This window comes from Adiantum capillus-veneris, chromosome 21 (genome assembly GCF_014529385.1).
Source record: "Adiantum capillus-veneris isolate H3 chromosome 21, ASM1452938v2, whole genome shotgun sequence".
NCBI classification, from domain to species: domain Eukaryota; kingdom Viridiplantae; phylum Streptophyta; class Polypodiopsida; order Polypodiales; family Pteridaceae; genus Adiantum; species Adiantum capillus-veneris.
Genome location: NC_140951.1, coordinates 18,566,275 through 18,638,363, shown reverse-complemented (window position 1 = coordinate 18,638,363; position 72,089 = coordinate 18,566,275). Strand labels below are relative to the sequence as shown.

Below are 72,089 nucleotides of genomic sequence, written 5' to 3'. Positions count from 1 at the left end.
AGAAGTCCCAGTGTGGCTTTGTAAGAAAAAAGAGATATGGATGTGTGGGGCATCTCAATGTAGTGAATTTGACCACGATGAAAGGACACTAGAGAGGGTCTTGGAAGACGATGCCTATATATGAGAACCTTTTCCTGAAGAGAAGCTCGAACCCCTAGAATGGTCTCAAATTTTAGCTACATTGGATGTATGCGTCAATGAAGTCACTCCCACCAAATTTTGTGATGAGAATGGCTACGATATCATACCATACTACATCTTGAGCAAAATTGTGGAGGAGGACGAGAACGAGGCATATATTGAGAATACGAGGATCCATAAAATAGAAACGAAACTTGAGATTAAGATAGTGGGGTATGTGCACATCCCCACTAAAGAAATCAAGCAGGAAGGAGAAGAATTTTATGATTCTTCTGATCAAAGTGAAAACAAGGATAACGCGGATGACGAGAAGTCGAAAAATACAGAGGGAGACGACAATCAAGATCAAGACAATGACGTCTTCTACAATTTCCCAAACCAAAATGAGAGACGCCAAAAAAGATACAAGAGCAAACGACACCACATCAATACACCAACCAGGTTGAGACCCATGCCGGAGTTTGAGAGTAAGACACATTTCCTTATGAACATTCATGCTGTTGATTATGCTAAGGATAAAGTGTTAGGAAGATTTCTTAAGGTTGCTGAGGACTCAGGATTTAAGTCCAGACTGTTGAAACCTAAGAAAACCAGCAAACCAAAAAAAAGAGTTCCAACAGAAAAACCGAATGTCTATGGTAGTCCAATTATGACGAAAATTGAACGGAAAATGAGATACAATGAGTGGAAACAAAAAATTAAAAATGTATGGACAACTGAAATGGAAAGTAGCGATGGAATGAACGCTAGTGATGGGAGTAAAAAGATAGGTGTACCTCCTCACTATTGTAAGTACACCATTCAGGAAAGAAGATTGGTGGTTCAGCAACCAATGAGGGAGCCTAAATCAAACGAGTCCTACGACGGGCCAGAGAACGCCAAGAAAATAGACTTAGTAGAGCCAGGAGAAAATCCTCGACCTGCTTACATTGCCACAGATCTAGGTCGAGAAGAGGAGGACTTACTAATCAAAACACTTAAGGAATTTCGAGATGTATTTGCCTGGTCATACAAAGATTTGAAGGGAGTGGATCCTAACATTTGTGAACATTCAATCCCTCTGAAGTCTGATGCAAAGCCAAGCAAACAACGTCCATACACGTACAATGAGACATTCGCCAAAAGGATAAAAGAGGAGATAGACAAACTTATGGAGGCTGAATTTATTTATGAGATAGAACACACGAACTGGGTGTCCCCGATAGTGGTGGTACCTAAGAAAAACGAGAAATTACGAGTGTGTGTAAATCTCAAGAAGGTAAACGCAGCAACTATAAGAGACAATTACCCTCTGCCTATCACTGAACACGTCCTGGAACGAGTGGCTGGCAAGCAAGCCTATAGCTTTATGGACAGATTCTCTGGTTATAACCAATTGGGGGTCAAACTAGAAGATCAATACAAAACAGCATTTGCAACAGAATGGGGCATATATGCGTTTAGGGTAATGCCATTTGGCTTGACCAATGCTCCAGCCACATTTCAGAGATTAATGACACACGCTTTTAAATAATACTTGCGAAAATTCTTGGATATTTACATGGACGACTTGTGTGTCTATTCTCTATTGAGAGAAGACCATATAGATCATCTGAGAAAGGTATTCGAAAAATGCAGAACGTATAGGATTTGCCTCAACCCAAAAAAATGCGTATTCATGGTACGACAAGGTAAAATCTTAGGCCACATAGTGTCGGCTAATGGAATTACCACTGATGAAGACAAGGTGAAGGTGATCATAGAATTGCCAAGACCAAACACTGTACGAGAGGTACAATCATTTATGGGACATTGTGGATACTATCGACGTTCTATCTACATGTACGCTGTAATAGCAAAACCCTTGTATAGTCTAATCACGCTCTTCATTTGGACAAATGAATGTGAGGAGTCATTCCAGAAATTAAAAGATGCATTGGTATCTGCACCAATTCTAAAAGCACCAGATTGGTCAAATATCTTCCATGTACATGTAGATGCTTCGGCATTTGCAATAGGCTGTATACTAGCACAACCAGATGAGGGAAAAACGGATTTTCCAATCAGTTATGCTAGTAGACAACTCAACAGTGCAGAAAAGAATTATACTACCACTGAAAGAGAAGGATTGGGTATGATATATGCCGTAAAGAAATTTCGGCATTACTTACTCGCGAACAAATTCACATTCTTTGTGGATCATCAGGCACTCTTATACTTAGTAAACAAACCTTGCAACACGGGACGAATTGTAAGATGGTTCATTGTGTTGCTGGAGTTTGATTTTACGGTAGTGGTTAAGAAAGGAAAAACTCATCAAAGAGAAAACCACCTTTCTCGATTACTACATGGCGAAAAAGCTACCGGAGTAGATGATGATCTCCCAGACGCATACCTGTTTAATATAGAGATGGTACCGAAATGGTCAGAGCAAATTATTCCGTTGCTGACATATGGAATGAATCTTGACGACAAACACACGGTGGAAGACATTAGACAAGCACAAAATTACACAATGCTTGCGGGAAGAATGTACCATCATGGAAACGATGGGATTCTAAGATTGTGTATAGGCCCAGAGGAGTACGAAGCGTATCTAGAGGAGGCCCACACACAAACAGGGGGATTCCATAGAGGAAATCAAATGATGTATGCACAATTAAGAAGACTTGGGGTGTATTGGCCAGGAATGGCAGGCGATGTAGCCAATTACATCAAGAAATGCAACTTTTGCACATCCAATACCACTGTGGATTATGCCACATTATACCAAGTGACAGTAGCACCCTCATGGAGTCATGCTATTGTGGATTATTTGACTAATAAGGAGCTGCCAGGAGATTGGTCTAAAGCCAGACAAAAGGCTTTACAAATCGAAGCGAATAGGTATACCATCATTAGTGACCAATTGTATAAAAGAGGAACTGATGACCAGCTGAGGTTGGTTCCTCATGAAAATGACTACTTTCCATTATTGGAACAGGCTCATACAGGCATAGCAGGTGGTCATTTTTCAGCAGAGAGAACCGTAAAAATCATTATGGTTGCAGGGATTTGGTGGCCGACCATGATTCAAGACGCAGCAGAATTTGTGAAAAGGTGTGATGAATGTCAACGCACTAAGGTACCAGTTAAAAGAGACGAAATGCCTTTAAGACTAATGATGAGTGCTCGAGCATTCGCTAAATGGGGATTGGACTTTGTTGGTCCTACCACTCCACCAGCGTATCGTTCACAAGCACAATATATCATAGTGGCCACGGACTACATGACCAAATGGGTGGAAGCAAAAGCCACAACGAAAGCAGACGCTAGAACCACGGCACAATTCTTATATGAATATGTGTTTACACGTTATGGCCTTCCAATCGAGCTGGTAAGTGATAGAGGGACACACTTTGTAAATGAAGTTATCCAACATCTCTTAAATGAATTTATGGTAATTCATCGCAAATCTACACCCTATCATCCACAAGCCAATGGCCAAGCGAAAGCGACCAACAAAGTATTGTGCACGGTTCTTACGAAACTGGTTAGTGAAACAAGAACAGATTGGGATCAGATGCTCTATTCGGCATTGTGGGCTTATCGAGTTGCATATAAAACAACACTCAATGCTACACCATTTAATATGGTATATGGGTTAAATGCAATATTGCCTATTGACTTTTTGATCCCCACACTAAGGGTAGCAAAACAGTTGGACTGGACGGGGCATGAACTTTCAGAGCGGTTAGAGGACCTTGAAAAATTAGATGAGTTACGACTCAACGCTGTAGCGGCCATCTATGCAAAAAAAAGACAACAAAAAGAGTTTTTTTACAAACATGTCAAGAACAAGGACTTTAAAACGGACGACTATGTCTTAGTATACACCCTTAAACAGCATGCCAAAAAGATAAAGAAAAGGGGCATGGGACCTTATTTGATCCAAGAAATATCGTCCAGCGGAGCAGTAAAACTGTCGACACTAGATGGAAAAGAAATGCCGAACTGGATTAGTGGGTGTCGTTTGAAAAAATATCATCTCCCTTTAACACCGAAAATGTTGTTTCAACTGCGTTATGGAAAAACATATAAACAGGAACAACAACAAATTCAAGACCAGGCACAACAAGAAGCAAAGGAACGGATTGCTAAACGAAAGCAGTTTCTCGGGACAATAAACATGGTCACCCCAATGATGACTGACGAATATCCTCTTTCAACATCCCAAACAATCGAAGCGGATATACAAAGCGACGAATTAGAAAAGACCATGACAGACCTTAGGGCTCAGGACGATAGCATCATCAACGACTTGGAAGATACATGGTGTAGTCCTTACATAAAAGCTTATGCAGGCACAAAACAAGTTGCATTGCTTGACACTGGAGCAAAAATGAATCTCATCAGCTTTGAGCTCTTTCAGAAACTTGGACCAATGAAGACGATTCCAGAGACACACAGGTTGAAAGTAGCGTCGGGTGATGAGGTGACCACGATGTGGTCTATTATAATACCAATCACAGTGCAGGCACACCTGTACACTACAAAATTCCATGTACTGCCACCAAGTAGGTCAGCAACTCCGTGTATCTTAGCAGTGTCATGGATGAAAGCTAACAGGGTATTCATTGATTTGGATACGAATGAGGCACTGTTCAAAAAGGAAAACTTTTCAGAACCCTTCTTATCATATAACCAATTCATATCAAGGAGGAAACAAAATTCAATACAACCGCAAAAATCTGTCCAACAACAAACAAAGTTTACAAGTCCAGCAACGTCTTATCAAAAATCGGCAACCATGCAGGGAACCAGGTAAGTTTGGGTACGGCGTACAGAGCTGACCGAGGCACAATTACATCAAAAGCGGCAATACAAAGTGTGGATAAGGCGCGACAGCCTAATTCCTATAAAAGAGAAGTTTGAAGAACAGACACAACATCGAAAGCCAGCAAATCTTCAAAGAAACATAGTCAATCTGTCAAATACGCAACCGACTATATTGGTATGGAGGCCAAAAGTGCCAATTCAAAACGAGCCAACAACAAAAGAAGGGTGGACAAAGATGACAATCGTGCAGCTATCTACAACCGTCAAGGTCAACCAACATCCTACAAACAGCACGAGGAAACAAACAGAATCAACAACGAAAACTACAAGGATGTATCAGACACAAATCATCAAGGCAGCAAGAGAGAATGTTCCACCAGATACGACAATAGCGACTTCAAAGGAACCACATACGCCAATTCAAAACCAGTGGAAAACAATCAAACAACGGGCGGCGGAGTTACAACTATTACTTGCAAAGAAAATCTGCCAGCCAATTCAAGATACCACAGGAAACCTCGACGACAAATGCCAATAAGCGAATCGCTTATACCTTCCTCTTGCACTGCATACATTCTTTCTACATGCATTGACCGTACATGCATATAGGGCTATATTACAAGGCCTGCATTAGCACGAGTTCAAACCCATGCACAACACATACCCTTGACGATACCCTGTCGTCCGGGAGGACTCCGACTAGGAGGGGGGGAGGCATTCCAAATGCGGACTCATCATGTCATATATTAGAGGGCAATGTTTGCGAGCAATTTTTCAACCATTTTTTGTGTTTTATTGTGTGATTTTTGGAAAAAGAATATGCCCTCATAATTAATCAGAATCGGGGACCAAATCATCATCCATGAGCGCCTAGGGATGTGTATAGACTATAAAGAGAGTCAAATCTGGCCAAAAACTATCTAAAAACAGCAAAAAATAGGCCAAGGTTGACGATAGTGAGCAAGATTGTACATAGACGAGAGAAAAGTGATCTACAAAGTGTTTTGCTTCTCATTGGTATTTTTCTAGGTTAGAATTGCTATTTTCGGGATATTTTGGGATTTATTTGCTTTATTTTAGCCATTTTCTAGCAAAAATTATAGAAAAAAATCCGCAATCCAGATGGAAACACAAAAGAAGAGACGCCTGATCAGAGCAAGGTAAAGAAGACACAGAAAAAATAAGGACTGCAAAGGTGACAAAGCAAAATGACCACCGTCATGAAGGGACCTTCAAAAGGAGAAATCTACAAAAATGGTAAAATTGGAGCAACCGAAGTCCAAATCAGGAAATTTGCGAGCCTAAACCGCATCTCGCAAAAAGTTATGGCCACAGGTAAAAGATGGGAAAATTTGGTGTCGGAGTCTCGATTACATATAGAGAGACTAGGCTAGAAATCCCTCATTTGAGTCATTTTCCATAGTGAGAGAGAGAGAGCTCCCTACAGCAGTTAAGACTTCCAGGAGCTCATCCATCGCGCACGGTCACCAGATCGACATCAGATATGAGAGGTATGCTCGTCAACACTGACTCTAAGTGTTGTTTACTTCAGTTAGTCGCAAAACCTAGCCGGCATCACAATCACAACTTGTGCACACATACGGTAGAATGGTTGTTAGGGAGACCTAGAGGCCACCAAATGGGACCAAAAGTGAAAGGCACAATGCTAATAGCTTAGGGATCGAGCCTATGACCTCGGTAAGCATGAAGGAAGCCGCTCAGAAAACCCTAATTTAGCAGGACCTGCAAATGGGCGACAAAACCAAGGTGATCGGAAATGAGCCAAAATTCATAGACAGCAAGCCAATGACCTCGACAAACCGACTGAAGGGTTAGATTATGAAAAAGTTCGTCAAAACGGAGCCAAAAGTCCCTATCTGACAAAAACCGCACAAAGCGTCACGATACTCTAACGGGCCGACCAAGTGACAAAATTACACCAAATTCAACAAGGAACATCCAAAGGAGGTCAACTACAAGATGGAATGTGTCCACTCAAGAAAAAAGTTCTTCCACTAGGGCAAATGCCGGCAACAGGCCAAAAAGACGTCCAAATGGTCGTTCTTGGTGTTTCAAACACCAAAACAACAACCGACTGCTTGGATGGAAGGTCAAAAGGAAGTAGAAGACAGTCGGAATCATACAAAGACCAAAAGAAACCGCGACTATCACCTAAGTGGTCTACTTCGACTTCAGGACCAGCTAAGTGCTACAAACAGGGAGTACATTCTGCTAAATTGATTAAAACTTGATGTGTGTATCTAGGAGGGCCTATTAACACCATGAATGTCAACTAACATCACAAAACTGGTAAAAATGACAAAGTGCTCAGTCTATCGCGATAGATTTGAACCTACACTTAGACAAGGGAATCTTTGACTTTGGCTTCATGAGGGGTGCTAACAAGAAATGTTAACCACCAATATCAAGTCAAAGTGCAAGAAAAATCTAATTTGGCCAAAAGACTCAATCTATCGCGATAGACTTGCTGCAACAATTTTTGGGGGGAAAGACTTTTCAAATTTTTATAAGCTAGACTTGGGGAAGCAAATGAAGGTAGTACACCAAATTTGGTGCCAAGATGGACTCATATAGCAAGCTGAGAAAGACATGCAGACAACTCAGAGTCAAAACAGAAATTCTCAAGGGCAGACAGGTAAAATTCACATGTGAGGGGTCAAGAAACCTTGCATCAACTGGGAGAAGGCAGACAGATGGTCACAAAGCAAGAAAATGACAAACTGGCACTAAGTCCCAGTCTATCGCGATAGACCAAGCAGAGGGATATTGGACCATCTTATCAAAAATATGAATTAGCAGTTGTCTTCAACATGATGCAAGATGACCACCCACTAAGTTTGAGCCCAAAACAACACAAAATGAAGGAGATAGACCAACATCTCTCTGAAGGGAATCTGGAAAATTGGGAGTTGATCCAAAAAGGGATCACTTGACATTCATTTGAGGTGAAAAGGGGATCAGACCATGTGCAAGGTATGGGAAACCAAGTGGTGGAGTCACAACTGCAAAAAAGGACCCAGATAAAAAAAAATGCCAGTCTATCGCGATAGACTAAGAAAAAGTAGCAAAGGGACAGATTTTGAGCTTTGGCTTATGGAGTGACCTTACATGCCATGAGAGAATACACCACACAAAGTTTCAAGGCATTTGGACTTGTTCTCCTGCACCAAAAACATCAATTTAAAGCCGCCAAAGTCGCACAATGGAAGAACTTGTCTATCTCCTAACATTTTATCTTAACTAATCTTGGGATTAAGAAGGCTCATCTAGATGCATGATTAAGTGGTTATCAATTTAGGAGAGTAGTACTATGTTTGTGCATTAGCTGATAATTGTGATGACAAGATCTATGGAGGCTTCTCCGGGAAAAAGAAAAGGCAAGAACCTGGCAACGGAAGGTGCAGCACCCTATGCACTTCTACCCAATTCTTTAAAGCCAGCAGCCACATGGATACCTGCAGATGTGCAACAAGCAGCAGCCTTTCAGATATATCAAGGTTCATATGTGGATGACAAAAGAAACTTAGTGGATACGGTGATGATTCCCAAGGAGGCAGAGAATTACTTGAAAAGATCACCGCAAAGGTCATGGCTCAAAAAAGTCGGCTTGTGGAACTTTGTGTCACTACCACCAGTAGGGATAGATTTCAAGAGGGTACAGCATCTAATAGAGACTATCCAAGAAGATGGAACTTGCAGAGTGGCAAGCATGGATAATGAAGTGATGGAGATCCAGATCACCAAAGAGATCATCAAAGAGGCATTGAAACTGTCAGATCAAGGAGCAAACATGAGAGAAAGAAGGAAAAATCTCACAGTTTACTTGCAAAATTCCCAACTACCTTCTTTCGAACTCATAGCAAACCCAGAAGTAAGAGAGCTGACACAGATCTACAGTCATTGTTTGTTGAGCTACAGCAAAAGGCCGCCAAGATACACTACACCGCACGGGAGCATCTCAACCACATTGACATGGGCTATGGGAATGACCCGTGAGTTCTACATAAATCACGCGTCATATCTGTTTGAAGAAATGACAAAGCTAAGGCAGGACAGACCCAATTACATTGCAGGAGGAGAAGTCCTAACCAGAGTAATATACCATGCCATAGGCGCGGCAGATCAAGTGCCACCTGCCCCTCATCAGAACGACTGGCTAGTATTAAGGGAAAATAGCGAAGACGGATCACAAAGGAAAGTACCGGCATCTATTAATACCATTGGAGGACGCAAGCTGGAAAGAGTGACAAGAAGTACACAAGAAAAGATGGCTGAAGAAAAAAGAACTGAAGAGGAAGATGCCCGACTAAAGAAGCGAAAAGCGGAAATGGAAAACAACACCAGGTTGCAGAAGATAGCAAAGATGGAAAGGATGCTAGAAGGGTTTGCTCTAGAAAGATCTCTACGAGGCGATGTAGGCGCCACTTGGAAACCGTCTAGTAGCACTTTCACACTGAGAACGAAGAATAGAAACAACCCAGCTTTTGAGCTGGACTGGTTCGAGAAATACATCCAAGAAAGAAATGCGAGGGATGAGCCAGAACTGCTACTAAAAGAGGAGGATCTCCAAACTTTGAGAGATCAGCTAAGGCCGACTTCACGTGATCAGGAGACACCGCCGCCATCTCCAAGGCCAGATACAAGTGAGAGGCAATCTAGCCCACCTGTTGAATCTACTTCGCATTCAGAAAGCTCACATCGAGATGACAGAGTTCACACACCGCCCAGTGAACAGGAAGAAGAGGAAGAAGAAGAAGAAGGAACAGATAGACGCCAAAACACTGGAACCATATCACAAAGTGATAAAGGAAAGCAAAAGGTGGTGGATCAGTCTAAAGATAAAGCTTCCTCCTCTCAAGAAATTGAGCTGGAAGCTACTATAGACGAAGATTTGCAGTCAATGGCGACAATACTAAACCGAACAAGACTGCACAGTCAATGGTTAGCTGATCAGAACTGGTCCAACAAAATGAAGCTACAAAAAACTGATGAGGAAGTTCAGAGACTGCAAGAGCAAAGGGAAGACACTCTAAAGCTGATCAGCATCAGAGATACTGAAATATTGGGGCTCAAAGGCACAGTAAATCTTCTCAAGGACAATTTACAGGAATCGGAAGACTTCAATGCCATATGTGAAGATACAATAAACGTGTTCCTTGAAGATGTCAGTGAAAGAGACGAACACATCCAACAGTTGGAAAAGGAAAAGCAAGATGCGCTAGAGGCCATCACAAGTTTGCAAGTCGTCATCGATGACTTACAAATTGAAGTCAAAGATTTAAGAGTAGTAAAAGATATCCAAGCAAGAGAAATCGAACGCACTAAAAAGCAAAAAACGTCGCTACCAACAACACCAGTAGTCCATCCACAAGAAGAAGTGGCTGCACTAAAGAGGGAGCTGGAGTTAGAAAGAAAACAGCGTTTAATGATTGCTGAAAGTGCGCTGAGAGCAGAAGGTGAACTACAAAGACAAATTTCAGATTTGCAAAGTGAACAACAACAAGGACCAGCTCCTGACAGTGAAATGGAAAGCATTGTTTCCAAATCACTCCGGGAAGAAAATGAAAACTTGCACATCAGGATAAAACAGTTAGAGGAATCGGCCGCTAAAAAAGACATGGAATTTCAAGCTCTACAAATCAATAGTAGAACAATGACCGCACAAATCGCAAGTCTACAAAGTGCAGAGCAGCACCAAGGACAGGGACGAGTGCACATGGAGCCAGTAACAACGAATTTGGTTGGGCTCGCCGAAGTTTATGGGGGTCAAGATGAGTACGACGAAGATTCAGATGAACAAGAGGCACATACGCAAGCTGATCAAACCGGCTCCAAAGACCAAGAGACAGAAGAAGATTCAGTCATGAAGATGGAAGAGCAGAGGCTAGTCGAGAAGATGGAAAAGCAAACAGAAATGATATGGTACAAGGCTATGCAACTCGAAAAAGAGTTGCTACAAGGGCTTTCCAGATCGGGCAAAACAGCAGCAAAGCTACGGCAAGAATGGAATGCGCCTATGTTACCTTATGCTCTGCTGAAGTATGAGACTCTAACACATCAACGGTAGCTCAAAAAAGAAGAACAAGTGCCAGTATTTGAAGGAGAAGTACAAGATAGGGAACGGAAAAACAGAATAGTGGACAGCCAACCAAAGTGGAGGCGCCAATGGCTATTGGATCATCCTCATAACCTGATCCACTTAGTCAACGCACCGCCTGAGCTGCGGAATGACAGAACGTTTTGCCCAACTCCCCAAACATACACCTACAGCCAACATAAAGCACTACAGAGCAGAAATCCGACATAGCTGAATTATCCAGTAATGCCAGGGCCAGCAGAGGGAGAGAGAATATCCGGTTCTTACATGGTGAAAACCCTGCAGGGCGCCATAGCAGAATTCGGAGGCTCTCCTGACCTATCCTGCAAGATTCTATGTAAAATAGCTCGCACATTTTTGGCCTGTCTCACAGCCTTCTTAGAAAGCTGGACATCAGAGTATATGAATACTAAAAGAAGCATCTCAGAATTGTCATACGATCTAAGTGGGCCACCGATAGAGTCAGTATTGTATGCTTATTTCAAACGGTTGATGTTTCTGCCAAGCTACCATCTCTAGGCATTTGAAGAAGCATTTTACACGGGCTTCTTCATGTATAAGTCAAAAAAATTTGGCCCATTAATGGCAAGTGACTCTACGCGCTATGATGCGTTTCTACAGCAAATCACTCAAGAAAGGCAACAACGACAATAAAGACAAAGATGATCATGTCGTGGTAAACATGAACTAGGAGGGGGGGAGTGTTGGAGCCCCATTGGTCCAACTGTTGTAATGAGCCCATTTGTAAAGCATATCAAATTCCATTTTTTATGTCAAAGATGTCTTATCAGTTTGATCCATTCGTCTGGATTATGTAAATATTAGTCAGTTAGTCAGGACTCAGATTTATTCCCACTTTTGTAATCATGAGCAAGAGAACCCCATGTACATTTTTTGAGCTAAGGTGACTAAAGTATAAAAGTCACCTTAGAACCATTTTTGAATAACATTTTTGAATTAATCCTGTGTCGTACGAGTCTGAGAGAGAGAGAGAGAGAGAGAGTGTGTCTTATCCTCTTCGCTACGTGCTTCTCCCTCACCGGATTCACGACGCGACCCCACCACCGCGATAGTCTCTTCGAGAGCTACGCGCCCACGCCACGCATTCGCCGTTTCGAGTTGATCGCGATCGATTCTTCCTCGAGCTTGTTTTGCTTGTAAGTAGCACAAACGGTGTCTGTTTTCAATAATCAAGTGCTTCATGGAATGAGAAAGAGATTAGCTACACATAGAAACTGATAAACTTAAGTTTCGCCCACTTTTGGATTATGACATGTTGGTCTATCGCGACAACATTCGAGATAGCTAGGGTTCAAATCTGGTGAGATTAGACTTATAGGTAAGTATGTCCTAGTGAGAGGATGGTGCCTAGTAAGTTTGATGCGATTCTGAGTTCATTGGACGTGTGAACTGTGTTGTGAGAGTTAAGGGATAGGGTGGGTTGCATTCTACCAGGGTTAGTGATTGATGCATCATAAAGGTGCGTATGTGTAGATTGGTCTCAGCCTGACAAGCTAACGAGATTGCCTACGTGCACCTACGGGTTAGTCGTGTCATCGGATGATAAGTATGTTGTCTGTGTCGTGCTCATGAGTATGAACAGGGGAGTAGTTAAGCCCTAAAACACTCCTTACTTTGCATAATTTTTAGCCTTTGCACATTCATATGTCTAATACACTTATGAGAAATGTCTATATCATGGCTCTTATACAAACATGGTAGATTTCTTCTCTTGTACGTATGCATCAAAATTGAACATTTTTCCCACCTTTTTACCTGTGCAAGGACCCTTCCATTCTTCTTGTATTCTTCCACATACAAACCATCAAAATTAAACTTGACCTATTTAGGAAGCCCTAGTCTCATGTGCTTGATTTGAGGAATATTGAAGGGTTGATATCTTGAAGTAGTTGTGCCATCTTGTGTATTAGTATAAATCTTTTCTTAAACCGTTCCAACATGGTATGAGTGTGGATCATTAATCTTTTTCTAAAGCTTCCATTACATAGTTTCCTTTAGGGATTTTCTTCCAATTTCCTCATTAGCTAGTCATCTTCTTATAGTTGCATGAGAGACTGTAAGCTTATGTGTGAATGCCTTCATGATTGGTAGAAAGCTTCATATTCATCCCACATTAAGTTCCACTTATTAGCTAGGAGACCCAAGATAGCATTTTGACTTTGGTTAGTAGGCTCAATAATGCAAGTATCCTTTTAGATACCTATTTCTTGCTTTTAGAGCTACTTTATAGCAGATGTTCTTTCCTCCTGCTTTTAACTAGAGATTCTCTCACTTTTTTAAAATTTTGAGGAGATATTTCTCATTTCCCACTATGTGGGTTTTAGTGCTTTTACAAAGCCTCCAAAGCACACAAACTTCATGGAGTTGCTATTGTATGAGTTACTACAATTGCAACTTCATGGAGTTGCTATTGTATGAGCTACTACAATTGAGCTTGCTTCTTAGCATCGCAATCAGATGCCCCATCGATGGCTACCTTTACGCAACATTCTAGCAATAGCCCTTGCTTCTTCACATCGGGTAAAAGCTTCATTGATCCACCACAAACGCTTTGCCATGGCTACCATTTGGATAGAGCTAGTGCCTTATTGTTTGCAACCTCAAAACTTCTACACGTCCCACACCCTTTGTGTTAGAGGTGTCTTCTACGAAACATGGCTTCAACTACAGTGAAGGCCTTTAATTTTGGGTATATGCATGCAAGGAGAATAACCATGCCAATGTGGTTCCAAATGCTTCTCTTACCAACTTAGATGCACAAGTGGCCACCCCTCCAAGAATAATATGTCTTCAAGACTCATTTTCAAGTGAGAAACCTTGGAATTTCTTTTAAAAATAATCTTTATCTATAGGATATTTTTATATGTCTCATGAATAATTTTGAAGCCTTTTTCCTATTTCTTTGGCTACACATATGCAGGTAGTTGGGTTCTAGACACTACATATGCACTTGATGCATGTGGTAATATCATTCCTTCCTCTGCATACCCTCTGTACTTCATGCAATGCCTTATCCATTGACCTTAAGTGGGAAGATTTATTTTTCTCTTTTATGGATACCCATCCAGGGAAGTATTATATCTGGAGACAACTGAAGATCATGTGAGGTTGAACCATCAACCCAGGAACTTGCTTTTGATCAGCATCTAAGCCATGCAATGTCTATTTTCATTCATAGTCATGATGATCAAGTCTAAAGCTTCTATGAACCACTCTAATTTCACTTACCCCTATTCTTTGAGCATTTATTCGGAGGCATCTACTAGGTTAGCTTCACTTATGAGTTTGAGTTTTCAATCAAGGATGCTAGCATGAATTCTAGCCTCTATTGTCACCTCTCATGCAAACCCTCTCATCCTATAGTATGACCTAAGCAATGAGATCATTTTCATGACCATTTGGACTATATAGGCCCACCTTTTGCATATATCTCATCTAGTTGATTTGTGTATCATTTTAAAGTTGAGTATGAGTTATGACTGTTAATATATTACATATTGCATGTTAGTCTATCTCTCTTCTTTTAGCACTTCAAAAGGAATTTTCTAAATTTGGCTTTAAGGTGGATGCTATCTTGTCTAACAAAGAGAAGATGACCATCATTCTTGCTACTTGATTCCATCTGTAAGCCATAGTGTAGTAAAATGAAAAATCAATTACGACTTTTAAAATTAAAACTAGTTAATCGTCTCCATACATATCGCTAGGGTGTGAATAGAACAAACTCTATTGAATGAAATTTTTGAATTTGTGAAATATATGCTTGGAATAAATTTTTAATTTCACATTTATTTTTCGAATCTAGTGGGTTTAGTATTTTCCACTGTTACTAGATAGTCTCTTGCACAAACTAAAAAAACTCTATCAAAAGTTCAATCTCAAAATGTTAATCTTACGTGCACTATAAGATGAGTATTATCAAACATCAATAAAATCTAGTCGCATTTATGCAAACAAGTTACATCAACATCAAACAACTTTCAACCAAAACAAGAAAATTTTTGTTAAAACTTATCATAATCACACGCAATCCTCTTTGGTTTTTAACACTAGTTTTATAAGAAAAAAAAGAGTTGCTTTTGTGGCTCTAAGGCACTAACATCCAATGATTCTTTCCTTGTCAAGGAAATATGCCATCACATGTTATGAGTTGATAAAAGACAATAAGAAATTGAATCAATGTTTAAAGTTTTTGATGCATGGCCATCTCTAAGGACTAAGTTTTCAAAATGCGCTACTAAACTCTCTCAAAATTGATAGGCTCGAAAAAAATTGAAAAATCCCTCTATAAGTATGAAATAGATCTATCAACATAAAGGCTAACAACATTCCATACTCATCCAACTTAAATGTTGAATTGCAACTTTATTCATATGTTCATGATTTTAGATTTAAGTAAAATTTTCGTTTCTTGACTTTTAAGCTTTAAAATGAGTCTCAAAGTCTTCTTCATGTAGAGTATTACTCAAGAAGTTTCAAGACATTTTCATATCAATTATAAACATTATGGACAAATTACTAGAATCATGTCTCATCAGCCATTTTAGTTGCTCCACCCACTCTTGTGGTCCATTACAAAACTAGTGCTAAGCTTCCAAATTTCATCATCTTTTAACGATCTACCTTTCCTTGTCAAGTCGGAGAAGTGAGATACTTATTAACGCTTCATTTGTTCTCACATTTTCAAGTTATATATACACAAAGGAACCTAGTTACATCAACATCAACATCAACAACTTTGACCAAAACCAAAAAACATTGGTGTCTAAATTGCATGCCCAAAAAACTCTCTTCAAACTTTCCATTAGTCACCTGCCATTCTTCTCGGTTACTCCCAACTTCCAAAGCTCAACAACTTTTTCCCACTCTTATCTTCTCAATGTCATGTCTAAGGAGTGATATCCTCATTAATACTTCAAGTGTTGTCACATACTCTGGTTATATTTCTATATCAACCTCAAACACCATTCAAACAAAATGCGAAATGTTTTTTGTGTCCAAGTCATAGGCCCAAGAAGCTCTCTTTCAAACCTCTCATAAGTCATAGAACATCCTTCTTGGTTTATTAAGCTTCCACACTCAACCTTTTCCAACTCTAGCTTCTCAACGTCTAGTTGAATATAAAGTTTCACCGCTATGATACAGATGGCAGGAAGCACTACCATGACTTGCCACAATCTTAATAGGTTTGTTTAAAAAACATGATGCAAATGACAAGAAGCACGATCACGACTTGCTGTGATCTCGCAAGGTATGTGCAACCAGTATTTAGTTACGAAGAAAATCTAATATGTATCTAGCATACCCATATTCTAACAACCTTCGTATATTATATCCATAAACGACCAAATAAATTCTACAACTAGCAACATCAACAAGAGCTTCAAACATCCCAAGTAATTCAAACTGACATGAGAATAATTATGTCATTTTTAAATAGACTATATAGTCGCTAACTTGACTATTCACATGCTCTTCTTTGCTTGCAAGGCATTTGTTGAAAGCAAGTTCTATTGTACTATGTATCTTTTCCTTTAGATTCCCCTTTCTCCCACTTCCCTTCCTTTGTAACTTCAAAATTCATGAAAGGGTGGATGACTAGATGCACATAGACAACAGAGTGCATACCAACCAAACCACGAAAATTCATGCATAAATCGTTTCACAAATAGGAAACTATTACACAAACCTTGTAAAGCTTGTATGGAGGCATAGCTATTGATTTGATACCAACTACCATCACATCTTCCAGTAACATCTACTTCCATCACATAAACATCGATGAAAAAATTAAGAATTGACATGGAAGAGACTAAATAGCATTTGAACCTCATTGGCAAAAGAAATATCACACCAGTTTACGTTGAAATCCATGTCAATGCAAAAGCCAAAGGATATGTAGCTTGCTATAGAAGCTCAATGCCAACAGCCTAGTCATCATCATGACAGGAGCAAGTGAATCACATACCATCTTCCAAGGGATGCTCCTAATCAAGAATGGAGTAGCCTTAAAGTGTTGGAAGGAGCCACACCCACAACCCAAAATTCTGGTGGCAATCAAAGGTGGACATTTAAATGCCACACAATTTGTGTTGCCAACAACAATGTGCACATGATATCCATAGGTAAAGGGCTCATGCAACTCCCTGTGAAACATTGTATCGATTTGAGCCTAGCTTGTTAAAGTTAGTATGAAATTCTTAAAACTCAAAACAAGCCATTTACCTCTACAAAACTATGGCACTACATTTCAAAGAGAGAGAGAGAGAGAGAGAGAGAGAGATTTACTATTTGCTTTCCACCCACATGGCACAATTTGAGAAAAGCATGCCATTTTTACATGAACTCAAAAAACCTCCACATCAACACTCCCTTTCTCTCAGAAGGCAATGCCAACAAAAAGACCATAAAAACAATCTCTCGAGTGCCTGGCAAGTCTCCAATTGAAGACTCATCGCGTCGAATAGATCTTTGAGGTACCTTCGGATTCGTTCTACAACATTAGTTTTTTTTCTTCTTGTTGTAAGTGGCTTGTTCAAGGGAAGGAGACCTTCCTTTTCTCTTTACAACCCCTAGCTTCATTTTGCTCATGTCCTTGACCCCCAATGAGAAAGCCCCTTGAATGAATCTTCAATGCAAGCTACTTAATGACATGCAAGGAGCTTGTCCTAAAGCAAAAGATTGTTTTTTATGATTTTTCCAAATTGCAAACTTGAACTATAGTGATACACTTTGTAAGGCAATTACAAGCTTTGCTTGTAGCCAAAGGCTATGCATAATACCTTTGATGTGGATTATCTTGATCGCACAAACATGCACAGTTGCTAGAATATGAGTCCATTCAAAGGGTTTGGGAAGATGTTTTGGAAAGGGTTCTGGTACTCCAGCTTCATCTGCCACAAACATTAGCAGTACATCCGTGCAATAATTAGAACATACTATTTCAATGAATTAGTAAATATAGAAAACATATTATTATGAGAACCTTATTTGAAGCAACCACTAGCTTTGGAATTGCTTGCACTGAAGGATGTAATGCTTACACCAGGTCCTGGAAAGACTGGAAAATGCATAGGCTTGCAGTAACAAGGCATCCGGAGATGGACGCTGTCACTGCCTTTCACTCCGGTTAGAGAGAGAGAGAGAGAGAGAGAGAGAGAGAGAACACATGCCTTTAAAATTTCATGGGTATTCCATTTTACAGGGGCTGAAACTCCTTGGACATACACCCTCCCTTTTTGCCAAAAGGGAGTGCCAACAAATGAGAACATTACCTGCTTATCACACGTCGATACGTATAGTGATTGCATAAGTAGATGACATTGTTTTATATGCACATCAAATTTGGCGCATTAAGGAGCCCTACCGTGAGAGAATTCAGAGAAAACCATATTTTGGGCAAGAATAAAGGCAATAACTTCATCTTGTACATGGGGATCATTTGTCAGGATCATGTTTCAAAAGGCTGCTATTTAAGAACCCCAAAATAAGGTCTCCATATGCCAGAACTCCTTTGTTTTTCAAGATTCATGAACTTACAGCCTGAAGACCAATGACACCTGCCAAACTCAAGTACAAACATGATATTAGTGGCAGCATTACAAGCATATCTACCTGGTGTGACTAGAGACAAGCCAATCATGTCCGAGAATAGAGCTCACCACATGCGAGTCGGCCTCCTGCATTTCCCGTGGTCTTGCTGAGTTCATGATTGCCTGCGAAGCCAAGGGCAACAACCATTTATGTCCTCAAGACTAAGTGCCACAATGCAATAAAGAAGGGCGACAGGAAGCCCCTGCCAATACCATTGCCCAATGTGTCAACAAACTAAACCCACAAAAACTCAACCTTAACAGCAATGCGACTAGGATAAATCTGCAGAAGAGGGCAACGTGCCTACATGGGCACAAAGTGTGCACATAAAATCTAGCAGGAGACAGACTCCAATCGCAATGAAACTTTGCAGGGGCATCCAGATTAGTGCATTGCATAGTAATGACTCAATTCTGCAGTCAACAACATCCCCACTAAAGTCTGTAATGTTCAGTAGGAGGAGTGGAACTATATGCTCCCACACACGAGCACACATATATACCTAGATGAATCCAGGATAAGCCCAAATTTACCCTTAAAGGAAAGTGCAAGGTATAGACCCATGGTAGTCACCCACAAGACAATATAACCATCAGCTCCATCATGCATAGTATTGACTAAATACCACGACATCCCCACTAACGTCGTCAGTGCTGTACTAACATACACTCCCAAACACAACACACACAACACACACATGAGCATACATCAACACAAAGTTCAGCATACTGAGTTTCTGTCATGACTCCGGACATCAAGGGGGGCAGACTCAGCCATAATGAAGCCTAGAACTAAACAGGCACTAAATCGGAAAACTTAGCACAAAAATGAGGTAGTTGATACAGGGCATACGCACCACAAAAGATGGAAAGAATTAGCACAATATCAACTGATAGTAACTCGGACGAGCACACACATATACAACAGACGTTTGTATACTAATTTTCCATCTTGATCAAGTATGCAGTGAACATGAAGCTTTCCCTTGTCTCCCACACATAAATGTATTGTGGCCTTAATGCAGAGGGTTGTCACACCATGTACTACACATATATCAGAATGAATGTAATCATAAAACTATGCTGGCTCTTATCATGCAGGTACCTCTTCCCAGGTCATCTGGATCAGCATGCACGACCACGGCACGACCTATGATAGAGTTCACACCTGCCAAAGGGATCTGCAGTATTAAAGCACAACATACTCAAGATCAGCACACGAGTAGTAACAGCCATCTCGCCATTAAACAGCAGCAACCACTCAATGCATAGGTAATATCCGCATTGATACCTTACTGTCCGATCGCAAAAACAAACTTTCTTCACAATAACCATCACACTCATGCATACCTGGCTATCCATAATCGTAAATTCGACATGTCCTGCAAACAGCAATCATGTCCCATTCACTTTGAAGAGAGGCTTGTGAAAAAGTGGACTGCATAAACAAGCTTAATACTACTGCTACCATCTTCTCCAGCCTCGACATTGCCAAGATCACCAGCATGCCGGTCTTCATCCTCTGGTGCACCATGTTGCTTACAGTGGGGGTTGAAGTGCCCACCTTTCATACATTTGCTGAATGAAATGAGCACTTTCCAAAAAAAGGAGCAAGCATAAAGGAAAAAAGTGCTAGAATTCAATATATTTCAGAGCCCCACCTGTTGAAAGGCAACCATTGGTTGTGTCGCCCAGAGCATGGATATGGAATCCATGCAATCCAGGCCGCAACCCAGATATCTTTGCTACCACAGTTGTTGGGCCTGCACTAGTCCATGAAGGAAGGAAACATATGAGCCCTTACTTAGACCTGTAATATGAATTTTGGTATTTTGTAAAATTCTAACATCGATTTTGTTGATATAGTGTTTCTAATAAACAAAGTCAAATAACCTAGCCACTTTTATTAAGGCCAAAAATTGACAGGCCAACAAACTGGTATAACTGTCCAAGCTTCCAAAAGAAAAAATTCCCAAAATACCTCACAAATTTGACAATTACCCCTCATGTTTTGCTAACAATTCCCAAAATGCCCATCATTTTTTCAAAATACCCCTTGTTAGTCTCATAAACATTTCTCAAGACATTTTTCTTTGCGAATCTTCATAGGATCATTGGTTTCTCCTAATAGAAGATGGTAGAACTAGTATTGTTGTTGCTAAATTAGCTTTATCTGAAACAAATATAATTCTAAATGCATTATTGGATTTATAAGTGAGGGTTTTCTCGCTGGAGACATCCAAGTATAGATATTTCTAGTGCGTCATTCAGAGGAATGATAAGAGCATTGTGAACGGGAATATCTATAGGCCACCAACAATGCATCACATCGATAGGGAGAATCGAGAAGAAGTATTTGACCATCCGGATTGGACATCTCCCATGCGTCATGCGATGGGTGACATTAAGCATCGCGAAGGAGTTGTTCCATAAGTTCAGTAAGAAGAAACTAAGTAATGGGTATTCCTAATGTGTCACACAGTGGGTGTGTCCCAAGACGGGCACCACGTGACAATAGAAAAGAACAGACTGAACAAACTTTTAGCACTTCAATAACAACTGAAGAGAGAGAGACGACACGCGACTCGGAGTGGCAGAATTCCACCCCAGAGAGTATTGGCCCCAAACCTTGGCACCCCTTTCGGTATTTCTTTATATTGCATCAACACTGTACAAGCCGGTACTCCAAACTCTGCACCTTCTCCAAGAAGCATGCCAGAGAATGAGCCCTGACCTCAAATTTAAAGGCCCTAGGCCCCAAAAGCGGTTTAAAGTAAAAAGCTTTCAAACTCAAAAGCATCTGGTCCAAAAGCAAAGCCAAAAAGCTGCCAGCGTAAATCACGGAAATCCGTACAGCTTGCCACGTCATCATGCCAATGCAATTTTCAAAAATCTGCCACGTCATCAGTTTTTGCGTGTGTGCGGGTCCTGCTTTATTTTAATCCTTTATGTCACTTGGGGCCCCATCGGACGGGAGGACTTCTTCTGTTACTTGTTCTTCTTAGGGTTCAGGCCCCTTGGCCAGCATCTGCAATTTGGCTCCATTCTTTAGGGCTTTGACACGTCAGCAGTTTGTTACATCTTGAAAGAGAGTAATCGTCCGCGATTACAGCATATCTGCAAAACAACTCAAGTTAGCTCGAAAGAAAATTTCCGATGGTCATTCCGAGGGACAATCAGTTTGCTCTTTTTATTAAAGTTAGCTTCTCCTTTCTGCTCTTTTGATCAAGGAATTAGCTTCTCCTTTCGGCTGTTTTGATCAAGGAGTTAGCTTCTCCTTTCGGCTCTTTTGATCAAGGAGTTAGCTTCTCCTTTCGTCCAGATCGGAACTCTTGATATTCGGCATAGTAAAATTAGACATCACACCCAGACCGTACTGATCCTCCATGGGTGTCTTGATGCACTAAAAAATTACATACCAAAGCAATCTCATCCAATTAGGAATATTCAGTAGTTGGCACATCACAATGCAACACAAATGCTCACATATGCATGTTACAAGACATAGAAACATAAAGCCGCCGATGAACACTCCTCCCGCATAACCTAACAAGGTCCGGGCCGGGAGATATTCAACGACTCCCTCATCACTCCTCCCGCATAACCTAAAAAGGTCCGGGCCGGGAGATATTGTCACGTGACACATCCAAGCCTGTGTGTCCATGGACAAGCTACAACATAACAGGGTTCAGTTCAGTCAAGTCAGTCTAAAATAGGAAGTGATCTGGCACTTTTGTGAGTCTGTTTGCAGACCGTGCATGTCCAGACACTTAGTGTAGATGCATATCCTCTGGTTGCACACAACATGATCATCGGTATTCCCACCAGAATCCATCCGATTCCATCAGGGGAATTTTCCAGTGCATTTAGCCTATTTTTCCTATTTTTGGTATTTTCACTTAATATTTTTAAGTGACTTCCCAACAAAAGTAGGTAGGGCAATTTTGCTAAGTTTGTATATAAGCAAACCCAAGTTAGCACTTTCTGGCAAAAGAGGCAACAGGAGCACATGCTCAACAGACACTTTCTCAGCAGAACCCCAACAATACCCCCTTGGCGTTTTTGGTTCCTCCATCCTCGCCATAGACAGTCAGCCTAGCGTTTTGGTTTTCCATCAACATCTCATCTAGCGCTTCAGCAAACAGCAGAAAGACATAGCGGTTTTGCATACCTTCAACACTTCCACAGTCCAAGCGTTTTCAGCCATCCCTCGATCGCCATCACCCCCAGGACCTTAGCGTTTCCACTAACGCTAGCAAGCAGGCAACGTTTTTGGTTTTCAGCCGTGAATGCATCAGATGGTCAGCGTTTTCAGCCCTATTGGATAGCAGGAGATTCAGCCCTAGTTGGTTGCAGAAGACCCCCATTTTCAGCCCATAAAAATGCAGCCAAAACAGTCATTTTCAGCCACCCAAAACAGCCCAAAGATTTGCAGATTTTCAGCAGATAGAAGACCACAGATTTCAGCCCTAAAGTCGTCGTCGTCATCACCGTCGTCGTCATCGGCATAGTCCAAGTTGCATCAGTCCATTGCATACGCATTGTACCACTTTGTGCAATCAAAAGTAGACCACTCTCGCCGACGAGAGTGGAGGGTTTTACAACGTCTCTGGTGTCGTATCTCTCTCTCTCTCAGTCTCATACACTTGCACGCACAGTGTCCATTCACTTTGTTTGTGATCATAGCACTTTCCATTAAGAACGGAAGGCTCTCCCTTCCATAAGAACTAAAAGGAACCTTGAGCACAGTTCGGAGCACTCATCTTGAGCAAAGCGCAAACAATCATTCCACTGCACCTGACAGATATAGAGGCCTTTTACAACCAAACTCCCCCCAGACCGCAGCCTGCGTCGTTTGGAGGTGCTAAGAGTAACCACTGCTCAGACTTCTTAATACTCCTCCCGCAACAATACTCCCCCTGTAAATAACCACAAGGGTCCGGGCCATGAGTAAAAAAACACAACACTTTTCAATCATTTTACACTACCCCCGCAAACAAGGGTCCGGGCCATGAGTATGAACAAGCATTCTCAAACATAATTTCTCACTACTCCACCCGGGAGTAAAATCACCAATCATTGAAACCAGTATTAAAACCAGAGTCAAACAATTCAAATTGGCACCAAGACAGGTTCAAAACAGATACCATCCATTTCAAACATTCCAAATAGGATCACCAAACAAGTTCTCAAACAGATTTCAAACTAATAATGCAATCTCGACATAAGCCAAGCTCGAAACGTCGACTGATTGTCCTCCTGGAACCTGCACCAAAAATTAGGGTTAGGTTCATTCCGTAAGGTTGTAGCCGAGCACAGCATGGTCCATCAGACAGTGTTTCTTTAGTCCCAAGATAGCAATCGCATCGAACCTCCAAGGTTAACAACTCAAGAAGAGACATCTACTGAGAGATGTCGAGAAATTTCAAGATATACTTTGCTAGGGTTTCCATGGCAAGCATTTCAGGATACCCCACTCTGCCAGAAGTTGCACTCTGAAGGAAGATGTCAGAAACCATATAACTTCGGACAATACTTTTTTTTCTTGAAAGCTTGCCAAGTACTTGGAGTATGTCGCTTGGTAGCTGTAGACAGCAACATCTGCATGGCACTGCTTCTGAGAAAAACAGTGACTTGAAACAAATCTGGATCCTTCTCTTGCAAGTGATCTTAATTGGTTTATGCCATGTAAGACATGAGCGGTGAAGACGGGAGCGCGTCCGATGCGCGATGAAGTAAGGGTGGGAGTGGCTGATAAGTCCGGGTTGGAGGGCCAAGATACCTCAAATAAAATTCCAATATATATCTTTGTCTGCTCTTTTGTACGACCGGTATGCTTTCAGAAAAGCACACGCCTGATGCTCTGACACCACTGTCACAAGACGGGCACCACGTGCCAATAGAAAAGAACAGACTGATCAGACTTTTAGCACTTCAATAACAACTGAACTGAGAGAGAGAGAGAGAGAGAGAGAGAGACGACACGCGACAGGGAGTGGCGGAATTCCACCCCAGAGCGTATTGGCCCCAAACCTTGGCGCCCCTTTCGGTATTTCTTTATACTGCATCAACACTGTACAAGCCGGTACTCCAGACTCTGCACCTTCTCCAGGAAGCATGCCAGAGAATGAGCCCTAACCTCATATTTAAAGGGCCTAGGCCCCAAAAGCAGTTTAAAGTAAAAAGCCTTCAAACTCAAAAGCATCTGGTTCAAAAGTAAAGCCAAAAAGCTGCCAGCGTAAATCACGGAAATCCGTACAGCTGCACGTCATCAGCCAACGCAAAACGCAGAAATCCGTATAGCTTGCCACGTCATCATGCCAGCGCAATATTTGAAAATCTACCACGTCATCAGTTTTTGCGTGTGTGCGGGTCCTGCTTTATTTTAATCCTTTATGTCACTTGGGGCCCCATCGGACGGGAGGACTTCTACTGTTACTTGTTCTTCTTAGGGTTTAGGCCCCTCGGCCAGCATCTGCAAGTTGGCTCCATTCTTTAGGGCTTTGACACATCAGCAGTTTGTTACAGGGTGGCGAAAGGGAATATTCTATAGTCAGAAGGAATTCAGAACTGAGTCAAAGTTGTGCACAAGAAATAAGACAAACACTTGAATGAAGATGGGTTCAGAATAAGCTTTGAGTAAATGTAGTTGCTTTTTAAAAAGCGAGTTTCTTTTTGGGAAAACAAGTGCTTTTCTGTAAAGAACTCTACGTTCGCATTGCATCTGTGCGTGAGACAACATCCAAGGAAGCCTAGGCTGTTAAGTGATTACTGAGTTTTTGACATGTTCATACCATTTTCAAGTGTATATGGCCACCTACGTAATAAGAGGGTAGCCCTTGGTAAATAAAGCAACATGTAATGTGCAACGGAAGTGAATGATGGTATATGCTCAGGATGAGTGTTCAATGCGTACTCAAGGTTCCTTTTACTGAAGGGGAGAGAGAGCCCCCCTTTCTACTTTATGAGAGATTGTCCAATGACCAAAACAAAAGAGAGTGAAAACTGTGAGTAAAAGTGATGTGAGTGAGAATAATAATAATAAAAATGCCCTGCTAAGAGTTGGTTTCCGCACGGTAGGAAAAGGTTCACATGCGCTGAAAATGCTTATGCTTGGTGCGAGATATTGATGCTAATGGGTTGTGCAATCAGAGGGTATGCAGCTACTCTAAGTGCCTGGACATGCATGTCCTACGTACAGGCTCAAAACAGTGCCAGAACACTTCCTAGGCTTACCTAAACCCTAGAAATAGGAGTTACAGCTTGTCCACATGCACATGGGGTTAGATGTGCACATGACACAGCAAGAAACTGGGTGCCTTCTTATAATGCACCCAACGACTTCTCTCTCCTTTTTGGGTGTGGGCAACAAGAGATGAGCCTTTTCTCTCTCTAGGTGCCCTACCAAGCCAAGGGAAAGTTTCCCTATTCCTGCCTGTTGGGATTGTGGCTTTGGCCCATACGGAAAACTTGTGTGAATCATCTCTTCTATAGTCAACAATCTAGTCATCATATGAGCATGTGAGGGCACATGGTCTAGCACACTTGGCATGGTGAGCTACACAAGAGTCCAAGATAGGCCACATGTGGCCACTTGGTTGATTCCTTGACCTTTCAAAGAGATGCTAAGTGATCTTGAGAGGTGCACCTAGCCACTTGCTACTACTACATAAAGTAGCTTTATCTTGTACAATTAAAGTGTTGTGATTAGTTCACTATCAATCATGTTATCGTTTGAGTTTACATTGAGTCCATTGCTTTCTTTCATTTCTATGAATGCCACACTCTTGCACTCACCATAGATCCTAACAATTGGTATCAGAGCATAGGTTAGGGTGCAATTCAGTCTAACCACTCCTTACTTTCTAATCAGTGCATAATTAACTAGTACGGGGTGTTCTTGAGTCAAGCTCTTGAGCATTCAGTCTAACCACTCTTAACTTTCTAATTAGTGCTTAATTAACTAGTGTGGGCATGTTTTTGAGTCAAGCTCTTGAGCCACTACCTTCTTAGTTAATCAAGGCTCAATTATATTTGGTATACACCTTGGAGAAGGAAGTTTGGTGGCTACACATCAATTTGGAGCACCTTGATAATTTTTTGAATCCCAAAATCCATTGATTTTGAAGCTCCTATTATCCCTAATCTACTGACAATTGATAGAATTGGCTCATGTGTGTATCTCTACTTCGTCATAAGTTTCGAATGCACCAAACAAAGTTCTATTTGGCCCATATATAATCAAGCTTTCCATTGATTAAAGCCTCAAAGTTTTGCAACCCATTCTCTCATTTTCTGCAGTAAAGATAGAGAAAGTGTGTGTGTGTGTGTGCGCGCGCACGCACTTGAGAGCATTTAATGCTTAGGGTACTTTTGGTGGGGAGAAGACCTTCAATTTCTACTAACCATGTAAAGGCCTCCTAATAATAGGAGTTGACCCTTTGTTGAGGGGCCATACCCAAAGAAGCCACCCCATTTTGTCTTGGCACCCGAGGACTTCAAAAATACCCCCAATTGCATTATATATTTTCGGGTCCGTGATTGGATCCCCACGACCTGGCATCACAAGTAGGCGAGTTCGGTGCCTTTCTGCTACCCTGCCCCGTCCGACCAGCGGACATCACCGCCGCGCTCAATTGGGTTTTTTAGACCTTTTTTGGGTCCGCCCCTACAAGGGCTCCCTTTCCGCGGCCTTGCAGCACCAAGGCACCACACCACTTCCCCCAATAGAACCAGTTCCCATTGTTCTTCCTCTACTCTAGAGGAGAATCACATTCAGCAGGGAGTTTCAAACTCGAGGAAAATTCAAGGAGGGCTTCTCACAACAGTCCACCCATTAGGTGTTCGAGAAGGACAAGTTCACATAAAAACCAAGTAAGCTTTGCAGAGCAAAAGAGCTTCCATCGAATCAAAGCCCAAGAGGACTTCCCTTGAAAGCCTTCAAGAGTCTTCTCTCAAACATCGAGCAAAGGAATTCTCTTTCCTCGCCCTTTCTCTCTTTCCCTAAAATTTTAAGTTAAACAAATTTTGCATCCCAAGGTATACCTTTTGCAACGTATATAGTCGTTCTCGTCTACGGGGATGATTTGATATTGTGCTACTGTGAGGAGATAGACACTGCCCTTGAAGAGTCTTCAAGTGGTAAGACCGTTCTATCTGGCACCATGAGAGAAAAGAGAAAGCCATCTTCAAGGGGAGAAGCAACATCATCATCACCTAATTTTGCATCTAGTTTTCTGTCATAAACTGTTGACGTGTCAAGCCACTGAAGAACGGAGCCAACTTGTAGATCCCGGCCAAGGGGCCTAAACCCCAAGTGAAGAAGCAACAGAAAAAGAAGAAGTTCCCACCAACTGACCCTGTTCGCACCTGTATGGATTGCCCGTAATTTGCGCTTACAGGCTGTACGGAATACCGCGTTCTACGTTGATTGCTGACGTAGCACCTGTACAGATTTTTGTATTTTCCGTCGGTTGATGTCAGTGCCAGCTTTTTTACCAGATGCTTTTGGGGGTTATAGCTTTTTATGTAAGTGCTTTTGAGGGGCCAAGGGCCTTTAAATATCACCTTAAGGACCCCTTCTCTGGCGTTCTCATGGGAGCGGAAGCAGAGCAAGAGCCTCAAGCTGTTGTACCAATTTCAAGAAATATAAAGAAATATCGAAAGGGGCGCCAAGGTTTGGAGCCAATGCTCTCTCTTGGGGTGGAACTCCGCCACTCCTCGTCTCGTGTGTCATGCATCTCTTTCAGTTCAGTTGTTATTTGAAGTGCTTAAAGTTATTCGGTCTCTTCTTTTCCGTTGGCACATGGTGCCTGTCCCGTTACATTTTGCACTTACCAGCACTGCATCTAGTTTTGCATCCAATAAAAGTATTAAGAATGGTAAGAATGTAGAAAGCCCGAACATATAGCAAAGAATTATTGGAGGTTTAAACAGTGTACACACTGTGGAAAGATGCAGCATCCCTCTTCCAAGTGTTGAAGCAGACAACATCCAGAGAGCAGCACAGTAGGAGAGATGGACGTGAAGCCAGTGTCCCGCGACCTGGCAGCGATAGTGGCAACTTGCAAACAAAATATGGGTAAATCCCAGCCTCATTTTTTGGAATCATCTTTCAGGGCACCTCAATCTGTTTAGATAGCTTGGTCCTAAGAGGCTCGTAGTTTGAGGGGAGGTGTCTTTGGCCTCCGTAGGTCCGGCCTTCATGGCATAACCTTTGTGGTTTGGCCTTTTGTTACAGTGTGAGGTCTTTGTAGTGGGTCACTAGTTTAGTCCTAAATCCAAGGAGATGTTTGTTGAGATTGTGGCCTTTGGCCAAAACCCAGCAACTGGTGTGTGAATCATCTCTTCTACAGTAAACAGTCTAGTCATTATATGAGCATGTGAGGCCACATAGTCTAACACACTTGGCATGGTGAGTTGCACAAGAGTCCAAGATAGCCTCTCATATTTCTAGGAGCCACATATGGCCGTTTGGTTAATTCCTAGGCCTATCCGAGAGATTGATTCATGCCTTGTCTACTTGGAAGCATTATCTTCTAGGACTCAGGAGCAGACTTTGTGATCAAGACCGATCGTGTCAGATGCAACAAAAAGGATTTCGCTCGAATCTAGTACTCCACACAAACACAAGGGACACTTTACTTCACTTGAAAGAACTGAATTGAACTCAATGAAAGAGAGAGACACGAGAGAGAGAGAGAGAGAGAGAGAGAGAGAGAGAAAAGAGACGACACCGAATGTCGGGTCCCAAACCCTCAAGGGTCCCTTTGCTCTGTTGCTTGAGTAAATACTTTCTTTATTCTTGCTACAATGACTAAATGCTGAGATGTTGATGCTAATAGGTACTGATGCAACTGATGTTGGGTACTAGGTATGTTAGATGCAGCGGAATGAATGTTTGCGCTTTGCTCAAGATGAGTGCTCCGAACTGTGCTCAAGGTTCCTTTTGTTCTTATGGAAGGTAGAGCCTTCCGTTCTTGATGAGAGAATGCTATGATCACAAACAAAGTGAGTGGACACTGTGCGTGCAAGTGTATGAGACTAAGAGATAGAGAGAGAAGAGAGATACGACACCAGAGACATTGTAAAACCCTCCTCCGAAGGCCCCACTCTCATCGGCGAGAGTGGTCTACTTATGATTGCACAATCTGGTACAAATGGAACGCACGAGACTGATGCAAGTTTAGGCTATGTTGACAATGACAACAGGGATGGCGATGGCGACAATAGGGCTGAAAATGGGATGGTTCTAACTGTTGTCCAAAAAACGCTAACTGCTGAAATCAGCTGCGATGGAAACGCTGATTTCGAGGCTGTTTTGTATTGCTGAAAACGCAGATTTTTGCCTTCCAAAAACGCAGCTGTTCCTGCTGTGTATAGCTCTGAAAAACGCTGCCAAATCTGATGCGACTCAAGCTGAAAACGCAGCCTGATCTGCTGCTGAAAAACGCTAAGAATTCAGCCCTATAGCGATGTGAAAAACACTGGCCTCTACAGCTTGCTGACGATCTGGGAAACGCTGGCTTCTAGGGTGTGAACCCGGCGAGGTAAGTGCTGAAAACGCCAAGGGGAGAGGTTGGCGATGATGCAACAAAACGCTATACTGAGGGTAAGGGAAAAACGCCAATGCTAGTGAATGCTTGAGGGTTCTTGCTGAGAGAGGGGAGGACCTATTGCCAAAGGCTTGCTGTACCAGAGTTACCCGGAACGCGGAACGGGAACGGCGACGGGCCTCCCTGCGGAACGAGGGAACGGGAATGGGCCCGGAACGGGAACGGCGCGGAACGGCAGGCTAAAAAAACACCCAAATATTATTTTTTTTAGCGTTATGTGTTTGAATACAAGTAGTATTAGAGTCCTTTGACTCTAATACCCACAAAAAACACGATTCGAAGACCATTTAACCTTATTATGACTTGATTGGGATGTGAGGCGCCCAGAGTACATAGCCAGATGAACAACAATGAGCAAACACAATGCCCATAGTACATACACAATGCTCTCAAATAATTGCAAGAGTAGTAGTCAGAGATAACACTTTGGAATTAATTATGGCTAACATAGTAACAAGCCTCAAGGGCCGCCAGCGGCCAAGGTGCTACAAAAAAACCAAAGGGGGGCAAAGTTCAAACCAGACTTCAGTGACCACAATACCAAAAGATTGAAGGTGACAAATACCATAAAGATGCTAGTAGCTACAAATGGCAAAGAGGGCAAGGCTCAAGCAGCAATACAAAAAGGTGGATAAATGGCAAAGACTCAAGACTCAAGAGCCACTAGCCTGAGAGGCCTCCCAATCCGTAGTAGCCGGCTGTAAATCATGCACATCCTCCCATTCCTCATCATCGAGGTCTAGGTCCGGCTCGATCTCAGCCACAGATGAAGTACCTGGTGTTGGTGGATGTGCATCTCCACCCGCCTGAGAAGCCTCTTGCTCCATCTCCCACTGTGTAAAAGGATCTGTCTGTTTGTCTGTACTCTTGCAAAGCATTTTCAAATTTGCGCTGACGAAGACAAGATCATTAGCCTTCTCCACTCCAAGCCGATTCCTCTTCTTGGAAGCAATGTGGCTAAAGGTACTCCACAATTGCTCCAAGCATGAGGTACTAACTGACTGGCTGAGAATACGGATCGCCAATCTCTGAAGCTCAGGGCCATCATAGCCATAGTCCTCCACCAAAGCACTGAACCTATTTTCCTGCGATCAATCTGAGCATCTGGACTGCCAAATGACCCTCGCATCTCTCTGTACTGTCTCAGCTGATCTCTGACAATGCGTCGCCCATCTCTGTCTAGAACCATCTTGTTTAAGATCTCTGTAAATTGGTTCATGACTTCCCTATCTGTCTCTTGCCCTGCACCTTGGAACTCTGGATCCACCATGTACGCTGCCCCGTGTAAAGGAGAGGCATATGAATTCCACCTCGAGCTGCAAAGCGCATGGATCTCCTCATATCGCTCTGCGTTCGGCTCAAGCTGTGCAAGCTGCTCAATCATGCGGTCCATTGCCTCATAAATCTTGCCAATGCAAGGATCCATGCCATCCAGAACTCGAAGCAAATGAACCACCGGTTTTACCTGTGCATCTAGACTCTTAAGCTCCTTCCAGAACTCAAGATCCTCTGCCTTATCCTTGCACAAAATCCTTGCAACTGTCTTTGCATAGGGGGAGGTGGTGAACTCATCACTGATGAAAACCTGTCGGACCGCATTTTGACATTCAGACAGCCTGCGTACAAGAAGAAAGTTGAATGCGAAGCGGGTATCTGAATACTTTAGAAGCACTTTGCCGCCCGACCTCTTGAGGTACTCACTCCGAACCAAGTTGTGATTGTTGATGAAAGTAACCATCTTCACTGCATCAGCAATGACTGGAGCAATCCAGTCTAGCTTGCCGATGTCTTTCAGAAGGTTGTTCAAGCAGTGTGCCATGCAAAAGCACACTGTCACATGCGGTGTAACTGACTTGGACACTCCAAGTCAAGAATCAACCGCGACAGCACCAAATAACCACTTCAAAACAATTCACAGATCACAATAGATTTGCACTGGCCCGGCGGAGTTCCGTGCCTAGAGATATTGGCCCCAAAGACCGGCGCCCCTTTCGGTGTTTCTTTTTGTATTAATCAATCATCAAAGTACAAGAGAGCGGTTAGGATTTCACTCTCAGACTCTGCGTCCAGCTCCTCTGAGAAGTGAGGCCCTCACCACTAATTTAAAGGTTACAAGGGATGCTCAAAAGCAGAGCCCCAAAAGCTTTTAAAATCAAAAGCATCAGTTCTCTCTCTCTCTCTTAGAGAATCTTTTCTCTTTTTTTTTATTAAAAAAAAAAGCAAAAGCAAAAAAAAATTTGCGTCGCTCATCATTTTCCAAAAAAAAAAATTTAATTTTTTTTTTAATAATCCGCCTCCACGATTTCCGGAATTTAGGGTTTCTAGCAAAAATTAGGGTTTGCAAGAATTTTAGGGTTTCTGGCAGAAATTAGGGTTTCTACTGTCCGCCACGTCATCACTTTGTGACATACCCCCCTCTTGAAAGCATTGTAATCGACCGCGATTACGCCTGCAAAACCGACAAAAGCCATAAACCGTCTTAGCAGACACTGACTGTTAGTACCTACGTACTAGGAACACACATCTAGCACATGTACAAAATCAACAGTCACATCACACGACATCACCGGACATCACAAGACATCACATGACATTCAACATTCATTCGGATCTTAGACCATGATTTATCGGCAATGTAGCTAGCAATCACATCTAGGTCCAATCGGGACCTCATCGATGTCCGATTGACTAACCCCTATTGCAACCATGTCTATTCGAGATCAATCAGACCAAAATGCTGCAGTCATTTCGGCTATCAGTTCCTGCACTCACAAGAAGTCAAGAACAAATCAGTATCATAATCAGGAATTCCATTTCATAAAGTCATCCAGCAGAATACTGTCAGCTCTCAGTATCCCTGAAGCTCAAAGAGACATCAGTGACTTTAGTATCAAAATCGAGGCATCTGTTGACAAAGGAGTGGAGTAACTCCTCTCTTGTGCATCCCACTGCACCAGATCTTCGGCCAAGCTGTGTTCTGGGTTCCGTTTGGAGTAGACTATGCTAAACCAAAACATCGAGGTAAAGTTTCACAATCCGAGGAGTATCTGCTAGGTCCTCCTCCTCCATCCACTTCGCATCAAATGCAGGAAAGTTCTTGAACTTAACCAAGAACCGCCTTCGGACTTTACCTTTCTTCGTATCATTATGTGCCAAAATCTGTTCAGGAACAAGGATCTCCTCGTTTTCTTCCACTTCGGGTTGCTCATCAGGCTCCCCATCATCAGGCACATCACCCTTAACAGGTTTCAAGAGACTCACATGCAATGCATTATGAATCCTCCAAGTATCTAGCAGTTCCAATCGGAAGGAGACATCATTTATCTTGTCAGTAATCTGGAAAGGTCCGTAGTATCACATACTAAGCTTTGGAAAAAGCCTCTTCTTTCCCTTTTTCTTTCTTAGGCGTGCCTTCTCAAAAGTAAGAGCACCCAATCATCCTCCTTCAGTTTCCAGTCGCGACGATGTCGATCCGCTGCCTTTTTCTGTCGTTCTTGAGACTCCTGCAAAGTCTCGCGAACCTTGGCAAAAGCCGTATCCAAATCTCGCGAATATTCATCCGCTTCAAATTTCTAATCTTTCGTGCTCAGGAAGGATGGAACCTTCGCAACAGTTTCAACAATCTCACATGGCGTCTTCCCCGTCGAAGAGTGTATCGTGTTATTGTAGGCCAATTCCACCAAAGGTAAGTTCTTTTCCCATTGAGTCTTCTGATGCGAGATACAAGACTTCAATAAATCTAAAATCACTGAATTGGCAATCTCAAATTGCCCGTCAGTCTGCAAGTGGAACGATGACGAGAACTGCAACCGCGTGCCAATGTTCTCCCAAATTGCCTTCCAAAACAAACTCATAAATCTGGGGTCTCTGTCGGAGACAATCGTCTCAGGCGTGCCATGTAATCGGAAAATCATCGTGATCATTCTGTATTCTCGGGAGATCAAAAAAAAATGAAATCCATTTCAATATTTTCCAAGGGGCGGGTGGGTATGGGTAAAGGCTGTAACAATCCCTGTGCCTTATGCCTGTCAAACTTGACCTTCTGGCATACCAAGCAACTGCGCACAAACTCTTCCACATCCTTCTTCAGTCTCCGCCAAAAGAAATCTCTCTCTACCCCTTTCATGGTGGTAGCAATGCCGCGGTGACCCGTAAAAGGTGGACAGTGGCAATCAGTCATAACCTTTTCCCTCAACGGCTGTGTAATGCACAACATAGTCTTTTTCATCAAGTAGCCTTCCCGAAGCAAGTATCCAACTACTGTCTCCCCATCCCGTATCCGTGTGAAAATATATGCAAAATCTGTATCTGTGGCATATTGATCGACCATATCCTCGAAGCTCCTATGATGTATCGCGGAAATAGCCAGAACCAACGGTTTCCGAGACAAAGCATCTGCCACCACATTCTTCTGTCCCTGCACATGGACAATCTGGAAGTGGAACTGTGACAAGATGTTCACCCACCGCATCTGCTTTTCCGAAAGCTGCTTCTGTGACAAGAAGTAGTGCAAACTCTGATGGTCTGTAAAGACAGTAAAATCCGCTCCGAGTAGGTAATGCCGCCACTGAGTAAGAGCGTGGATAACCGCCAAAAGCTCTTTCCCATAGATCTGTGCTGTCATCTCCGGCCTAGAGAACAAACGGCTCTCGTAAGCTATGACATGGCCTTCTTGCATCAAGACCGCACCCAGACTACGACCACAAGCATCACAAAATACTTCAAATGACTTCTGCAAGTCCGGCAAAGTCAAATCTGGTCCTGTAGTGAATTTCTCTTTCAATGTCTGAAAGGCAGTCACCTCTGTGGGTCCCCACGAAAAAGGTACTTCTTTCTGTGTCAAGGTATGCAAAGGGGAAGCAACCTCTGCAAACTTTCGTATGAACCGCCTGTAGTACGAACACAGTCCCAAGAAGCTTCTAACTTCATGGACATTCCTCAAATCGGGCCAATCACGGATAGTCTCTATCTTGGCTGGATCCATTTGCACTCTTGCTGCTGACACAATGTGTCCCAAAAAGTGTACCTCTGGTAGGAAAAATTCACTTTTCTTTGCATTAATCACTAACTTGTGATCTCGTAATGCCTGAAAGACTTGAAGCAGATGATCTCTGTGTTCTGCCTCATTCTTGGAGAAAACAATGATGTCGTCAAAGAAAGTGCCAACAAATAGCCTGTACTCTCGAAAAATCCTGTCCATCATCCGGTTAAATGTCGCAGGAGCATTGGTTAAGCCAAAAGGCATCACCAAAAACTCAAATAACCCAAAAGTCGTCCGAAAAGCTGTCTTGTAGACATCTCCTGGTGCTATCCTGATCTGATGATATCCACTCTTGAAGTCAATCCTGCTAAAGCACGAGGATCCCTATAACCTGTCGAGTATATCATCGATCCTAGGAATCGGAAATCTGTTCTTGATGGTGATTTCGTTGAGAGTGCTATAATCGATGCACATTCTCCAAGATCCATCTTTCTTCAAAACCAACAACACTGGAAAGCAATACGGTGAAGTACTAGGTTGGACAAGACCCTTTTCCAAGAGGTCTTTCACTGGGTTCATAATCTTTTCATTCTGTACTCGGCTCACACGATAAGGTGGCCGATTCGGTGGCGTGCTTCCAGATATCAGATCAATGGTATGATCTTCAGGCCCTCTCAAAAGCAATCGGCATGAGCGTGGAGAAAAAAAATCTTGGCGTTCTTTTCTTCAGGTCAAAACATATTCAACTTTTATCCATCGTTCAGTTCTCCCAAAAGAATGAGTAAGAAAACTGAAGTTCATCAAGTACAATCTCTAAGCCCTTCATTTATTTATCAAAGTCGCTTTCTCGGCCCGGTAGTCAACCACGGCGTAGTTCTTGTGGTACCAAGGGATCCCGAGTAGAACGTCACTCACGTGCCCTGAACACCCCTGTCATTGCAAACGAAGTTTGCCAATGCTCGGTGTAATGGCAACATCCCATCCGGGTGCCAGTCGAACTACCTCCACCTGTGGTGTCAGTCTGTCGGGCGTAGTTCCAAATCGAGCTGCCAATTCCAAGTGAAAAGAAGCTGGCCTTGGCTCCTTCAAAAGAGCTTCCTGATCCTTCGCTTTGAGCCGAAAGCGGCAAAGTTTGTACTTTCATTCATTAGATTCGGTGCAGGTCCCACGCCATGTGGTACCAGTTCTGCTTTTCTATCTGCCTTTTCTGCCACATTCCTCAGCTGCTCTCGAACTCTCAGACCTGTCGTCGTCTTTATCATTCTGTTCTTTCTGTGCCTTATCAGGGCACTTTGCGGAAATATGTCCATGTTTCCTGCATCCAAAGCACTTCCCCTCTCTGATGAAGCGAGCTCTCTCCTCAGGAGTAAGCTTGGGTTGTGCATCCTTTTTCTCTGGCTTGCTCTTTTTCTTTCTATTTTCATTCCCAGAAGTCTGTTCGGCTCGTTGTGTCATGGCCTTATCTGTGGGGTAGGTCAGACTGCCAGAGTGAATGGCAAAGCCCCGCTTCGCATGACTCATCAACTCCTGAATAGAAGCTGACTTCTGTTCCAAGCAGTGATTTCGGATCTCTGTAGGTAGACCCAAGGTAAACCGCTCAATCTGTTCTCTGAACGAGATCTTCTTTAATGAAGAGCTCCAGAATCTTTCACAATAAGAATTCACTGTATCGCTCTTGGTCATCCGGAGATGATTCCAAGCAGCTCGTATATCTCGCTCAAACTCTTGAGTCAACCAAGAAGAAATAAAAAGCCTCTTGAATTTCAGCCATGTAACTGGCACAATCTTGCTTAATAGAAGCGTGGACCACCAAGTACGAGCATTCCCCTTAGAGTAAGAGGCAGCTCTCCGAATCTTGGAGTGCTCTGAATAGCGTCCTCCCACGAAAGCGATGTCAAACTGTTGTATAAAAGACAAAGCCTTCGAAGCATCTGAGTATCCTGAAAAGTATCAAACTTGATCGAGTGGCCACCTTCCTTAAACTCTCGGACTTTCTTGCTTTTATCTTCGAGAAAGTCATACTGGTTGGCTTTGTAAAAATTCTTCTTGTTCGCATAAAACTTTCCGTCATCGGAATCTGAGCTGTCTGTAGACGAGTCCTCAGTAGAACTGTCAGTCTCTGGGCGAGATTTAGCCTTCTTTGCCTTTCTCATGCCCTTTCCAAAGCGTTGCTTCTTGCTTCGCTTTTTACCTTTTCTATCTTCTTCGCTCGAATCCGAGGAGCTAGAAGAACTGTCAGAAGAAGAAGAAGAAGAACTGGGTAGGTCTTCAAACTTGACGCGCTTCTTCAATTTCTTTGCCTTGTCAAATGTCGACCGACGACCCAAATATCCCGGGAAGTCAATGCCTTTCTTCTGCTTTTTACCGTGCTTTTCGGCTTTCTTTTGCGTGTCAAAAAGCTGAGCAATCCGTGCATCAACCACGTTTTCCAGTTCCTGCTCCGTATATTTTCTTGGAGGCAGAAGGTTTCTTGAGAGCGGGTTTCGGGAGTGGTGTTGTGGTTCTCTTCCACTCCATCTGTACCTCTTTCAAAGAGGTCTGGTTCATATATTTTGCCATCTTCGGGTCCTTGGCAAAATTGAGCATCATCTTTGTTGCATTGCCAATCAATTGACGACACTCCATCTCTGTTTGCTCCGCCTGAGTAGGCCGAGGCGGGCCATACTCTCTGTCTGAATCTTCGTTGTGATCCCAGCCCGCATCTCCAGATGCAGAGGGAGTCGACTGATCATTGCCTGAAGCCACATGTGCCGCGGAAAAAAAATTCGGGGATCGGATTTCCCGTAGAAGAGAAATCGGCCGTGCTCTGATACCACTGGAACTGACTTGGACACTCCAAGTCAAGAATCAACCGCGACAGCACCAAATAACCACTTCAAAACAATTCCCAGATCACAATAGATTTGCACTGGCCCGGCGGAGTTCCGTGCCTAGAGATATTGGCCCCAAAGACTGGCGCCCCTTTCGGTATTTCTTTTTGTATTAATCAATCATCAAAGTACAAGAGAGCGGTTAGGATTTCACTCTCAGACTCTGCGTCCAGCTCCTCTGAGAAGTGAGGCCCTCACCACTAATTTAAAGGTTACAAGGGATGCCCAAAAGCAGAGCCCCAAAAGCTTTTAACATCAAAAGCATCAGTTCTCTCTCTCTCTCTTAGAGAATCTTTTCTCTTTTTTTTTATAAAAAAAAAAAGCAAAAGCAAAATTTGCGTCGCTCATCATTTTCCAAAAAAAAAAAAAAAAAAAAAATTAATAATCCGCCTCCGCGATTTCCAGAATTTAGGGTTTCTAGCAAAAATTAGGGTTTGCAGGAATTTTAGGGTTTTTGGCAGAAATTAGGGTTTCTATTGTCCGCCACGTCATCACTTTGTGACATGCGGATAGTGGCCCTCTATGATAGCTGCTGCTGCCCTGTTTGATGCCTCCCCATCTGTGACAAAGGCCACCACGTGTTGCTCACCGATGGTTTCTATGGCCGCTGTCCACTCTGCAGAGAAGACATCGGCGGACTTGCCACTCTCAATGGCATCATGAGAGTGCACAAAGTACATCTCTCCACTGGAGTATGCGATGAGACCATGGATAGATCTCTTCCTTGTATCGCTCCACCCGTCAGCAATGAGGGAAACGCCATGTTTTGCCCAAAGACGCTGAATGTTGAGGGTTGCTTGCTCCACGATAGCCTTCTCTCGATCGAGCAAGGTGGTTCGGAGAGCCTCTGAAGATGGCGGCACATAGCCGGTGCCATACTCTCCTATCCGTTGCACCATGACTTTCCAATACTCCGACCTATTTCGATCAAACATAGAAGAGGTTAGTATCAAAAAAGTGGAAACGACGATAACGGAAGAAATGAGAGAGAAGATTGATGAATCATAAAACAATGTACATACCTCGCTGCGACAAATGGGATATGGTCGTGATAGAAGAATCGGGCCACGGCCGCATCCACCTCTTCTTTCTTCTTTGGGTCCCAAGAGGTGGTAAGGGTCTTTTGGCGACGAATTGGACCTTTTGAAGATGCACCAACACCTACACCGGGTAGAGAGGAAGAAGGGAAAATGAGGGTCTTTGGATCAATACCTTTGCGTGCCGGCTTGGCTTTTATGGTTGAATTGCCGATCCTTTTCCTCGAGCTCCTTCCTCTTCTCGATGGTTACGTTGGCACAAAATTTCACCTCATGTCCCGGCACTCGAAGAAAGTGTGCCCTCACTTTGTCATGCCCCCCTTTCCGCGTGTAAGAGCATAGCTTGCATCCCCATGCACGAGAACCTCCCGCCGCCGACAAGGTGCCCTCCGAGGTCACTTCATCCCACCACGACCATTCCTTCGCCTTTTGAGTGTTGCCCGCATGAACGGAGGGGGTTGAACGAGAAGAAGAGGCCATGGATGATGGATTATCCGTGAAAGAGAGAGCTTGATCTTGAACTTTGAGAGAGAGAGAGAGAGGGATTGAGAGAGAGAGGCTTGCCGCTTGATTCCGTGAGAGCTTGAGCCTTGAGCCTTGAAAGTTGAGGGTTAGAACTTAGAAGTTAGCCCAAGAGAGAGAGAGGTTGAGAGCTTGAGCCTTGAGGCATGCCGCGGCGCCACACTATGGCTTGAGAGTTGAGAGCAAGCTAGGGAGAATGAGCTTGACTTGAGAGTTGAGAGCAAGGCTCAAGCAAGGGAGAATGGGCCTTGAGGCTTGATGAGTGTGTGAAGAATGGGGGAGGAGGGGAGCATTATATACTTTTTTGACTGCTGAAAATGGCCGTTGGCTGCCTAACAGTCATTTTTTTCAATTTCAAAAACTACCGTTTATGGCCGTTCCGGTCCGTTCCGTCCCGTTCTAGCCCGTTCCGGTAGTCCCGTTCCGGTGACAGTTTCCAGCCGGAACGCCGTTCCGTTCCGACGCGTTCCAGAAAATCCCAGCCAGCCGGAACGCCGTTTCGGCGTTCCAAGGCCCGAAATGTCCGTTCCCTGGTAACACTGTGCTGTACACCTGGCTCATCTACCATTTAGTGCTAACTTTGGTTTGCTTATATATTTTCTTACCCAAATTGCCCTACCTACTTTTGTTGGAAAGTCGCTTAAATTAATAAGTGAAAAATGCCAAAAATAGGTAAAATAGGCTAAATGCACTGGGAAATTCCCCTGATAGAATCTGATAGATTCTGATGGAAATACTGATGGTCATGCTGTGTGCAACCAGAGGATATGCATCTATACTAAGTGACTGGGCATGCACGGTCTACGAATAGACTCACAAAAAGTGCCAGATCACTTCTAATCTAGACTGACTGGACTGACGGAAACCCTGTTATGGTGTAGCTTGTCCACGGACACATAGGGTTGGATGTGTCACGTGACATCCCCTCCTTTTCAAAGTGAGGTACTGGTACCGAACTGTATGGCGTCGAGGGAGATCGCCAATAGCATCCGGAATCTTGGAAGGGACTCTTCGCCGGCCCACTCTGATGTGTGGATCGTGCGGTAATTGAACTTCATAAAGGTCTGCAACGCTTGCTTCTTTGGGCCGCGCCGAAAGCGAGACAAAGTCTTTTGTGGCTCCTTCGATGCTTCAACTTCGTCGAGTGTCATGCTTCTTTATTCTTCAAGAATCTCCATGGCTGAAAATTCCTGAAACCATTTCCAACACAAAAACATGAACATACCTATTCCATGTAAAGTGACTGGAACAAATCTTGTCTTCTCTAAAGACTGTGTATGCAATGTAGATGAACATAGAGACGGAGTGACAAACCGTTCATCAACACATGCAAACAATGAGATTGAATCTTTCTCTTATGATCTAGAGCAATCACTGTGGCAATTCACAACGAAAATGCCCATGCATGGTGCTCACACTTTCATGTGCTCTTTCTACCACTGTGTCGTGCCAAGGAAGAGACATGGAATGTGACTTCCTTGAATGCATACTTTTCAGCTTTTCATGAACAATCCGCATACATCCGTGCTCATTCATGAGTGGAACGTGCTCAACGTACAATATGTCATGCCTAAGAAAAGGGATCACATAAGGACGCTGACTAAAATAAAGAAAACGGTCACGAATGAAACACTCGAACAATGCGTGCGTATCAATCATGCGAACACATAATACTTCCTGTGAGGGTTCTTTGGACCTAGGCTCGAGAGCCAAGATCGATCCTTCGTGATTGATCGACTCTGCAACGAGGCTAGCTTCGCTAGAAAAAGCATCAACTAACACATCATCCTTGTGAACAATCACATCTTCTTCATGCAACTCATCATGCTTGTGAGAAATCACATCTTGATCATGCAAATCATCATGCTTATCTTTATCATCCAAATCATCATGCTGATCATTGTCAATCAAATCATCATGTTGCTCACAATAATGCAAATCCTGTGTGTCATGCTTTGGAGAAAAAGAGACTGAGAGTCTCCTTCTCATGAATCCGTTCAATCTTGTCTTGTATATTAGCAATGAGAGATGGAGAATGAACAATGTCCTCTCCATGAATGACAATGGGAGAATCACTTTTGGCATTGAGAGTGAAAGTGTTAGCCTCCCAATCAATGAGAGGGTTAGCATCACGAAACCATCGAATGCCCAAAATCATATCACATCCTGAGAGAGGAGAGACAACAAATCTTCTAGTGAAGGCAGCTTGTTGAATTGCAAACAACACATCAAGGCACTCCCCCGTGATGAGAGCGTCCATACCGGGAATAAAGCCAAAGACCTCGATAGAAGATCTCTGACTAGCTTCTAGGCGGGCTCTCTCAACAAGAGAGGGACTGATCACATCATGCATACTACTTGGGTCAAACAATATGACAAAACGCTGCCCCGTCATATAACCATAACATTTAATGAGAGAATCATCAATGGGAGGGTCATGAGAGACTTGGGGCACACTCGTGTTATCATTAATTGCATTGACAGAGGAAGTGGTTTCTGTGGATTCTTTAGATGCATTCGATTCAAGCTCAGGACATGTTCTTTTTATGTGACCCTTAATGTGACAATGAAAACAACGACCTTCCTTAGAATAGTGCTCTGCTCTTCCGACGTGATGTATCCTCCTACAATTCCTTGTGCTACCTTTTCATCTGGAGTAAGCTTAGGTTTAGCAATTGTGTTAGCCTTACCCTTAGATTCATTGGAAGAATTCTTTTCTGAGGCTGTTCGAAGATTGGTTAGAGGAGTTACCATTCTTACCGTTCTTACCGTTCTGAGGGTTCTGAGAAGTCTGCGAGGTACTTGTGGACATCTTGTTCTCCTTAGGCTTTCCCTTGTTGTGCTTCATCTCCTGTGCGAGAGCAATTGCTACCGCCTTGTTGAGATCGATTGGGTCCAAGACTTCTACATCAAACTTGATATAGTCGTCTAACCCAAAAAGGAATGCCTCTTTGCGTTCATCATCCGACTTGCGTAATTGGGTACCTAGATGCAAAACACGATTAGAAAAAGACATAACCGGCATACCATTTTGCTTGAGAGCACGCCAATCGTCCTTCAATCGTGCGAGGTACTGAGGTGGCATAAACCGCGACTTGAGCTTGTCTTGGAAATCAGCCCAATTGAAGGAAAGGGGCGTCAATTCGTCGGCTTCCTCTAGGTGCGCGGCTAACTGTGTCTCTTGCCATGCGTGGTACCAATTGATGGCATCACCGGCAAGGTACATGGATACCGTCAAAACTTTGCTATTTCCTATCTTCTTAGTTGTCGCAAAATAAGCATTAAATTGATGCAACCAAGAATGAATCACTATGGCATCCATCTTACCATCATACTTACTGATGTCAACTTCTTTGTGACTGGATGGTTGGAATCCGCACGTGGCTTGCGCCACTTGAGGAACTCCCACGATCTTTGGCTGGTTCGGGCTTCGAGGCAAGTACTTGTCGAACCAACTCTTGAGTGTGTAGTTCTCTTTGAGCCTCTCGCTCGATCTCCAAGGCCACTCTTTGAGCGGCACGCTCGGCCTCCAAGGCCGCGCTGCCGCTTCCCCTTTCCTTGTTCTTTTCTTTCTTTTCGTTCATCGCGCTCGCGTTCTAAAGCAATGCAATTTGCTTCTTGTTGTGCGGCAATTCTTTCGTTTCTTTCGTCGTGCTCGCGGTTCTTAGCTTCCTATTGTTCTGCTTTGCTTGCTAGTTGTGTCAACGCAACTCGATTCGTTTCTTGTTGTTGTGCCATGATGTCCAACATCGACTTGACCATCGCCTCCATAGAAGTTGGTACAACTCGTGGCGTAGATGGCGAAGGGGGAGGGTCGGAAAAATCTCTTCGTGGGGAGAACTCTTCGTCGCCTCTCTCATGCTCATCACCTGTATGCGAAGTATTCATTCCGCTTCGGGTGACGACCATACACTATGATCTTTGGTTCTTAAGTTCACGAGGAACTTGGGTTCTTGAGGGTCTTGGGTTCTTGGGTTCTTGAGGGTCTTGAGGTTCTTGAGGTTTTCTTTCGCTTGCAAACCGTATTTGAGAAGGATCTTCTCTTCACCCGAGTTCTACTCCTTTCTGCGGGCGCACCCCTTGGCGGCCTTGCGCTCACACCAAGGTTGCTTTTTCCCACCTCACGTCGATTGGCCGGCCGCTAAGTGTGCTCTCAATGAGTGAAAAGAGACACAAGGGGAGGCTGGACAAACCCTTCTTTCCTAGGATTCCTGTCACTCTTCAAAAACACGACTAGGAATCGACACGCCCAAGCAAACTTGGGTTCGTGCGACCGCAACAAGCAAAAAAAATTCTTGTGGTTCTTTCCTTGAGTGATACAGAACACTGCCAAAGCTCTAATACCAATGTTAGGTGCAGCGGAATGAATGTTTGCGCTTTGCTCAAGATGAGTGCTCCGAACTGTGCTCAAGGTTCCTTTTGTTCTTAATGAAGGTAGAGCCTTCCGTTCTTAATGAGAGAATGCTATGATCACAAACAAAGTGAGTGGACACTAGTGTTCGGCGCGCTCGGCTGCAGAGTCGCTTCACTGTCCGCTTCTTCGACACAGCAGTAGACACAGATGGAGGCTCCAGCTCCGCCACAGAGAGACTCGTCCGAAGCCCCCTCGCCCGACCCCGCTGAGCCCACCATTCGACTTGCTCTTTCGCCGACAGAGCAAGCGAGCCTAGCCGCAGAGGTAGAGCGCTTGCAGGCGACTTCTGACATATGCAAGATTCTCGGCACCCGACCTAGCAGAGGAGAGCTGCGTGACCTTCTCCAGGCCCGCCTTCTCGCAGAGGTGGGCAAGATCTTGGACGTACAAATACTCGGACGAGGTTACTATCAGATCGAGTTTGAGACCTCCGAGATGGCGTCCAAGGTCATCGCCATGAGTCCATTGACCATCCGAGCAGCACGAGCCCACTTTCGACACTGGAAACATGGTTTCGCTTCGAATGTTCTAGTAGAGGAGACAGACATCCCCATCGTCTGCTTTCCGGGTTTGCGGAGGGAGTACTTACCACTTTTGTCCAGGATCGGCTCAGCCATTGGGACTGTCCTGGAGACACCTCGCACGGCAGCCTCAGTAGCTGCCAAGGCAGCTAGCATTCCCTCAGTTCGCGTTTTGGTCAGAGACACTCACACGCTCCCGAAGGTTATTCTTCTGCCTCGGGTGAGTGGAGGTTGGTTTAAACAGAGTGTGGAGTATTTGGGCCTCCCAAACCAGAGCTTCATTTGTCGACAGATGGGTCATCTAGCGAAGGCCTGTCCACGGAGGAGGCCTCGACCTACATACACCACAGCCTCAGCCTCAGCCCCAGCCCCAGCCTGCAAGGGCTGGCCAGCAGACACAGACAGACAGCGCACACATGCAGAGCCACCCTCTAAGCCTGGGGCTCCAACGGAGGAGGGATGGCAGCAGGTCCGTGGTCGACGACGACAGGGGCCACAGCGACAGCTTGGCACTCAGTGTGGTCCTCAGGCGCCTACTCAGCAGCAGTGGGTTCCCACTGGGAACCGGTTTGGTCCTCTTGAGCAGGATGAGGTCCCTGCTCCAGCCCCCACCCCAGCTTCACCCTCAACAGCCCCTCCCCCTCCAGAGTTCCCCCCCTCTTCCTCATCTCACCCCCGCCCCCTGCTCCCACCGTCTCTTCCTCCTGCCCCTCTACCTCTACCGCTCCCCCCCGCCCCGCTTCTCCACCGCTCCCCCCTGCTCCTTCTCCCCCCCCCCCCTCCCGCTTCAGTTCCACAGTCATCCCAGGGGGCAGGGCCTTCTCCGGCTGCTAGGAGATCTCTTGGCAGCACCTTTGCCACGAGTCGCTTGGCGAGAGAGGGACAGCCTTTCCTGCGGCCCCCTCTACAGGTGCAGACGTCCCCCCTTGCAGATATCCCTCAAGGTCTGACGAGCATTGACATCCGGCGCCGATGGGATTTCTTCGACTACGACTTCACTCGTTTTCTCGACGACCCCTCAGCACACCATGAGGCAGCCTGCTTCAGGGTCCATGTTCTGTTCCTTACAGCTAGGGGGACAGAGGCCTTGGACTCGGCAGTTGGCTTCTCCTTTCCCCTCTGCGGCAGGGACCAGACAAAGTGGACTCTCGACTCAATGTTGGGATGGTTGCACACACAGGTCCTAGAGTTCTCTCACCACATGAGAGAACTAGGAGTTACAGACATGCTTCAGACTCTGTGGCCATTGGCCAAGTTTGCGGTGACACCTCCAGATTCAGCAAGATGTAGACACATTGTGGTTTACTTCTTTGCCGATACACAGTGCTTCCCATGCTATGTATACATTCATGAGGACTCCTGGACAGAGGAGGTTGCTTTACGTACGGCTCGCTCTGCTTGGGCTTGGGCCAAGCACTTGTTGTAGTCGCGTCTATCTAGAGGACGTTCGGATGCGGATTACTCCCCATCCAAGCCAGCCTCGAAGATAGCCCGTCTAGCTGTTGCGGCAACATCTGTTCTCTCTCGCTCCCCATGAGGATCGTCTCATGGAACGTGCAGGGACTAGGTGGGCCCCAATTTCAACGTTAGCGGGGCCGACTGCGTTAGGAGCTTCAGCGCTGCCTTGTGGGAGGAGAGATTGATCTCCTTATGCTTCAGGAGCACCATCTGTGTGAGAGCCGCATTAGACGTTGTGGTCAGCTCTTGCATGGACGATATGACACTTTTTGGTCAGCTGCTTTTGGACCTGGAGGCATCCAGGGTGGGGTATGTATGACTATTGCGGACTCTTTGCAGCAGGCCATTGTGGACAGAGGGATTATTGTGCCAGGCAGGGCTCAATGGATTACTATGCAGGTTCAGGGTTGCCTAGTGGGCTTCCTGAACATCTATGCACCCAATGTAGCGAGTGCTCGAGCAGAGTTTTGGTCACAGATAGTTGAGTCTCTACCCCAGGCAGAACACTTGTGCATAGGAGGGGACTTCGACATGTTGGAGGACCCTTCTGACACGATTGGTGATAGCCACGCTACCGTGCATGGAGTTGAGTTGGCAGCTTGGGAGAGGTTTTGTATGACTTTGAGGGTCTCGGATGTTTGGTAGCACTGGTTTTGTGAGGCCCCCAGACAGCCTTGCCTTCTCTCATTCGGACCGCAGAGTGGGAGGAGTGAATCTATCGCGGATAGATCGCTTCTACACTAGTGACCATTTCAGTGACTTGGGAGGGACAGTGGGCATTCTGGCAGGGACTTCCTTCTCGGACCATACACCAGTGATCCTCACAGTGGCAAACAGGCAGAGGAGTGGGAGCACGATGCTTCGCATCCCAGAGAATGTCTTGTTGGACTCAGCACTCAGAGAGCGGGTAGAGGCTCTCTGGACAGAGAGCTTGGACAGGCAGGATTCTCCTGCTGACAGAGTGACCTCAGGCCTAGCTCAAATTAGCCGTTTTTTTCTCCAAGAGTCTCTGGCTCGCCGGGCTACAGCGAGAGAGGAGGAGCAACGTCTCAGACGGGGCATTGCTTCGCTACAGAGAATGCAAGAGCAACATCCAGACAGTCCTTGGTTGGAGGAGCAACTACAGCAGGCTCGTCAGGAGCTTGTTAGCACAGAGGAGAGGCGACATGAGTTTGCTTTCCACCGACAGGCAGCTCAGTGGACCCAGATGGGCGACAGAGTGACGGGTGCTTTCTTTGAGGCAATGGGACCTCGGCATTCGCATGCCAAGGTCAATCAGTTGAGAAGGCCCGACGGGTCAGTTGCTTCTGAGCCTGAGGATATGCGTGCAGTTGCTACTGACTTTTACCGTGAGCTACTGTCTGCAGAGCCCCAGTCAGAGCGTCAGGATGCATGCAGGGAGCAGGTTTGGGCACAGATGCCTTGTCTTGTGACTGAGGAGATGCGTCAGAGGCTTGAGTTACCACTTTAGCTTGAGGAGCTGCATACGGCATCCTGTTTGGAATTTGTTTGAAATGGATGGTATCTGTTTTTAACCTGTCTTGGTGCCGATTTGAACTGTTTGACTCTGGTTTGAATACTGGTTTCAATTCTTGGTGATTTACTCTCGGGTGGAGTAGTGAGAAATGGTGTTTGAGAATGCTTGCACAACATACTCATGGCCCGGATCCTTATGGTTATTTGTGAGGGGAGTATTGAAATGTTTGAAAAGTGCTCTTATTTACGGGGGGAGTATTAAGAAGTCTGAGTAGTGGTTACTCTCAACACCTCCAAATGACGCAGGATTGCTGTCTGGGGGGGACAGTTGGTTGTAAAAGGCCTCGATATCTCCCAGCCCGGACCTTTTTAGGTTATGCGGAAGGAGTGATGAGGGAGTCCTTGAATATCTCTCGGCTCGGACCTTGTTAGGTTATGCGGGAGGAATGTTCATCGGCGGCTTTATGTTTCTACGTCTTATAACATGCATATGTGAGCATTTGTGTTGCATTGTGATGTGCCAACCACTGAATATTCCTTATTGGATGAGATATTCTAGGAAGTTAACAACCCAGGATATCAAGAGTTCCGATCTAGAATGAGACTCCTTATTGGATGAGATTCTTCTGGGAAGCCAACGACCCAAGAAATCAAGAGTTTCGATTTGGAATGAGAAAACTGATTGTCCCTCATAATGACCCTCGAAAATTTTGTAGCTAACTTGAGTTGTTTTGCAGATATGCTCTAATCACAGACGATTACTTTCTTTCAAGAAGGGGGGATGTCACAAATTGCTTATGTGTCAAGCCATAAAGGACAGAGGCAACTTGCAGATCCCGACCGAGGTGCCTAAACCCTAAGTGAAGAAGCAGAAGCAGCAGAAGAAGTTTTACCAACTTGCAAAGTCTTGCCGAGTGTCCTATTGTTTTTTAAAAGAGTTCCTGTCAACTTATGGGACCCCGTCCAATGGGGCCCAAGTGACCTAAAGGGATTAAATAAAGCAGGACCACACACACACACTCTATTTGCATAGCAACTAATGACGTGGCAACTTGTACGGATTTCCACGTTTTACGTTGACTGCTGGCGTGGCAGAGCTATACGGATTTCTGCAAAACGCGCTAGCAGCTTTTGGCGCGAGTGCTTCTGGGACCAATTGCTTTTGAGTTTGACTGCTTTTCAGTAACTGCTTTTCAAGGCCAAGGGCCTTTAAATATGTGCAAAGGGCCCATTCTCTGGCATGCTTCCTGTAGAAGGTGCAGAGCGTGAGTACCGGCATTGTACTCAGTTGAATCAATATAAAGAAATACCGAAAAGGGTGCCAAGGTTTGAGGCCAATACTCTCTGGGGTGAAATTTCGCCACTCCATGTCGCGTGTGCTCTCTCTTTTTTAGTTCAGTTGTTATTGAAGTGTAAAAGTCTGTTCAATCTATTCTTTTCCTTGGCATGTGGTGCCCGTCTTGTGACACATGAGGTTCCATCCAGGGATACCTAGGGAGTGCTGTGTAGGATCAGTTTTCAGCTCACAAGATTTTATTGAGTTTTTTAACAAGTTCACACTTTTCATTAAGTGGCCAGCTGCAATGTGGGCATCCCTTCATCAAAATAAAACGGGACAAAAGAAGACGCCCCCAAAAATCTGCCAAAAACAGCATGTAGGGCAGCGATCTCTCTCTCCTCTCTCTAGAATTTGCCGCCAACCCTCTCTCCTGCTATTTCAGCGCCCCATTGCACTTCCTAGAAAAAGCACCAACTGCCCGACTATCCCGACTATTCCTGCCGCCTCCATGAGCCTATAAAAGCAGCCGACAGCCCTAGCGCCCTCCCTCTCCACAGATTTCCCAGCGCTACAGAAGGAGACTCTGCCACTACCAAACCGCAACTGATCGCGTGAAGTCGGAGTACGGAGGTCGCTCTTTCAATAGGTGAAGATTGTAAATACGCTTTACAAGTTGTCGCTTTTGTGTTTGTGCTTTTGCAGGTACTCCATCGCGGAGAAGGAGCAAGGGGGCTTCACCTATGATCGGGGATTTCGGAAAGGTTTGCGGAGCTTTATGCTCTGTGTACAAACAAGAAAGGTATTGAAATTGAGAGCTCGTCTCTCGGATTTCCCTATTGGGAAGGAAACGACTATCAAGTCTAAGTTCTAGAACCGAGGGGTCTCTCTAGTTCTTGTGCTTGTAAAACGATTCACCCTCAATAAAGATACTCTCTTTTAAGGGGGGGACCAACCCATCTTCTGGTCCCCAATACTATGTCGATCTCCTCTCTTGTCTCTTTTGGTCAATATTCTATTTATTTTCAGCTTATTGATTATTCGTGTGCACTCCCGTTTGTGACAACTTATGCATGCGTACATGTAAATGCATGCACACACCATATGTACACAACCATAGATACAGGCATGCATACACATATGTATGTGTATTTGTGTGTGTGTGTGTGTGTGTGTGTGTGTGTGTGTGTGTGTGTGTGTGTGTGTGTGTGTGTGTGTGTAACAACACAGAATGTAAAGTACTGAATACCGCTACGGTCTTTTATCGTAAGGTATGGGAAGACAAGAGTGTTTGGAATGCAACCTTGCATATCTTATAGGCCATGCCGTACATACTAAAATTTCATTTGGAATTTATCACCATTAACTTCTCAATTTATTGAGATTATTAAATTGACCAAATAGATGAACAAACCAAGCATATGTGTACATGTGCAAGTATTTTTTGTGTGAATGCAAGCAAGCATAGTTTGACATGTTGATTCAAAGGAAGCAGATACAAATTGAGTAGCTAATAAAGACCTGCATCAATGCTGAGCACGACACTCATACGATACAGGGATGAAATCTGCCTGTCATACACTCCGTGAACCTCATAAAGGCTTTGATTTCCAGTATGTATGATTAGAGATCAATGAATATACATGTAAGAGATACCGACTCCAAAAACCCACCAACTTGAAAAAGTACACAAGAAGCATTGCCCCAGTCAAAACACCAACTTCATCAGTCAACCAATTATATGCAGAGTAGCTGTGTCCCACAAGTTGCAAATAAACCTCAAACCTTGCAAGAATAAAGCTGCTAGTTAGCAATTGAATGTATAAGACCTAATTTATTGGCATGGAGCAAGTATTTTTATTACATAAGACCACGGAGCTAACTAAAACCACTGTACTTCAGAAGACTTTTTTTATCACTGACCGTGTCAATTACTTTGCCACAGAAATAGCAATCAACGAAGACAGCCTTGCCTTACAAAAATCTATTTCCAAATACATGTACAAAATTCCATAAACCACCATAGCTTTGTTTCTAGTAGTTTCATTCTTGCATTTTTCGATGCCGTCAAAACTTATTCACCTTCTGCTTTGATCTAATAACCCAATAAAATGTATATATATATATACCTAGATGAATCCAAAATAGGCCCAGCCACAAGGAAAGATTCTATTCATTGAATTGGCCCAATGCAAAGCATCCACCATACGGCGTCAAAAGAAATTCTTGAGCCCATTCTCACATAGTGATCAGAAGAACAATACAATTTTGCCAAACTCTTTCTTGATTTACACCTGGATCCCAGTTCATTGATGAACTTGTCTCAATGAACTTGTCATATTAAACTCAAGAAACCATGGTTTTATTCTACAATTCTCCTATATATAACCAACCCAACATGGCTATGCATGCACATTGATGACGCATGGTCCTTGCAAGCAGAGCAACAGATAAGTGTAGTTCAAGCTCAACACAAATACGAAGAAATTAACAAAACAAGACAACAAAAGGCTGTTATATTTTCTAAGTCAATGCACAACGCAGTAAAACCATAAAAATTAACTTACTAACCCTACAATTTCATTCAAATCAAAGCAGGTGTTGAAGGATCTTAAACCATAGAGAAGGTCAGAAACAAAACAAACTTAGCAGCAGCATAACAGAAAAAAGCCCAAGAAACCTGCTCTCATAATTTCAAACAGACTAATTCTTGATGGTGGGGGGGCAGATTAGGGCAAAATCACAGCAATTAAGTTGAGCTCAAGCTATAGCTCCTGGAATCGGAAGAGATCGTTAGCTTTTCACACACACACACACACACACACACACACAACCTACCAGAGGAATCTTCTTGCGTAAAATGGACAGTGCCGGAGACTCCATAGCTGCCGACAAGCACGGCCACTGCCTTCAACACCATGATCGATTGAGAACAGCGCTCAAATTCAGAGGGTACTCACTTCTCACTCACTCTCCCAATGTTGTTGGGAAGTAAGCCCGCTTTTAGCTTTCCAGCGTTGAAATGGCTTTTTCAATTTAGAGTGCTTTGTTTGCGAAATTGAGTGTCTGGTTGTTTTTCAAAAATCCAACTTTGTAAGAATCTCAATGAGATTCTTTTAGAATGATTGAATATCGGAGCACCGACTCAACTAGCCTCTCTCTTTCTCTCTCTCTCTCTCTCTCTCACCTGCGTGGGCTGCTCACTCTTGAGGAGTCGAGATGCTTTGCGTTGTCTCCTATCATGCTCTCGCGCTTGCAAAGGCGGTGGCATCTCTCTCTCTATTACCCAAGTGTGGTAGATTGGTTATGCCATTTCCCTCTTGAATAACAGGTCTTGAGTTCAACTCTCCTCGCCGGCTAGATCTTTAAGGTCTCTTGGGATAGTTTCCTACGACATTAAAACTCTCTTGTTCTCGAGTGTGTGTGTGGGTGTGTAGGTGTACGCTAATAAAAAGAGGAAAATGGTATAACCTTTCTATCGCCCGAGTGTGGTAGATTGGTTATGCCATTTCCCTCTTGAATAACAGGTTTTGAGTTTAACTCTCCTCGTCGGCTAGATCTTTAAGGTCTCTTGGGATAGTTTCCTACGACGTTAAAACTCTGTTCTTCTTCTTCTTCTTCTTCTTCTTCTTCTTCTTCTTCTTCTTCTTCTCTCTCTCTCTCTCTCTCTCTCTCTCTCTCTCTCTCTCTCTCTCTCTCTCTCTCTCTCTCTCTCTCTCGCTTGGAGCTGCACTCCACACATTTCTCTCTGGCTTTGTGGCGCACTTGTGAGATTGTTGGGTAGGGGCGTGGAGAGTATCCAAGAGAGGTGATGTCTGTCATTGTTGCAGTGCTACAGTCGAAAAAACATCTGTCTTTGCCATGGCTGCATTCGAATGCCTAAGGGGTCTCTCTCTGTCTCTCATCGCTCTCTTTCCTATGCCGAACGCAGTCGAGAGTTCCTGCAATCCTATAGCCCAAGGTCTCTCTCTCTCTCTCTCTCTCTCTCTCTCTCTCTCTCTCTCTCGTTTAAATGATGCCTCTAAAACTGACTTATTACTCCCCCTTCACATAGAGCTAGAAAAACCCCACTCTCTCTATCCGACTCTTTTTGGAGGGAAACCTTGAGTGAAGAGAACATCTATATAAATGGAGAAATTCCAAAGACTCCTAGGGAAGATCACTCCATGTTGAGATGTCGAGCTCTACATCTTGAGCTGGCATCCACTACGGGTCTTGGCCGCTTACGGCATTTACTCACTGGCGCGTTAGGTGACCGACACGGAGGATCTCTGCCAGTGATTCTACAGCTAAACTACACTTATAGTGCCAGCCTAGTATGCATTAGCGAGTTCACACTTAGTGACCACATGTACATATATGCTACTTTTCAGCTTTAGCACTTAGTCATTTTGTACTCTCTTTTCTGTGAAGAAGAAGAAGAAGCTTTCCATCTCTATGTGCTTTGTGCTTGTCTTGTGTAGCTCTCTTGCATCCTCATTCTTTACATGGTATCAGAGCCTGGTGCAGGCAAGAGAGGCTAAGAGAGCAAGAGCATCACAATCCCTTCGTTCGCAATCCACGACAAGTTTCTGAACAGGTCTCCAAAGTGCAGTATACAGAGATTTACTGTACAAGTACAGTGGTTGTATGTACGCTTGATTGTGGACACTCGTTGAGTGTAGAAAGCGTTACAGGTACCACGATAGCAGGTTCAGCAAATTTGCAGGTTTTTGCAGATTGCAGCTATTTTGTCTTAGTGCTTCAAGATGTCTGACGGTTTCAGTCAGATTGTTACTGAGAAGCTTGAGAAAATAACTACCCTGCATGGAAGTTTAGAATAACAAATTTCCTAAAAGGAAAAGGTTATTGGGACTATGTAGAAGGAGACAATGAAAAGGAACCAGAGATTCCCGAGGCAAATGCTACAGCAGAACAAAGGAAAGCTTTGAGGGACTGGCAACAAGGCCAGAGCAAAGTGATGTATTGGCAGTCTATGAGCATCACAGATGGCATGATGGGCTATCTACAGGATGCTGAAACCCCCGCCATTGCATGGAAAAACTTAGGTAGAGTGTTCGAGGTGAACACCAAGGCCAGAAAGCTTCAACTAAAGTCGGAGCTAAATCAGGTTAAGAGGAACAACCTCTCCATCAATGATTATGCTTTGAAAATCAAGAGTATCATTGAGGCTCTTGGATCTATTAAAGTCTCGGTGGAAGATGATGACATTGTCCGTGCATGCTTGGATGGTTTAGGAGATGAGTATGTACATTTCAGGTCTTCCATGAATACAAGAGACGACATCCCCGTGTTCCAAGATTTGATTTCTATGCTTATTCTGGAGGAGAAGAACCTTGGCACATCTTCTTCTCATGGCAGAAATAATTCTGAACAGGCCTTCTGTTTTAACTCCAACAGAGGTAGAGGTAGAGGTCGTGGTCGAGGCCCAAGGGGTTGCAGGGGCCAATTTCTGGACGGCGAATCAAATCAAAACAATATAGGTGGCAGGGGAAACCAGTCTCAAGGCAGGGGGAGTCAAAGAGGTCGTGGTGCAGGATCAAGCAGGCATCAACATACTCCAGATAGGAGAGAATGTTGGACTTGTGGTGAAAGAGGTCACATGTCACGTGACTGTCCAAAGGGAAAAGCAAGTGGAAAGAGAGAACAGGGCAACTATGCATCTACCAGCAGAGATGCAGATGACAGCAAAAACAAGCGCATGTTTGTTATGCAGCATGTAATGAATACAATGACTGCAGAGAATTCCACCCAAGATGATGTTTGGCATGTGGATTCAGGTGCCTCTAATCACATAACGTCTCGTGGAGAGTGGTTTAGAGATATGCGCAAACCAGATGTGTCAGGCTATGTGCAGACAGGAGATGACACAGCTCACCCCATTGCTCATGTAGGGGACATACCTCTAAATACGAAGAGTGGGAAATCAAAGTACTTAGCAGATGTACTTCATGTCCCAAACATTACAAAGAATCTTGTTTCTGTTGGACAAATGGTTGAGCAGGGTTTGCAGGTTCGCTTCAATCAGAATGGCTGTTATGTAGAAGATTTCCAGAATGGCTGTAAGCTGATCACAGAGGGCAAATGTGTGGGCAGAATGTTTACGCTGAATGTAGACATGCCTGAGGTAAAAGCTGCATTATTTGCACAGGGCACAGGTGTTGTGGCTGATGTTGACATTTGGCACAAACGCATTGGCCATGTCAATGAGCAGAGATTGCGCAGCATGCAATCAAAACAGATTGTAAAAGGTTTGCCCAAATTCAAGGTGGATGGTATACATAAAGTGTGTGCAGCATGCCAGTTTGGAAAACAGTCAAAGGGCTCATTTCCACATGAGCGCAATGTATGTAAAAAGCCACTTGAGGTGGTGCACACAGATGTTTGGGGTCCAACCGATACTGCAAGTATACATGGTTGCAGGTATTATGTCTCTTTCATTGATGACCATACAAGGAAAGTATCGGTCTACTTCATGCGTAACAAAAGTGAAGTGTTTGGTCACTTTCAAGACTTCAAAGTCATGATTGAGAAGGAGACAGATATGCAAATCAAGACATTGAGGTCAGATGGAGGTGGAGAGTACTTCTCCAATGATTTTTCAGATTTTCTGTGAATGCATGGTATACACAGGCAGTTTACATGCAGATATACTCCACAACAGAATGGGGTCGCAGAAAAGAAAAACAGGCACATTGCAGAGGTTGCACGTGCATTGATGAATGAGAAGAACATGCCTCATCATTTCTGGGCTGAAGCTGTAAATACAACTGTGTACATTATGAACAGGACACCTACAGCTGCGGTGCATTATGTAACACCTGAGGAAAAGTTTACAGGTACAAAGCCTGATTTGGCACACTTGAAAGTGTTTGGCTGCATAGCTTACGTGCATGTACCAGATGAGTTGCGTAGGAAATTGGATCCTAAAGCAGAGAAATGTATTCTTGTGGGATATTCCCTTGAACAAAAAGGGTACAGGTGCTACAATCCTACTACACGAGAATTACGAGTGAGCAGAGATGTAGTCTTTGATGAGATGAGCAGCTGGTACAGTAATGCACATGGCACTATTGGGGCTGATGTAAAAGATGATGTGGTTGTACAAAATGTGAGGCCACAGTCACAGGTTTTGAGTGGACCACAAGAGTCCTCTTCTCGTGGCTCTGTTGAGAAACCATGGAATGGTAGACTACGTACGCAGGTTACTCCACCAACAGGTACAGGGAATGTATCACGAAAAGGAAAGGAAAAGGTTGATGAACCTCCCTTTATGGCTGATGCATCATCAGGTTTTTCACATGTAGACATGGATTCAGATGGTTCTGAACAAAGTCTTGATGAGGAATTTGGAATTCCGACTGTCAGGACACCTGGTGTAAGGAAAGTACAAGAAGATGCTAGAGGGCAAAGGAGTGACCTAGGACAGCGCAGATATAATAGAGTCAGAAATCCAGTTCAGAAATTGACTTATGATGGGTATCCAGTGCATCACCAAGCCTACATGGCTAAGGTGATACAGGATGTGGAGCCCACATGTTTTGAGGATGCAGTTGGAAATGTGCATTGGGATGATGCAATGAATGAAGAGATGGTTGCATTGGAAGCAAACGACACATGGGAGTTGGTGCCATTGCCAAGTGGCAAGAAAGCTATTGGTTGTAAATGGGTGTATAAAACCAAGCATAAGGCTGATGGTAACATTGAGCGTCACAAGGCAAGGCTGGTCGCAAAGGGTTATGCACAGACGTATGGCATAGACTATGAGGAGACCTTTGCTCCAGTGGCAAAGATGACGACTGTGAGAGCTGTCATAGCAGTGGCTGCATCTAGAGGATGGATTATGAATCAAATGGATGTAAAGAATGCCTTCTTGAATGGTGAGTTGCAAGAGGAAGTGTATATGGATCAGCCACCTGGTTATGTCGATCCAGGTTACCCAGATTATATATGCAGACTTCTCAAAGCTTTGTATGGTTTGAAGCAGGGCTCTAGAGCATGGTATGATAGGATTGCCAAGTATCTTGTCAGTATTGGTTTTAGGAGAGCTCATGCTGATCATTCACTCTATGTACGTGAGAGTGATGTGGGGATTGTGGTCATTACCATATATGTAGATGACCTTATTATTGTTGGTGACAATGCTATGGAGATTGACCATGTGAAGGGTCTTCTCAAACAGGAGTTTGAAATGAAAGATTTAGGTGAGTTGCGCTACTTTCTTGGCATTGAGGTGATCAGGACTCCAAAGGGTGTATGGCTATCACAGAGACAATATGCTTTGGACATGTTGTCAAAGTATGGTATGGCTGATCGTAAGCCAATTTCTATTCCCTTGGATGTGAATGCAAAGCTGAGTGCAGAGAAGGGTGGTGTTGTTGAGGATGTCAATATGTACAGGAAGATGGTGGGTAGTCTAATCTACTTGACTATCACGAGGCCAGACTTGAGCTACACAGTAGGCTTGGAGAGTCAGTTCATGCAGCTTCCGAGGAAGCCACATTTGGATGGAGTACGACGCACACTTAGGTATGTGCAAGGGACTCTTGACTACGCATTGTTCTATGCAGCAGATGTGCCATTAGCATTGTATGGGTATACAGATGCAGATTGGGCAAGTAGCATTGTTGATAGGAGATCTACGAGTGGGTTCATGTTCTCTTTTGGGAGTGTTGCTGTTACTTGGATCAGCAAAAAGCAACCTACGATTGCTTTATCGAGCACAGAGGCCGAGTACAGAGGTGCAGCAGTTGCGGCGTGCGAGGTAGCTTGGCTACGCACATTACTTGAGGACTTGGGAGTGCAGGTGGACCAACAGATTGTCATCCATTGTGACAACCTCAGCAGCATGCAGTTGGCTAGGAACCCAGTGTTCCATGCCAGGACCAAACACATAGAGGTCCATTACCACTACGTTCGAGAGCGAGTGTTGGCGGGCGACATCGACTTGGTCTACGTCAGCACAGAGGAGCAGATAGCGGATATCTTTACCAAGGCCCTCGGAGCTGAGAAGCTTCGACGTTTCCGGACTATGCTTGGACTCTGCGACATGCAGAGCTCGAGGGGGAGTGTTGAGATGTCGAGCTCTACATCTTGAGCTGGCATCCACTACGGGTCTTGGCCGTTTACGGCATTTACTCACTGGCGCGTTAGGTGACCGACACGGAGGATCTCTGCCAGTGATTCTACAGCTGGACTACACTTATAGTGCCAGCCTAGTATGCATTAGCGAGTTCACACTTAGTGACCGCATGTACATATGTGCTACTTTTTAGCTTTAGCACTTAGTCATTTTGTACTCTCTTTTCTGTGAAGAAGAAGAAGAAGCTTTCCATCTCTGTGTGCTTTGTGCTTGTCTTGTGTAGCTCTCTTGCATCCTCATTCTTTACATTCCAACCCTTGCTACTCAACTCATAACCTACATCCTACCCATGGAGCCTCCAAACCAGGTCTTTTTTTCTCTAAGTTTTTGTACTAGACGGACATCTATAACATGTAGGAGTATCCCATGACACCTACCTTCCACTTGATGAACTAACCATTTTTATTTTTTTTGTGGGTGATGGTGGTAGGTAACACGATACCCCTTTATATAATGCATTGGCTAGGAGAAAAAAACCCCAAATCTCTATTTTATTGTTTTTAGAAAAAAACCCTCTACCTTTTTTACCATTACTCACTTTGTACTCTTGGGATGAGGTTTTAAATCTTGGGTTTTTGCAAATTTTGTGGTTTTTTTTCATGGTTAAATGGTAGTTGTTTTGTGAAATTAATCCAGTAACCTACTCTCTCTCTCTCTCTCTCTCTCTCTCTCTCTCTCTCTCTCTTCCTGTGTCACAGGGGAGAGTTCTCCAGTGCTACAATGTGCAGACGGGAGGTGAGGGAAGGGAAGGGGGTAGCTGGCAAGCAGCACGGTGGGGCGCAAGGGAGGGCGATCGAGCTGTGCGAGCAGAGGGCGCTGAGGAGACATGTGGGGGAGGGGGGGCATTTGGCATGGATTTTTTATTAGGGGATTGGGGGAGAGAATATTGTTGCAGCATCTAGTAAAGAATTTGAATTTCTTTACTAGTGTGCCAGTATATAGTAAACAAGGTGAAGAGTCACAAAGATCTATGAAAGATAAGACCCATTATCAAGGAGGATGAGAGTTGTGAAGAGCGGGTATGAATGAGTGCTTACAATCACATGTCTTTTTTTGTATTTTAATATAAAATTTTATTGTCCATTATACACACATAATCACAAAGGGCCTATATGTTACAGAGGGGCCCACTTAAATAACAAATTGAAAGGCTCACATTGGCATTTCTAAAACAAAAGAAAATGAGAAGGAAGTAAAATAAATAAAGGGACTCATTGCCAAATTAAAACAAAAAATAATAATAATGTTTTCATAGGAAAAGGTAGGTCTACTAGGTATAAGATATAATAAAATTTCTTTAAAAATGTGATTCTCATATTTTGTGAAAGATTTATATGTAATAAAAACATAAAGGGACACATTGCCAAATTAAAACAAAAGAAAATTTTAACGTTCTCAAAGGAAAAGTAGATCTAATAGGCACAGGATATAATAAAGTTATAAAAATTGGTAATTTTCATTATATGTAATAAAAACAATAAAATAAAAAAGATACATTGAAAATTTAAACAAAAGAGTATTTAGTGAACCTACACAATGGAGTCATCTAATGCACTAACAAATATATCACTCTCAAGATCGGCAAGGTCCTAAAAATTGCAATAGAACATACCAGAAAGATTACCCTATGGTCAAAAAGTCAAAAAACACCCATTAACGCACTCAAAACAACCGATTTATCTTGCTAACACATAGTAGAAAACCACACTAGAATTGACAATGATTACACTTAAATGAAAGAGCAGTAGACAAGGAACACAATGCAAGTTTGGAAATCAAAATGTGATTACTAGAGCTCAAGATATGATGATTACAAAGCGTGTGAGAGTAGCCACTCTTAGTCATATGCTCAAAACTCAAAACCTTGTGATAATGATTAGTCCTTTTCCCACTTACAAAAGTGAACTTTATGCCTAGAGTTTCTTAGCCAATGACTGATTTTACAAGGCTCAGACCCAATTACAGACTTGAAAACTCACATTTTGCATAGACAAACTCATCAGAGGCTCTCTCATAATAACAAGGCTTGGAGTTGATGCCAACGACAAAGAGGAGAATGATCAGGACAAACCACCAGAGCAAAGAAAAGTGAAAAGAATAGAAAAGATAAAGCAATACAAAAGGAGGACAATGCTCACTACTCTTGAGGTTCCCCTTGACCAAATTTCAATGATACATGTCCCCAAGTCACAGTGGACCACCCTTTGTCTGAAAAGCCCCATGGCCAACACTGCAATGTGTAGATTAGGCTTTGTGTACCTTATCGGCTTCTGTACCTTGAGATGTTGGGATATCAGCCGTAGTGGCAACTCCGTCTCTGAATAGACCAAATCCTTGTAGGTGAATTTGTGCCCTTGCTGCTTGATGACTGCTTTGTCATTATCTATGGCCTTTGTCTTGAGTAGCAGTTTATGGTTTCCCAGTTGTAGATGTAAAGCTTGGTTGATTAGATCAGTGTTGATCCAAACCTTCACCGTCTCTCTGTCTTTGTCGATCAAGGTGGCCTCACCATGGTACTGAATTGAGATCATCAGCTCATGTGCTCTCTGAAAATTTGTTCCCTATGGCTATTGTTTGAAGAAAGTGTCCATTCGTAGACACTTGGATCCCTCAATGACTTCTTGTTACTGGTGCAATGTCCAGAGCTCTTTTGGAAAAATTGTAGTCTTCACTTTTGTGCCATCCGCTGCCTCAGATCTTCCAATAAAGTTATTTGCCGATATCTTTGCAAGCTCCTCCTCTGATATGTGGGCTTTTTCATCCGATGAGATCTCCACCGCCTGGTACGAGGGAGCTTTCCACTACTTCCTTGGTCGTCTACAAGGCATTCTGTCATCAGATTTGCATTGAATTAGCTCCAAAAGTTTGGCTAAAATGTTGTCGAGAAAGTCAAAAAACGCAAACTTGACCATAAAATAAATAATGAGCATTACTTGATCAAAACAAGTCCAAACTTGACCAAACTTCACCAGTGCATCTAGAATAGCTACAGGTACTAGGTCATGAGGCTACATGTCAATTTTGATTGAGGGGGTCATGGATCGTGATCCATGTTGGAACACATGTTGAACTTCTTATGATACCATCTGGTAAAGCATGCTTTGTGCTATGGTTCACTTCTTTTTGAATTTGGATCATTGGTTAAAGATTTATGCCAATCTTTGGAAATTTTCTCAGACTTGGAGAATTTTAGCATTTTGGCAAGGGTTTTGAAGCTCAAATGACTTGGAACTCTAGGGTTAGGTCATCTTTGGCATTTGGGACATGAGGGTATGATTTTTGCCTGGAAAGGTTGTAGGGGGTCATGGATCGTGATCCATGTTCATCAGCCATTTGGAGTGAAACTTGAGGTTACTTGTTCTTATAGCATATCCTAACACACTAGTGAAGTTATTTTCAAGTTTGGACAAGTTTCTCTCCTGTTTTCCCAAGTTATGGCCCAATTTGGTCCAATTTTGCCATATATGGTTTTGGTTGGCAATTTTGATCCTTGATTGTGATCAACTTGTTTGGCATTATGGCTCTTCTGATGATTTGGGATTGGATTATTGCCCAAATCCTAACTATCTGTTGATTTTTGGCACAATTGGAGTCTTTTTTACCTCTTAAGGTTCCCTGGCAAGTTTAGACCCTTTACCAAGCATTTTCAGACTTTTCTTGCACTACTATAAGTTCACATGTTTTCTTCAACTTTGCACTCAAGCGAAAGATCACACTTTCAGCCTCTGACTCTTTGATATTGCATACTTTGACAAATGAAGCAATTTATAGATCTGAACACTAAAATGAAAACACATTGCACATTTCCAAATGTGTACACACACTCTACAATTAAATCTGACAAAATCTAACTGTGGGGGTCATGGATCACAATCCTTATTCAGAACCAAAATTTGACAAAACTTCATGGGCAAGTTCCGAGCATGTTTACCAAGCTTTTGATGCACTTTTTTCCAAGTTTGGACCGATTTTTCTATATGTGGGTCAAAATGACTATGTGGTGATTGAAATTCCAATTTGACTTGAATTTTGGGATTTTTGATGCCTATTTCACACCAAATTTTCAGGGCACTCTTCCCAGGGTATGTGCAAACTATCTGTACCAGAGAATTCCAGTTTGGGCCACTTGGGGGTCATGGATTGTGATCCATGTTCTGAAGCAAAAAAAAAAGTGTGATTGCAACAAGTGATAAGCGCTTTCTCTAGCGCTCAGGGGGGCTCACTTAATAATTATGTAACTATCACGTGAGTGCAGTAGAAGGGGTTATTAAATATCATTTTTTCTCACAGTTTCACATACAAAAGGGTAATTTTAAAGAAAATTGGAAAAATAAATTACACATTGAATAGTAAAAGGGTGTATATTATTAGTCAAAAATCTGCAGATAATGGTTTTTATAAATGGTCCATTGAACGCACGCAATAAACACAATTTATACATAGTGACCCCCCCCCCCCCCGAAGCTCCAGCATCAGTTTGCACCACTCTTGTTTGAATTTGTAAGTGGGGGATCATGGATCACGATCCATGTTCCACCCCATTCGGTATTTTGACTTGCATGGCCAGATTCTGTGATGCAAATGGAGCATCCCTATGCACTTATAACTGAATTTGGATTTTCTTTGCTTGACCAAAAGGCCCTTGACAATTTTCCCAACTCCTGACTTGGTTTTGATTGATTCTGTTGTTTTTGTTGTTTGTTTGCTTATTTGACCATTCACAGATGTTCATGTACTGGTGAGGATCATACCTGTGAAATCTGGTGTAGAGTGGGTGTCCGGTGTGGCATTTCAAGCAAAAAACTGTTAGGCATCTCCAAGTCACAAAAGTCTCTCTCTCTCTCTCTCTCTCTCTCTCTCTCTCTCTCTAAGTGGTAAGCTGCAAATGAGGTTTGATTTGCCTCATCTGCCTATATGTGTCTGGCTTGTCCTAAATGCATTGTGCATTCTTACCTTGTCCACCTTTTGCATGTCATACAACATGTGGCTTAGACGGCTCGTCATTTGGACACTTGGTCATTAATCGGTCATGATTTCTGGTCCGTTGTAAGTTGGCCCAAATTTTGTAATGTGCCGAATCCATCCATATTTGACATGCTCAAAGCTCATGCTTTGTAGGTTTGATGTTTGCTTTCAAAACTTGAATCCGACTTTCTTGGCTTAGTTTATTAAATTTTTTTATCTTTATTAGGTTAAAAGACAAGAAAATCATTGAAAATTATTATTAATTGGTCAAAAGTTCCGTAAAAATTATTCCTCATACTCTTATGTACATACTTTCACTCTAGGCATCTCACTTGACATTTGACAATCTGGCTCAATACTATGCCTGTTAAGAGCAAAATCTTGCTAAAGTCGACAAAAAGGAAAAAAAGTGAAGCAACAAAACACGCTTTATGCACTATATACGTAATATTTCAACGTCTTGCCACCTAATGTCTTGCAGTATGCTACTCCAGCTGCAGGTACTCCCCCCTTCCTATTTTAGAGTTGCCCTAGACGAAGGTCTGTGCAATGTGTATGGGTGCAAACAATGTGTCTATGGAAGGTCGTGAAATGTGGCCCTATCATGCTTATGGAAGAGATGCATTGGGTGACACATTGTTGTGCAAGATGAGGGAATTGAACCAATTGTTCAATGGTTTCAATTGGTGAGGTTTTGGCTATTTTTCGTTTACCAAACAAAAGTTATTTAAGACAAATTTCCCGCTCTTTGATATTAGTTGGTTGAGTACCAGGGGTTGGTTGTTGTTGATGCTTTGCGGAGCTCTAGTACCCACTTTAAGATTGCTTTGTGAGACTGTGAATAGAATTGGTTGTCTGATGGTTTTGGTATGGATTTCCATGTTGGGACAGTTGTCGCCGTTGGTTTTTTCAGGTGATATTTGGGAATCCATTTGTAATTTGGTGAACCCGATGAGTAGTTAGTGGATGCTTTTGTTTTTGCCAACATTTTTGCTTATGATTAGATGTTTTGGCGACCTAAAATCTTGGCTTTGTCGAGTTCAAAGATTGATTGTGACGCAATGCTTTGGGTATCCCGATCTGATGTGGCTTGGTTGCCATGAGTGATTTTTTGACCCAAATCTTCGTAATCGTATTGATACGAGTGCTTGAAGATTGTCAGTGTGGAAGATTTGAATTTGGTTTGTCCATCACCAAGTTGTCTGACTGCTGCTGTACATCCCAATTGTCATTTGTTTGTGCCAAGGGCATAACATAAGCTATCCCCCGGAGATTGTATTTCAGTGTGTCGTCTTGCCACTCCGGAACTACTCTGTAAGTGCATAACCAAGAAATTGATTTTCTCATCTAGATCCGTAACTGCCAAATATGGAATCGATGTGGGTGTTGGTTATTGTCGATGTTTATTGAGACATCGGCTTGTCCTAAACTAATCATTGTGCCTTTGTTAGTTGCCTTTAGCTCAATCTAAGTCGGTTCAATTATGGAGTTTGATAGTTTGAGGTAGGTCAAGTATTTCGAAGCATTTACTCGCGCTCTAGTATCTACAAGTGCTCTTTTTGTTGTGTTGTCGGCTAGCTGGACATTGATTCAAACATCCATTCCGCCAAGCCAATTTTGCTCTATCTGAATTGTGTAATAGGAGGAGATGGATGCTATCATTCTTTACGCTTTAAAATCCGCAATCGAGCTTCCTCTTGTGCTTATTCTTTAATTACTTAAGCTTTCTGCTTTTGTTCAATAGCTTTGTGTAGCTTCTCTAACATTTCTGTTGTGAGAGGTTGATGATACTTCTTTAATTTGCAGCCATTAATCCAATTAGACACTACCTCTTACTCCAATGTTGCAAGCTGGGTGGCACCACTTGGTGATATGTCATTGATCACAAATGGTTTGTTACCCCGCTTTTTGAGTTTTTTGGAATGTTGCTTCTGGGTATAGACTAAGACACAGTCACCCTTTTGGAATTCCTTGTCTATCACGTGTTCATGATGTAATTATTCCAGCTTTCTTTTTTTGTGTATACATGGATGCAATCGCTTTTAGTCTCAATTCATCCAATTAGATTAGTTGGTCCATTCGGTCAGACAACTCATGTCCCATCCATCCCAATTCTTATGCAACACGTAATGTAGGAATCACAAATTCCACAGGCAATATGGCATCTATCCCAAACACCAAATCAAAGGGTGTGTTGTGGCGTTTTGTATGCTACCTAAAATGCCCATAAAGTTGAGTGTTGTTTTTTATCTCAATCCGTTCTGGATTCGTTGATAATTTTTGTGAGCACCACACATAAATTTTGTTTGTGCTCTTGGCTTGCCCATTTTCTTGAGGGTGGTATGGCTGGATTTTGAATGAAGCACCATAAACTCTTGCAATAGATAACCAATCAGTCGGTTGAAGAAATGAGCCCGCGATCACTCACTATCTCAATCGAAAGCCCGTATTCATGAAGATGTTCCCATACAAGAACTGCGTTGTCATTCTAGAATTGTTCTTTTGTGTTGGTTTGGCTTCTATTTATTTGGTCAAATAATCTGTGGCCACTATGGTGTATTGGGCATGCGTTCGATGTGCATGTGGTGAAATAGGCCCAACAAAGTCTATTCCCCATTTGGCAAAAGCCCTAGCATCCATCATTGGTCTCAGTGGCATTTCATCACGTCAGATGTTTAACATATTCTCTACATCCATGAATAGAGTAGGCCACCAGATTCTTGCAAGGAGTATCGCTTTTGCGGTCTTGTCGGCCGAAAAGTGACCTCCTACCAGACCGGCATGTGCTTGCTTAAGTATCGGTAAGTATTCGTGCTCTGTAGCACCCATTCTCAAATTGCCATCTATTCCTCTTCATTCAATACATGTTATTTTCCACGATAGCATAGTTCTTCACTGGCAAAACTCCTTGCTCAATATAATCCAAAATGTACCTTGCCCACTTGGGTGCTTCTGCTATCCAGAATAGTGTAGTATGTTCAATCGGCTTTCGGATTGCACAAGTATTACATAGAACTAATACATGGGTGCTTTTTTGCATATGGGGCTAATAAACCCCTAGTCTCATCAATCTTAGGTATGTTTGTGTTTTTGCATTGTGAAACCCTGCCGTTTGTACATGAGCTTGTCTCAAGTACGATTCTTTCTCGGATGGCTCTACGCATAGCCTAAGTATTCCGTTGTTCCAATATTATATAGCCATCTAGCAATTGGCACTAATGAAAAGATTGCTCAATGATTGATGGCTAGCATTCAATCTATAGAGAACTAATGGTGAGCAATGGTATCACATGTTCGCTCCACCTTGGTACCATCTAGATGTTGAAGAGATACCAATATGGCAAGCCATTATCAACCCCTAGATGCGCTTCCCCGTGTATCAACCGCGATAAATGGTCCACTCTCTGATGATTAGTCCCTTTCTTGACCACACAATGAAATCAAACTCTAGCAATATTATGAACCAACAAACAATATGGCCGGTATTGCATGGTTTGTTCACTAAATACAATCGTGCCTGATGATCCACAAAGAATATGAATTTGTTTGCAAGAAGGTAATATCAAAACTTTTTGACTGAATAGATTATTCCCAAGGCTTACCTTTCTGTGGTCGAGTAATTCCATTCTGCACTTTGAAGTTGTCTACTAGAGTAACAGATTGGGAAATCCATATTGTTATCTCCAGAGGTTGAGCTAAGATGCATCCAATAGCGTATGAAGGCACGTCTACATGAATGTGAAAGATTTTGTTCCAATCAAGAGCTTTCAAAATTGAAGCAGAAATAAATCTCTGCTTCAATTGTTAAAAAGCTTTCTCACATTCCTCATTCCACTCAAATTTTCATGATGAGACCATAGAGAGGTTATGCAACAACCGTATCCATATAAATAAAGCTTTGATAATAGCCACAATGGCCCATAAAAGGTTTGTGTCTCTCTAGCTTTTGTGGGTCTTGGAAGAGCAACAATCACTTGGATTTTCTCAAGATCTGTAGAAATGCCATTTTTGGACACAATACACCCAAAATCTTGCCTTGTCTTACTATGAAGATACATATTTGAGGATTCCAATCAAGAGCTTTCAAAATCAAAGCAGAAATAATTCTCTGCTTCAATTGTTAAAAAGCTTTCTCACATTCCTCATTCCACTCAAATTCCATGATGAGAGCATAGAGAGGTTTTGCAACAACCGTATATATATATATATAAATAAATAGCCACAATGGCCCATAAAGGCTTCTATCTCTCTAGCTTTTGTGGGTCTTGGAAGAGCATCAATCACTTGGCTTTTCTCAAGATCTGTAGAAATGCCATTTTTGGACACAATACACCCCAAAATCTTGCCTTGTCTTACTATGAAAATACATATTTCAGGATTCAGGAAAATACGATAAGTTCTACATGTTCATCTCTTTGGAGAGAATGCACACACATGCCATCCATAGAAATCTCCAAGAATTGTCTTAGATACCTTAAATACGATAAGTTCTACATGTTCATCTCTTTGGAGAGAATGCACACACATGTCATCCATATAAATCTCCAAGAATTGTCTTAGATATTCCTTGAGTGCATGACTCATCAGCCCTTTGGAATGTGGCAGGTGCATTGGTGAGGCCAGATGGCATCACCTAATAAGAAAATATGCCCCATACTATTGCAAAGGCCGTTTTGTGATGATGCTCTAGCCTAATATCAAGCTGATTATAGCTCAAAAAAGCATAAAGAAAGCTATAAGCTTCCTTGCCTGTCGCAACTCTCAATCACATGATCTATGATGGGTAAGGGATAGTTATCTCTAATCATGGCAGCGTTCACATGTTTAAGATTTAAACACACTCACAATTTTTTATTCTTTTTGGGCACTACCACAATTGTCTGCACCTAGTCTGTGTGCTCTATCTCTTGGATAAATTTTGCTTCTTTAAGTTTGTTTATCTCCTCCTTGATTTTCTTTGCAAATGTTTCATTATAGGTATATGAATGTTGTTTGTGAGGCTTAGCATTTCCCTTAAGGGGTATCGTATATTGGCATATGCTCGGATCTACTACCTTAAGGTCCTTGCATGATAGGCAAACACATCTCTATACTGCTTGAGAGTAACTATCAAAAGCCTCTTTGGTGAGATACATGGCTATGTTATCTGGTCTCGGTTCTTCCCTTGGCTCAACAAGATCGATTCTCTTTGAATGTTTAGGCCCATCATATGATGTTTCTGATTCTTTAGGTTCTCCATTGGTTGCTCAACTACAATATGTCGGTCCTGAATTGTGTACTTTTTATAACGACAGGGTGCATCAAACTTTTTAGTGTCACAATCCCCCTCACTCTCCATTTTTGTTGTCCAAACCTCCTTCAATATTTGTTTCAACTTTTGGTGTTCACTTTTCTGTTCAATTTTTGACATCCGTGTTGTTGTTTTGGCCTTGTTATTTGGTTTCTTTTTGGTATGGTTCTTTGAGTTTGCTCTAAATGATTTTTTTGGTGATTTTGTCTCAGACACAGTCCTCTGCTCCCACGAATATGAGATACTGCATCTTGGATGGCATTTGTTTCTCCCACTTGTTTTGTTGTTTCTTTGTCCATCTCATTGAAATCTCCCTTGACTCCATATTTTTTTATTAAGAACTCATAGAAGATCGCCGCATGATTTTGGTGCATTTTCATTTTTTGAGCTACTCAAAAGCTCGTCCTCAGCATTGTTCCCAAAATCATAGCTTCTTGAATCATGGAATTCATCCTCCTCATCATTCCTATCTTGAATAGAAATTTCGTCCACAATTCGTTTACAATTGATTATTTCATTGGTCTCTATTGTTTCGGTTTTATCTCATGGAGTCGAGACTGTTTCATTGGTCTCTATTGTTTCTATATTATCTCATGGAGTTGAGATATCATTTACCATCTGAAAGGGCATTATGTCATAACCATCCTTGCCACAAAATGACGTAGTGGTTACCTTGTTTACACAGACATCTAGGGTCGCAAGTACTTTCTCTCATCCAAAAGGTTCAAACATCTCCTCTGCAAATGGCTCCTTCATGTAATAGTTATCTTCTATTGAGCGCTCTAGGATTCAATCTCCCCTTCTCAGGCTCCCGCATTCTGATGCTCCGCACATCCAAATATGTGCATCCTTCACTAACCAAGCAAGCAATTATGTTCATGAATCTGTAGTCACAACAAAGTCTTCCATCGAGGTTTGGTTTACATCCCTATAACTATGATCCTTCATACTGACCCGATTGTGATACCCTTTATGCTGCAAATAGAGATGGTCGTAGCCCCAATCTTGAACCATTTTGAGATTATGCATGAATGGGCGTCCCAAAATAACTTCAAAGTTGTTTCCTTTTTTCAAAATCAATTATAGCAAAAGTATGTTCATATTCTATCCCACATGAGGATACAATAACTTGTTCCAACATTCCTAAGGGTCTCTCCACGTACATATTTGCTAGTTTAATTTCATGCACGTTTTCCTAAGAGTTGATATTTCCCATTTCTCTCAGATTCCCTTTGTAACAATGATTACTTCAGTCCCAGTGTCAAGTATTGTTATCGTCTTTACTACGGTGTATTCTAGAGGTAAGATGGTGTTCCCCTCTTCTCCCTTGCAAAAATCACCCACCTTATTCAATGGTACATGCTTTGCTTTGGATTTCTCAGGATGATTCATTTGCCTAATATCGTCTACAAGTTTATCTTTCGGATGGATCTTCAATCCCACTTTTTCCAGGTCCTTGCTCATTTGTCCCCACAAACGTCGTTTGATTTTTAGAAGTTCCGCGAGAGTAATGGTGCATTTTGTAGGAGAAGACATCAAATCATGTAAGCTCTTTGTGTCCGTCATCCGTGGAATCAAATTCCATTGTGATGGCACAATTCTCACTTCAAATTTTGTCTTGTGTTCCCCTATAAAGGATGGTGAAGTCCTTATTTACTTGCCACAAATACTTTCGTACCTGCATCCCCATACAATGACCGAATATCTCTCGAACAGATCTCATGATCCCATGTTGACCTCAGGGATTGGTATTGATAGCAATGTGACACTTCCATCTTTTTTGTTTTTGATTGTCTCCCATAGTGAATATGGCCACGACTCTTCCACTTTAGGAATTGGAGGCATCTCAAGCGATCTAGCCTCATCCGTTGTGTTCACAGCAACCCTTGTATCATGGTATGTCACACGTGTCAATGCAAGGAACTTGCCGATACACCGTGTGCGAGCCACAAATGGCTCCAAGCACACAACAAGCCTAAACTAGTAAGCTCAAAGATGGCGTTGGTGTGTCACTCACCGCTCTACGCTTCCTGTCGTGGAGGATTCCTTGCCGCGAAGAAGAGGGAGACGCCGCTACGCCGCGCTCAACCGCCTCGCTGTCGTCGTGCCACCGCAATGCTCGATCGCACACACTCTCTCTCTCTCTCTCACGTATACACACACACACACACACACACAAGGAGATGAAGAAGAAGAAGATGGAGATGGAGCAAGAGCACTCTTCAATTGCACAAATGAGAGAATGAGTGAATTTTAGGTTTAGTTGACTTTTATATGAGCTCGTCCCATTCACACTTGGGCGCCCATGCTTAGCCAACTAATCCCTTGAATGTTCCAGTTAGAGTACACCTCTCATCCGTGATCACTCTTACCCTTTTCCTATTGGACCGACAAGCCCGATACCTGACTCTACCAAGTAAATAATACAACGTCTGTCGTAGGTGATATAGTGTCCGTGAGCCGTGAGGGTTAACATGCCCCCCTTCATGATGTAGATTCCGTCCTCGGAAGCTATTGAGTTGAAGCTCGTTCGTCGAGGTGGAAGAGCATTTGAGATGAATGTCCTTAGCGTTCTTCAGTCACTGCAAAATCAAACAACATTGGCACAGTAATCGCATTCTCATACAGAATTAAAAAGCATATGCAGTTGTAGGCAGACAATGTGATTGGTAACATAATTTTAAACCATTTGTCAGCAATAAACATTAAATTGCAATATAATCAAACACATAAACAGCTGTAAAGGTAAAAAATTAAACAAGTATGGGGTCACTAATTTAACGGTCGAAAGACACTAAAGATCAACTATTAATACCATGGGTAAGCTTCTCAATTTTCTTTGGTCAATTAAGTTGTTTAATCGTGAGAGCCAAGTATTTCATGTTTGAGGGCTGACTAGAGGCTATACCTAGAAGACCTTGTAGTTAAGCTACAATAAAAGGAATTTCTCATGAAATCATCGCCTGACTGATTGCCTTTTCTTTGACCCCCCAAGGTCTTTTCACATTGATTCAATTTTGATGTGTGTGCTTATTTTGTATGTCTTGGGTTTTTTGCTTTTCAAGGAAAAGCGCCCACAATGGGAACCTCTAGGACTCTAGTACCATAGGCGATACATGTGAGTGACGTACCAAATCAAGCTGAGGTTTCTCTTCCAGCTTAAGATTTTACATTGTGGCACTTTGATTTTTTTTTTCATTTTCAACATTTTAATTTTGTCACTTTGGGGGGTCATATAACACCATTACCCTCCCCAGGCTCATCACACTAGTAAACTCCCTTTATAATACTTAAGCTAAAGGTCAATAGGGACTAAGCCCACTAGAAAGCCCTAGTACATTTCACACAATGCTGCCTAAATTGGATTAAGAACCTAAGTAACCATTAATAATTAGGAAGGCATTCCCCATGGTATTAAGAGAAGATCTCTAACACCTAGCTTAGTCGGACTGCTTGATTTTTAAACCTAAAAAAGTGATTATGACAAAAAATTACATTGAATTTAATGTTTGGTGCTAAACAAAGGCACTAAATATTATGCTACCAATCACAATCAAAGCAGACAAACATAGATGCAAAAAAGATAAGGGGCAATGCTAATGGACAAGAAACACCTGTGTGTGTTGATGGCCGCGCTTGATTTGAAGTGTGAGTCGAGATAAAGATTCCCTGAAGGTCCAAATCCTAACAACATCAACACGCTCCTGTACACACTAGGAAACACAAGGAATACCTCTAGGAGGCACATCAGTGGGAAAAGGTACCAACACTTATTGAACACAACAAAAAAACATAAGGAACCCTAACATAATTATTTGCACTCCCCCTAGAGAGTCAAGGGAATAGGATATTA

At 43.1% G+C, this 72,089-nt stretch overlaps 1 protein-coding gene across 1 annotated transcript; it reads right to left on the bottom strand.

Annotated features, from left to right (window-relative positions):
- Positions 1-18,233: 18,233 nt before the first annotated feature.
- LOC147430616 (superoxide dismutase [Cu-Zn] 1-like) lies at positions 18,234-51,838 on the bottom strand. Its single transcript, XM_086493208.1, has 7 exons — positions 51,678-51,838; positions 20,331-20,432; positions 20,138-20,233; positions 20,020-20,051; positions 19,775-19,850; positions 18,739-18,792; positions 18,234-18,636 (listed from the first exon to the last, which is right to left on the bottom strand). The coding sequence occupies exons 1-7, from the start codon at positions 51,757-51,759 to the stop codon at positions 18,605-18,607; spliced, it is 474 nt and encodes a 157-aa protein (XP_086349334.1). The 5' UTR covers positions 51,760-51,838; the 3' UTR covers positions 18,234-18,604.
- Positions 51,839-72,089: the final 20,251 nt, after the last annotated feature.

Excerpts from the sequence above, each read along its gene's own strand:
- LOC147430616 (XM_086493208.1), bottom strand. The coding sequence starts at position 51,759 with ATGGTGTTGAAGGCAGTGGCCGTGCTTGTCGGCAGCTATGGAGTCTCC. Across the intron at positions 19,851-20,019 it reads TTACGATTATGGATAGCCAG|ATCCCTTTGGCAGGTGTGAA; the intron begins GTATGCATGAGT and ends TTAATACTGCAG. Across the intron at positions 18,637-18,738 it reads AGGAGGCCGACTCGCATGTG|GTGTCATTGGTCTTCAGGCT; the intron begins GTGAGCTCTATT and ends TGAGTTTGGCAG.